General features: G+C 39.3%; 2 protein-coding genes across 10 annotated transcripts; both read left to right on the forward strand.

Moving 5' to 3' along the window:
• The first annotated feature begins 21,503 nt into the window (after positions 1–21,503).
• Positions 21,504–22,582, forward strand: LOC140519245 (N-acetyltransferase family 8 member 3-like). Its single transcript, XM_072632129.1, has one exon. It carries the CDS (start codon positions 21,621–21,623, stop codon positions 22,290–22,292), a length of 672 nt encoding a protein of 223 aa, XP_072488230.1. The 5' UTR covers positions 21,504–21,620; the 3' UTR covers positions 22,293–22,582.
• Positions 22,583–27,536: 4,954 nt separating this feature from the next.
• LOC140518753 (N-acetyltransferase 8-like) lies at positions 27,537–37,063 on the forward strand. 9 transcript variants are annotated; one of them, XM_072631643.1, is made up of 4 exons: positions 33,099–33,202; positions 33,817–34,058; positions 34,380–34,507; positions 34,582–37,063. In XM_072631643.1, exon 4 carries the CDS (start codon positions 34,612–34,614, stop codon positions 35,281–35,283), a length of 672 nt encoding a protein of 223 aa, XP_072487744.1. In that variant the 5' UTR covers positions 33,099–33,202; positions 33,817–34,058; positions 34,380–34,507; positions 34,582–34,611; the 3' UTR covers positions 35,284–37,063. The 9 variants fall into 9 exon arrangements, with proteins under 9 accessions (XP_072487499.1, XP_072487581.1, XP_072487744.1 ...); XM_072631714.1 differs by having other exon boundaries at positions 33,817–33,971; XM_072631398.1 differs by lacking the exons at positions 33,099–33,202; positions 34,380–34,507 and adding an exon at positions 27,537–27,747.
• Positions 37,064–58,412: the final 21,349 nt, after the last annotated feature.

Here is a 58,412-nt window from a genome sequence, read left to right on the forward strand (position 1 = left end):
CTCTCTGTGTTTCAGCTTTCTTACGGGGAAATGGGAATAATATCTATATCTTACTAGAGTTAGTGTGGTGTACTGGACACAATGTCAGGTCTGACATGAGAAAATCTAGTTTCCAATCTTGTCCTTAGCTTTATGATTTCTGGAAAGTTGGTCACTGAACCTGTCTCCTCTTCTATATAATGAACATGTGGGCTTTTGGGAGGACCATGGATTTAGAACTTAAAATTAGTCAGTCAGCAAGCATTTATAAACTGCCTACTATGTGACAGGTGCTTTGCTAAGTGCTGAGGGATCCAAAGAATGGTCAAAGACAGTCCCAGTTCTTGAGGAGATCATGGCCTAATGGGAGAGAAAACATACACAAACAAGCCATATACAGAATAAGTTGGAAATAACCAATGGAGGGAAAGCACTACAGTTAAGGGGGATTGGGGAAGTCTTCCTGTGGAAGGTACAATTTTAGTTGGAGTTTGAAGGAAGCCCGGGAAGCTGGAAGGTGGAGATTCTCCAGTGACAAGTCAATGTTACTGGATGGAAGAGCACGTGGGGGAGTACAAGATGTAAGAAGACTGGAAAGGTAGAGGAGGGTCCAGGTTATGAAGGGCTTTGAATGACAGAGGATTTATGCTTGATCTTGGAGGTGAGAAGGAGCAACTCAAGTCAATTGAGTAGGGGCATGATGTGGTTGGACTGGTGCTTTAGGAAGAACACTTTTGTGACTGAATGGAGGATGGACTGGAGGAGGGAGAAATTTGAGGCAGGCAGACTCACCAGCAGCTATTACAGCAGTCCAGGGTTGAGAAACTAAAGGGATGTGAAGAAGCTTAGGCAGAAGAAAGAGAGAGAGGGGGAGACAAATAGAGAGGAAGAGAAAGAGAAGGAGAAAGAGAAGAAAAGAAGGAGAAGGAGAAGAAAGAGAAGAAGGGGGGGAAGGGAGAATTGAGAATTCTTTGCCTTCAATGTGCTTGTATTCTAACATTCTCAGTAAAGCAACCAGTGAGGTCATCTACTGAGAGAAGGTGGAGGTGGGAGTGATCATAAGGAGGGAGGATAGGATGTTGAGTGGCCACAGTATGATAACTGAGGCTGTAGGATCATAGGTCTAAAGCTGGGAGGCACTTCAGAGGCCATGTAGTCCAACCCACTCATTTTACAAACTAGGAAACTGAGACTCAGACAGCTCATGTGATAGAACCAGCCATAGAAGCATACAAGCAATACCAGTGAAGAGGAGAATGGTTGGAGCAGCTGCTGTGGGTTCCTTGGGCATCCCCCCCAAAAAACTTGTCTTCCCTTTGAGCTGGACGTGGGGCTGACTGCTTTACAAGATGAATTCAGAACTCATGTTCTTGCAAAGCTTGAAGATTTTCAAAGACTCACCCTCAGTTCCCCCAGAAGGCAGGCATTTCAAATATCATTAACTCCATTTTACAGAAAAGGAAGCTGAGGCCTAGAGAAAGGAAGGTGCTTGCCCAAAGCCACAATCCAGGACAGATCACAACTGAAATTTAGACCCAGGTCTCTTGGTTTCAAGCCCATTTGCTTTTTCTATGCTTTGCTGCTGCTACAGAGATCGTGTGACAGGAAGTATGCTGACCTGGGAGTTGGGAGCCTGGAGAGTTAATCCCAGCTCTGCCTATGACTTTGTGGGGCTTTAGACATTAGGTCTTTTCTCTGCGGAATGGTTTGATCCTCCTTCTGCCTCTTTTTTGGATGTCTTTGGGATATATACCTAGTAGTGGTATTACTGGTCAAAGGGTATGCACAGTTTTGTAGCCCACTGGGTATAATTTCAATTTGTTCTCCATAATGGTTGGATCAGTTCACAACTCCACTGACAGTGCATTAGTGTCCCAGTTTTCCCCCATAGATGAAGGATTATTAATGATCAGATTAAGGACTGATGATAGCTATGACCTCTTGAGCTGCAACCAGTCAGGAAAGCAAGCTGCCTAGGATAGGAAGTGGAGTATATCCTAGAGTTTGTTGACAGCTGAGATTAGGGAGCAGAGCAGCCCTGAGGAGCAAGGCATTTGACTCAGCCCAGAAGTAGATAAACAGCTGAGACATTGTGCCCTGCAGCAAGGGAACTACTCTGTCCCAAGCCTTTGCCACATTTGGAAGTGAACTTAGTGTGACAGATGCCTTAAAGAAATAACTTTAATATTGTTTTAAGAGTGACTTTGAGAGAATAAGTTATTTTGATTATTATAAATACCCAAATTAATTATAAAGGACATATGAAGAAAAGTGCTATCTGCATCCAGAGAGAGTACTCATAAATACATGTATGGAATAATTATATGGATATAAACATGTACACATATGATAAGTGTGTGAGTGTGTGTGTGTTTTCAACAGTAGCCCTCTATTGGACAGGAGAGAAGAAAAAAAGGAAAAAAAGAAATGCATGTGATAATTTTGTTGTATATTCGAAAGGAATAGCAAGTTGAGCATACTACACTTACAGTTTCATGTGCAACCATCTTTTTATGGACATGTTTTCAAAAATTAAAAATAAAATTATAAAAAAATCTTGCGTTTATTCTTCTTAGGGAATGATATGATTAAAGGGGGAATGTGATCCCTCTTCACCCCTTACCTGTGATTAAGGAAGACGTTTTGTATTTCTGTGTTTGAAATATTTTGATATATATATTCTTATATATATTTGACATAAATATTCTTGATATATATAATAAATATATATTCTTAATAAATAACCATTTGTAAAAACTAAGTAATGCTAATTAACAAAATAATATTGAGGTATTTTTCACTGGGTAATTCAATAATACACTCAAGTTATATATTCAGACCTTACCACAGTGTTCAGCATATAGCAGGAACTTAATACATCTTTAGTGACTGATATTGACTGGCACTGGTGATTGATACTAGGGAGAACACCTCAGGATGAGGGGAAGTCAAACTAATAGCATTAGGAAGACATCCCTCAATCTTTCATAGGCAGTTCTGAGGGAGAGACACAGCCATCCTCATTCTGGGGATTCAACTTATCAGCATAAGTGAGATTGGGATAAGAATCCCCAGAACTTACATTAGCTACATATGTCTGTATCTATATCAAATCATGTTTCTCTTAATTGATATATACATAAACACACATTAACCAACTAATCAACAAACTCCTATTATGTGCCAGACACTGTTCTAGGTACTACAAAGAAAAAAGTGAAACAATCTCTTCCCTCAAAGAGCTATCTATCTATCTATCCATCTATCTATCTGTCCATCTATCTCTCCATCCATTCATCTATCCATCTATTCATCCATCCATCCATCCATCCATCCATCCATCCATCCATCCATCCATCCATCCATCTATCTATCTATCTATCTATCTATCTATCTATCTATCTATCTATCTATCTATCTATCTATCTGTCATCTGTCTGTTTATGCATATACACATATGTATGTAGATACACATAAACCATCAACCATCTACTCTATGCCAGACACCATGTCAGTGGATGATAAAAGATCAAAATAAAATAACCCTTGCCCTCAGAGATTAGCATATATATAGAAAGATAAAAATGCATACATAATGGATATATGTCTATAATTATACACATATATTCATATCATTAATAAATGCTAGAGATTTGGAGGTGATTCAGGACATTACTTTTAATGTCAAAAATCTAGAATGAACAAATCAAGACAGTGTTCTCTCATTACCTATAAGGAATAGTTCGTTCCGTAGCTGCCTGGCATAGATGGTATGAAGGCAATGAATTAGATGATAGAAACAGATTTGTAGGGAGAGGAAATCACTTGATTTGCAGAGTCTTGTAATGACTAATCCTCAAGTAAAGCCATCCTTTGATGCCTCCTTAGAGTGAGAAAGTGTGCTTTGCAAAGCTTTATGATCAGAGTGTGAGAGGTGGCAGATCCCATCAATCTAGAAAGACTTGGAGCATGTACACTATGGTGGACTGTGTGTCCCAGAATCCCAGAACTGGAAAGTTGGAAAGCATTCCAGTCACCACCTACTGCAACCTATGTATGGAAGGAATTCCCATGCTGACCAACAGGTGGTGGTCTAGTCTCTGCTGAAAGCCTCCAAGGATGGGAACTCACCACCTCTTACTTATGACCTCATCTGATTATTTTTTATCTGTTATCCAAGGAACAGCTTAGATTAACTTGGAGAAACTCATATCCAGGTCTACAGGGTGATGAATTTTTAGCTTCAGAAATTCTTGATGTTCATCTCTAACCAGAGAATCTGAATCATATTTGGGTGCTGGACCCTTCTGACAGTCTAGTGAAGCTTATGGATCCTTTCTCAGAATAATATTTTTAAATCTATAAAATAACTACATAAGGTGACAAACTACATAAGGTGCAACTTGATGCTCCATGCCTTCTCATTCAGGGATTAAGCATTGAATTATTCTTCTTCAGCAATGGCATTATGTAAATGAGCTTGAGTCCTAGGATACATTAAGTTATAAAAAAAATTTAAAGGCAGGATAATATTCCCCAGGATAAGAGCCCCTGATCTTAGTGAAAAGGGGATTGTAAAGGATATTGGTGTGAGAAAGACCCACGTGGATGAAATCACAGATCACTGAAGTATTGGAAACTGAAAGTCCTGGGTTTGCCCCTGTCTATGACACACGCTAGATGTGTGGTCTTGGACAAAGCATGTAACCTCCCTAGGTCTTCAACTTCTTCATTTGCAAAATGAGGGAATTGCACTAGATGTCTATGATCCTATCATCATTATTAGTGGGAATGGTATTGTCAGAATCATTATTGGGAAAAGAATATTCTAGAAACACAAATGAACACCTTTGCTATTACCCCCAGAGGATTACAAGAATAAACCTTCTTGTCCATGGCCTGAACAGTGCATTTGAGCTAGTGGTTTTCAATTGGGAAACTTATGAGTTTCTCAATGAGAGTGAGTGTGGGAGAGAAATTCCTGTTTGCTATCCCTTTCCTCTCTTATCTCACAAGTCAGTGTCAAAATAGACTTAGAGAAAAAGTGAAAAGCCACTTAAATGGGAATATCCTGGAACAAATAATATTTTCTGTGATCTCCAGTTGGACTCACTGTCCAGAAACAATATCAAGGAAAATATTGTCTGAGTACTTGGGAGTCAAGAAAGATCACAAACATATCCTTCCTACTCCCAGTCCCCATTACCGTCCATATGAATTGAAGTGGAGACAGGGGAAGACTTTTGGGTGGGAAGGAAAGGGAAGATGGAACCCTGGAAGCCCAGCCTCAACCTCCCATGAGGATAGGAAGCTTCTTGGTCAAGCCAACACATTTGCCAATAAATAGTGAATGGTCTAATTATTGCAACTTATTGCATTCTTTCTTTGACTATTGCAATAGTCTTCTAACTGATCTCCTTGCCCCAAGCCTCTGTCCTTTAAATCCGTCCTGCACTTACCTAACAAAGTGATGCCCTAAGTAAAAGGTTAGACATGACAATTTCCTTCTGAAGATGTTTTTGTGGCTCCCCATGACCTTTAGGATGAAATCCAAGGGCCTTTTATTGGAACTAACATCCCTTCACAATCTGGGTCTAGTCTGTCTTTTCAAGGTGATTGCACATTATCCTTCCATAGGAAGCATTGCTAATCAGAGGATCAATGATTTAGAGTAGGGAGGACCTTAGAGGACATTGAGTCGAGCCTCCTCTCAACTTTTATAGTTGAGAAAATTACAAATGATGGAGAGGCTGTAGTGGCTTACTTGGGGTTTAATCTTGATAATGGAATCTCTGGGTCAAGGGGGAATGAAGATTTTAGGCACTTTATTTGCATATTCCAAATTACTTTCCACAATGGACATACCAATTGACAGCCCTACTAACAAAGCATCAGTGCACCTATCATTCCACTACCCCTTTAACATTGAATATTTCCATTCTTGTCATGTTTGCCAATTTGCAATGTGTGCGAAGAAACCTCAGGTTTATTTTGATCTGTACTTCACTTATCATTAATGATTTGGAATATACTTTTCAAAAATATTTATATGTTTATTTTTAATTTTTAAAATATACTTTAATATATATATTTATATATACTTTAATATATACTTTCAAAAAATATTTACTTTTCAGTTCTCAACATTTACTTCCACAAGATTCAAATTCAAAATTTTCTCCCCATCTCTCCCCACCCTCCACCCCAGGGCAGTGTGTGCCCCATCCACCCCCTCCTCCAGTCTGTCCTCCCTTCTTTACTCAATCTTCTTCCCTTCCCTTCCCCTCCCTTCCCTTCCCTTCCCTTCCCTTCCCTTCCCCTCCCTTCCCTTCCCTTCCCCTCCCTTCCCCTCCCTTCTCTTCCCTTCCCTTCCCTTCCCTTCCCTTCCCCTCCCTTCCCCTCCCTTCCCCTCCCTTCCCCTCCCTTCCCCTTCCCTTCCCTTCCCTTCCCTTCTCCTCCCTTCCCCTCCCTTCCCCTCCCTTCCCCTCCCTTCCCCTCCCTTCCCTTCCCTTCTCCTCCCTTCCCCTCCCTTCCCCTCCCTTCCCCTCCCTTCCCTTCCCTTCCCTTCCCTTCCCCTCCCTTCCCTTCCCTTCCCTTCCCCTCCCTTCCCCTCCCTTCCCCTCCCTTCCCTTCCCTTCCCTCCCTTCCCTTCCCTTCCCCTCCCTTCCCCTCCCTTCCCCTCCCTTCCCCTCCCTTCCCTTCCCCTCCCTTCCCCTCCCTTCCCCTCCCTTCCCTTCCCTTCCCTTCCCCTCCCTTCCCCTCCCTTCCCCTCCCTTCCCTTCCCTTCCCCTCCCTTCCCCTCCCTTCCCTTCCCTTCCCTTCCCCTCCCTTCCCCCTCCCTTCCCCTCCCTTCCCTTCCCTTTCCCTCCCTTCCCTTCCCTTCCCATTCCCTTCTATTCCCTCTATTTTCCCGTGAGGTAAAATAGATTTGTGTACTCCATTACCTGTGTATCTTAATTTCCAGTTGCATGTTACAACAATTTTTAACATTCATTATTAAAGCTCTGAGTTCCATATTCTCTCCCTCCCTCCCCACTCACCCTTATTGAGAAAACAAGCAATTCAATATAGGTCATACATGTGTAACAATGCAAAGCACTTCCATAATAGTTATTTTTTTTTTATTTAACTTTTAACATTTATTTTCACACAATTTTGGGTTACAAATTTTCTCCCCTTTTATCCCCTCCCGCCCCCCAAACCTGAGCTTTCTAATTGCCCCTGTGACCTATCTGCTCTCTCCTCTCTCCTCCCTCCCTGCCCTTGTCTCCGTCTTCTCTTTTGTCCTGTAGGGCCAGATAGCTTTCTTGACCCCTTAACCTGTATTTCTTGTTACCCAGTGGTAAGAACATTACATTTGGTCCTAACACTTTGAGTTCCAACTTCTTTAGCTCCCTCCCTCTCCACCCCTTCCCCTTGGAAGACAGGCAATTCAATATAGGCCATATCTGTTTAGTTTTGCAAATGATTTCCATACTAGTTGTGTTGTATAGGACTAACTATATTTCCCTCCATCCTATCCTGTCCCCCTTTACTTCTATTTTCTTATGGTCCTTTCCCTCCCCATGAGTGTCGACCTCATATTGCATTCTCCTCCCCATGCCCTCCCCTCCATCCTCCCCCCCACCCTGCTTGTGCCCCTGTCCCCCACTCTCCTGTATTATGAGATAGGTTTTCCTATCAAAATGAGTGTGCATTATATTCTTTCCTTTAGTGGAATGTGATGAGAGTAGACCTCATGTTTTTCTCTTGCCTCCCCTCTTTATCCCACCACTAATAAGTCTTTTGCTTGCCTCTTTTATGAGAGATAATTTGCCCCATATAACTTCTCCCTTTCTCCTCCCAATATTTCTCTCTCACTGCTTGATTTCATTTTTTTTTTAAGATATGATCCCATCCTCTTCAATTCACTCTGTGCACTCTGTCTCTATGTGTGTGTGCGTGTGTGCATGTGTATGTGTGTGTACTCCCACCCAGTACCCAGATACTGAAATGTTTCAAGAGTTATAAATATTGTCTTTCCATGTAGGAATGTAAACAGTTCAACTTTAGTAAGTCCCTTATGACTTCTCTTTGCTGTTCACCTTTTCATGGTTCTCTTCATTCTTGTGTTAGAAAGTCAAATTTTCTTTCTAGCTCTGGTCTTTTCATCAGGAAAATTTGAAAGTCCTCTATTTCATTGAAAGACCATTTTTTCTCCTGAAGTATTATACTCAGTTTTGCTGGGTAGGTGATTCTTGGCTTCAGTCCTAGTTCCTTTGACTTCTGGAATATCCTATTCCATTCCCTTCTATCCCTCAATGTAGAGGGTGCCAGATCTTGTGCTATCCTGATTGTATTTCCACAATACTTGAATTGTTTCTTTTTAGCTGCTTGCAATATTTTCTCTTTCACCTGGGAATTCTGGAATTTGGCCACAATGCTCCTAGGAGTTTCTCTTTTTGGATCTCTTTCATGCGGTGTTCTGCGGATTCCTTGAATATTTATTTTGCCTTCTGGTTCTAGAATCTCAGGGCAGTTTTCCTTGATAATTTCATGGAAGATGATGTCTAGGCTCTTCTTTTGATCATGGTTTTCAGGTAGTCCCAGAATTTTTACATTGTCTCTCCTGATTCTATTTTCCAGGTCAGTTGTTTTTCCAGTGAGATATTTCACATTGTCTTCTGTTTTTTCATTCTTTTGGTTTTGTTCTGTACTTTCTTGGTTTCTTATGAAGCCATTACCTTCTATCTGCTCCATTCTAATTTTTAAAAAACTATTATCTTCAGTGAGCTTTTGCACCTCCGTTTCCATTTGGTCATTTCTGCATTTTAAAGCATTCTTCTCCTCACTGATTTTTAGGACCTCTTTTGCCATTTGGTTTAGTCTATTTTTAAAGGTGTTATTTTCTTCAGCATTTCTTTGGGTCTCCTTTAGCAAGATATTGACTCATTTTTCATGATTTTCTTGCATCGCTCTCATTTCTCTTCCCCATTTTTCCTCCATCTCTCTTACTTGATTTTTAAATTTTTTTAAAATCTCTTTTGTGGTCTGACACCACTGTTTATTATTGTTTCTTGGATTTTAAAAATTAATGTATAGAAATTCAGTTAATTTTTGAGGGTTTATTTTGAGCCTGAAACTTTGCTAAGTCTATTAATTGTCTTGATTAGCATATTTGCTGATTTTCTAGGATTTTCCAAATATATCATGACATCATCAGCAAAATAGGGATAGACTTATCTTCTTTTTATACAAATTTATGTCCTTATTTTTTCCTCCTGTTTTATTGCCATTGCTTGCATTTCCAGAACCATATTAAGTAATAGTAGAGATTGAGCAATCTTGTTTCACTTCTGTATTCAGTGAAAATTGTCCTAGTGTATTTGTCTTATGGTTGCTTTTGGTTTTAGGTGCTTTTCATGATATTAAAAAATTCCCTCTATGCCTATACTTTACAAGCTTTTTTTTTAAGAACGTAAATAAGTTTTGTACTTTGTCAAATGCTTTTTCTGTCTTTTATCTAGTGAAATAATTGTGGTTTTGAATTTTTTGATTCCTTATAAGATTTTTTATGTTAATTATTTTCCTGATGCTGGGCATCCATGCTATAAATCCAACTTGGTGATAATGATTGATTTCCTGGAAAATCACTGCAGTCTGCTTGATAGGATATAGTTCAAAATTTTTGAAGTGATATTCACTAACAACATTTAGCATTTGACATCTGTTATCAGAGCTTCATTTGTCTCGTAAGACGATTCTGGTGGAGTACTTCCTTTCTTAATTTTTGAGAGTAGCTGTTCTTAAAATAACTGATAGAATTCTCATATAAACTAAGAATCTGGAGTATATTTTTCATTTTGGAAGTTCCTTTACAGTTCTTTCTATTTACTTTTCTGAGATTGAATTAGTTATCTATCTCATTTTCTGTCAGTATGGGTATTTTATGTTTCTTATGTTCTTAGTTTTGTTAGCATATAACTGCACATAATAGATTTTGATTATTCTTTTTTATTTCTTCTGGTTTTGTTGTGATTTCACTCAGCTCATTGGTAGCCTGGGTCTTTGAATTACCCCTTACATAATTTTGGGTGGTCACTTAATCACTCTCTGCCCCAGCTTCCTCATTTGTAAAATGGGAGAATTGGAATAGATGACCTCTCTGGTTCCCTCAAAATCTAGCTCTACACAATTCCATTTCCCTGCAGTATATTAGCAATGAGACTTCAAGTAAATTTTTTCTTTTCCCTCTGGTTTCTTCTTCCAATGAAATGAAAGAATGGGCTAAAACTTCTAAAAGTTTCCTTGCAATTCTAAATCAGTGATTCTGGGATCATAAAGCCCCATTTTTAACCTCAGATTTCTCCTTTATAAAATGGGAGGAAGGAATTTATTAGGAGTTTTCTGAGGGTCCTTTCAATTCTATAATCCCATCTTACTCAACTTCCAGTATTATCCTTGAAACTAAAACATTTTCTCAGACTGACACTTGTCACCACAGAGTCAAAGGAAGCATTTCTCCCTACTCAAACAGCTCAAAACTCTGGCCCTGATAACGAGGAATGCATTCCTGTTTCAGAACCATGTTTAGAGAACAGCTCACGGTGCCTTTCTTGTGCCCTCTAGAGGCAGCAACAATGTCATGCTTGTTTCAGGGAACAGAATCCAACAAAATACATGGAGTCTTAAAAACACAAGATCACAGTACTAGACCTGAGGGGAATCTCAGAAGACTACCCCCAACCCCTTTTTTCAGATGAAAACAAGAAGATGCAGTCACACAAGTAGTAAATGTTAGGGCTGCGAATTCAACTTCCAAGTCCTGTAAGTCTACATTCAATTCCCTTAGAGATGACCATCATTCTCATAATTTAAGAGGAAAATGAAGGACACCGAAGGAAAGTAAGATGCCAAAAGTTCCACAGCAAGGCAGTGCTACATCCAAGACAAGAACCTGAGTTTCCATTTCAGCATAGTATTTTCTCTTTAGTAGAATTTATTTTGAAAGTTCCCAGCAAAAATCCTGATTAAGAACTCAATGGTACCAGACACCTGACTGTCCCCATATTTCTAGGGTTACCTGAAGCAGGGCATGGGTCTAACAACTGCAACTTGACTCAATGTGCTTTTTAAATATTTTATAATATCAGTTGTCCATAACCATCCCTCCCTTCCTTACCCTTACAAGTGTCTAGGGATGCTTCATAGCCTAATGAAAAGAGTAGTGACCTTAAATCCAGAAAGCCTGGGACACATTCTAGCTCTACCATTTACTAGCTATGTGACTTTGTTTAGTTCAGTTTGTCCTTTTAGTCCTCAGTTTTCTCATCTGTGACATGGAGGTAACCATAAATACGACCATGGACCTGGAGATTCAAGAGAATTCAGAAGCCATTTATTTCAGTTCCTTAATCTTGCCTATGAGAAATCTAAGTCCCAGAGTGTTTGAGTAATTTTCCAAGAGGATCACAGGTAATAAACACTTTGAATGAGTTCTGTGGCTCCCAATGCCATGGACCACAAAAAGCCTCTTTCCCAGAAATGTTGGGAAGAAAATGATTAACAATATATTGGCTGGTTTGTCCTTTGTCTTCGAAGATGACCAAAATGGCATCACCATGATGAAGTGAAATTTCAATGTGTCTTATTGTGTCTAAAGAGACCAATATGAGCTCAGAACGCTCTACCATAGGTTGGGCACAGATAGTTCATGGAATATTTGGGGTGGATATCTCAAATTTGTGTATCCTGCTTTTACTTTGTGCTGTCTCAATTCTGCTTTGCTCAAAGAGCACAGCACCCTTTCTGATGTGGGCATGCCATGCTGAGCAGTCCTGTGCCAGTGCATGTTACACATGTTACACAGTGAAAACCAAAGTTCTTGAGAGAGACCTTAAGAGTGTCCTTGTATCGCTTCTTCTGGCCACCATGTGATCACCTTTCCCATGCAAGTTCTCCATAAAATAGTTTTTTTGGCAAGTGTACATTTTGCATTTGAACAATGTGACCAGCCCATTGGAGTTGTGCTCTCTGAAGCATAGCTTGTATACTTGGCAGTTCAGCTCAAGCAGGGACTTTAGCGTCTGGTACCTTATACTGCCAGGTGATCCTCAGAATCTTCCTAAGACAATTCAAATGGAAGTGATTCAGTTTCCTGGCATGGTGCTGGTAGAATGTCCATGTTTCACAAGCATATAACAATGAGTTCAATACAACATCTCTGTAGACCTTCAGTTTGGTAGTTAGTCCAATACCTCTTCTCTCCCAAACATTTCTTCAGAGCCTCCCAAACACTGAGCTAGTTCTGGCAATGCATGCATCAACCTCATTGTCAATGTGTACATTCCTAGTAAGTACGCTACCAAGGTAAGTGAATTTATCCACAGCATTCAAAACTTCTCCATTTGTTGTAACCAATGACTCCACGTATGGATGGTGTGATGGTGGCTGATGGAGCACCTGGGTTTTCTTGGTGTTAATTATTAGGCCAAAATTAGCACAGGCAGCAGAGAATTGATACCTACTTTGTTACATCTCAGCTTCAGAGGCTGTATTGAGTGCACAACCATCTGCAAACAGAAAATCATGCACCAACACTCCCTCCATTTTGGTCTTGTCTAGTAGTCTTTTCAAACTGAAAGAAGTTATCATCAATATGGTAGCTGACCTTGATGCTTTGTTCACCCTCACTGAAAGCATTTGGCAACATGTCTGAAAACATCATGCTAAAAAGTATGGGAGCAAGCACGCAGCCCTGTTTCATTCCACTGGTGACTGGGAAGGTCCTAGAGCATTGTCCATTATCCAGGACTTGGGCAAGCATGCCATCATGAAATTGATGTACAATGCTGATGAACTTCTCCAGGCAACCAAATTTTGACATAATTTTCCTTAAACCCTCATGACTAACAGTGTCAAAGACCTTGGTCTGATCTACAAAAGTTGTATACAGACCTCTGTTCTGCTCCTGGCATTTCTCCTGGTGTTGTCAGGCAGGAAACACCATACTGACTGTGCCTCGGCCCTTTCTGAAGCCACACTAGCTTTCAGGTATATGACCATCTTCCAGGTGAAGGAACAGCCTATTAAGGAGGACTCTATGAAGAATTTTGCAAGCAATGACTAAGAGATATCCCCCTGTGATTGTTGCAGGACAATCTATTCCATTTATCGTTATAGGGTTGGACAATGGAACTCTTGGGGGAATAACCTCCTCTTGCCATATAATGTGGTAAATTTCAGTCAGCTTTTGTATGAGCAATAGTTTCCCTACCTTGTAAATCTCAGCTGGAATAGAATCAGCGCCAGGTGCTTTGCCCTATGAAAGGAGCCTAATGGCCCTCAAAACCTCTTCTTCGGTTGGAAGTTCAGCTAAGGAGGGATTGACTTCAGTCTTGAATGTCAATGGCCTCAGCATTGATTGATGATTGTCTGTTGAGAACACTATGAAAGTGTTCCAACCATGTCCCTAGGATTATATCCTTATCACTAATCAATGTGGCTCCATCAGCACTGTGTGGTTGTGATGCACCATAGGTTTTTGGTCCATTAATAGCTTTCAGGGAATCATAAAAGTGCTTTGGATTGCAGATATCTGGGGTAAAATGCAACAGAAATGTGAATTCATGTAATAACATAATAACCACGATGATGTTGATAACACTTATTACTTTATTCAGCAACAATATCAGTTATTTATTCTATAGCTGATAGATCATTAAATAGAAGAGTGATAATTACAAACCATTCAATATTAATGCAATCCTTGCTTTATCCTTCTAAGACAGTTAACAAAAAATTAACGCTTACTCATTAGAAACCATGAGGAGGATTGATAGACAGGCTCAGAGAACATGATGAATAAGGCAAAAATCTGCAGACATACTTTTAGTGTCAGTAGAAAATATTTCACCATGCAATAAAGTTGAGATCATCAGATTTGTCAAATGTAGTTGAAGTGGTTTATCTGCAAATAGAATCAAGAAAATCTATCAGTCAGTCAACAATGAACAAATATTTATTAAGCATTTATTATGTGTCAGGCTCCATGCCAGGTACTGGGGATACAAATATAAATGAGTAGGATCCAAGAGTGAAATTCAAAGGCATTCTGAACTTGAACTAAGGTAAAAATGTACGTACAAAGAACTAAGGTAATAATGTACACACAAAGAAGTATCAAAGTTCTCTGAGTCATACAGATTTGGATGTAGAATCAGAGGGACTCATGACAATTCAGGACTAGGTTATTGTCACTCAGTGTTTACAGAAAGATAGTCTTCAAGATGCCAGACTTAGTGATCAATGCAGACCAGGCTGGAAAATGACAGAAAATCTGTAATGTATCACTGTGGGTGATAAGAATCCAGCACTTTCTGAACATCTAAAAAGTCACGGTCAATTAGAAGCTCCATAAATCAATAGATTAACAGATGAATTAAGAATTCTTAGAAAATTGTCTTGGGCACTAAGATATATCTAATGACTTTTTCATTTGTTACTCCTAAAACCCCAAATTGGCTTTTTTAATTCATCAGATAAGCTGAACACAGAACATTATAGTAGAAAGAATCATTAACTATAGTCAATCCATCATAATATTTGTTCATAAAAATTTAATAACAACATTTTGAACAGAGACCACTATACTGTAAGCACGTACTCTTCTGAGTACATGCAAAAAACTTCCAAAATAGAGAGGTCTTGTGGAAAAAGTGAAATGACATGGGAAGAAGAGAATGGATACACACATCATCAGTAAAAAGTTAATTTTTAACAACCCTCAATACTCTGGTCTTTGTATTATATTGTACATGAAAAGGGTTTTTCTTCACAGCAATGGTTGGATAGAAATTGTCATTACTGGTTGGTCTCATTTTCCTTCCAACTTTAAGAAGCCTGTACTTCTTCCTGTAGAGGAATCAACAACAATTCCTCTAGCTTCTAGGTTTCCCAGAAGATCTTTGCTTGTTTTCTGAGGATTCTAAGAGCTTTGATTTTTGCACATTATCTTCAAGTAGTATTCATTTTTAAATATCACAGAATTAAAAATGCAACAAAAAGTAAAGAAATATGAACATGGAACCAAATCTGACATTTGACTAACCAAGAATGAGCAAATGGTAGAGAAATAAGTGGAATCTGGTTTTGTCTGTTTCAGCCTAGGTCAGACATTTTGAGTGAGCCTAGCACCAGCTGGAGCGCTCATGCATGATCATTGGCGTCACAAAATAAATCTATCAAAATGAGTGCTTGTCACAGGTATTTTGCACACAAATTTGATTATACCCTTTTGCTAGGATGATATGGCATGTACACAGATAAGAAAATGAGGAGGGAGTGAGGTGTAATAACTACAGAAAGCAGAAACATCCTTCAATACAAAAAAGCATCTGAGTTACTCCTCAAAGGAAGCTAAAAAGTTTAAAAGGCAGAGGTAGGGAGGGAGTATGTTTTAGGCATGGGGACAGCTTGTGCAAATGAATGGAAGAGGAGGGATATAGTGTAATGTTTTTGTTTAGTCATGCCTCACTCTCTGAGACCCATTTGGGGTTTTCTTGGAAAAGATGCTGACTGGAGGAATTTGCTATTTTCTTCTCCAGCTCATTTTACAGATGAGGAAAGTGAAGTCAACAGGATTAATTGTCTTGCTCAGGGTCGCACAGGGTCAATAGCCAAATTTGAATTCAGGTTCTCCTGACTCCAGGACCTTTATCCACTGTACCCCCTGGCTATCCATCCCAAACATGAACCCTCCACAAAATTGAACTCTTTCTACTCATTGGTTTGTCCAAACATGTCACCTTTACCATCTCAATGTCTTTATATCATGGCATTTACCACTTCTATCCACCTAGACCATCCTAAATAACATAATGGTTATTGTCACTAATGTTGTCGTCGTCGTCATCATCATCATCATCATCATCATCATCATCATCATCATCATCATCATCATCATCATTATCACTAGTATTTCTTTAACACCAATGAGGGCTAAATTTGGCTGGAATGGAGAGCCCATGAAGGGGAGTGATGTAAACAGGTGTGAGAAGATAGGCTAGATCCAAACTGGAAACAGGTCTGAAGAGATGTAGTAACTCCCCCAAAGATAATTAACAAAAAACTTGGATTTGAACTTATTCCCCTAAAATTCAGTTGACACTTATTAAGTATATTCTTTCTATTCCCTTGAATCATCTCTTGGATTCAGAAGATCTGGGTTAAAAACCTTGACACTAACATTCATTAACTATCACTGGGCAAGTCACTTCATAATTGTATGAAGAACTCCCTTATAAAATCTTATGTGCAAATGAGTTGGGATCGTTTCTGACGCTGCAAAATTTCATTGGGGCGTTGAGGGAGACTATGTAGTATAATCTAAAGGTCATTGTTAATAACTTTATTGCCCTGGATAGTTCAAGAATACCCAAGGCTCTTCATAAAATCTGAGGCCATTTGGTCCAATTAGACTCCTTCCACCTGAGAAGAAAGAAGACATAAAGATTGAAACCATCAGAATAACTGATGAACTGATGAGCAACAAAAGAGTTCTGCCAATTTCTGTAAGCATTAATTAGCTTACCTCTCTCTCTCTGTGTGTGTGTGTTTGTGTGTTCGTGTGCATGTGATTTTTTAAAACAAGGAACAGAGGGGAACAAATCTATGGTTTCCCTGTCATAGGGAACTTTCTGTAACAACATAGATCAATCACTCCATAACCTATAGTCTATATAGTATAGTATAGAGAATTGTTTGAGGCAGTGAAATATATTCAGAGATTTGCCATGGGTCACATTGCTTGTACATGTCAAAAGAGAGTTGAGCCCAAGCCTTCCTGCTCCAAAGCCAGATCTATTATGTGATGACCACTTACCTATCTTTCTTGTGAATGCTGAATTGAAAGGTATTTCGGGTTCTACTTATTCCAGATTGGTACCCAAATGGAATGAGGGGAAGCAGTGTCATGAAATGACTTGAATATTGGATGGGGAGTTCTCCAGAATTCCCAAAGACTTAGGTTCAAATACTTTCTCTGACAATTACTAGCTATGTGACCATGGAGAAATCACTTAAAATCTCTAAGACTTAGTTTCCCAAATTGTAAAATGAAGTAACACTTGTAATATTCACTCCAGTTGTAAAGGGATCAGCTTCCTTTGTTTTCCTGAGTGGAAAGTGAGGCTTAAGATTCAAAGGTCATTTAGAGTCAGGGAGTCTAAGTGCTACCATTATCTAGCGGTATGTGATATGAGGCAAATGACTTTCATTTTTTGGTTTTTGGTTTACTCATCTATAGAATGAACACTGGATTGGGTAAACTAAAAGTCCCCTTTAGGTTAAAGCCCAGTGAAACTATCACTTTGGTTTTTCAAATAACTAGGTCTGTGACTACACAAATCCATTAATTTCTCTGAGCTTTAATTCCTCATGTATAAAACAAGGATAATAATTACCTTCATATTTCACAAGACTGTTGGGAAAAATTACTTTGTAAACTGTAAAGCACTTGATAAAAGTAAGTTGACCTTTGGTCCCTGCTAGTCAGATAATGAAGCAATCTTGTGATGAGGAGGAGTCTAAATGACTGTTTTTGGACCTTACTAACCCTGTAAGCTAAGTATTATGCTCCCCTAAGAGATGCTAGTGAAAGTGGCATTGATTTTGGGCCCCCTTTAGAATATAAGCACCTTGAGTCAAAGGACTATTTTTGGGTCTTTATCCCTACTTGTTAGCTCAGTGATTAGGAGAAAGTGCAAATAAGGGCTCTCCTTTACAAATTCACCCACCCTTGCCATAGGAATGATGTAATACCTACTCTGTAGTTACAATGCTGATATTCCCTCCAAGGTGACCTGCAAATACCTCATAGTGTGTCCCTACTGGTTCTCTGGTTTTGGCCATACACCCTCTCCACTCAACTTTTCTTGTTTTCCTTATCCTTCTCCTTAGTGAGGGGAAGGCAACTGGACTATGAAATCAACCACATTAATCAGTGTTCCTCTTACATAAACTTGCAAATTTTTAATTGTGGGAAATGTTTATCATTTTTTTTCTGGGCTTATGAAGGTTAAAGCAGGTTCAAAATACCCATAAATGCTTTTTAGGTCTCTGTCTTCCTGAGATGGAAGATATGAATCATCATGTTGGTTCTACCTTTGGGGCTTTGAAATCATATATCAACTATTGTCTCATCTTAGAACTGAAATCTTCTCCCCTTAGAACATCCAACCACCCGATGATGCCTTAGTAGGTCATAGTAAGCATATGCAGAAATATGGAACCTGATTTCTTCATCCGGCCTTCTGTTCCTGTCCTAAATTCGAGGAGAATTTTTAGGATGAGAGGAGCATTACTCCTTGAGGCTCCCTAGAACTTTTGTAAGGGGAAGGGAAGAATTATAAGGGAAGAATTCCCCAAATAAGTTTGCAGGGCAGCTTAGAATCAAGAACATAGCAGCAATAAATAAGGGATTTTCTCACTCTAGTCATGTAATGTCACTTTTAGTTCTATACCTACAAAGAGATTACAAAAAAAAAGAAAAACAAAAGGAAAAGGACACTTATGAGTAACAACATTTATACCAACATTATTCACAGCCAGATGCTGCAAATTAAAGAGGTATCTCCTTTTTGGGGAATGGCTAAATCAGTTAAAGTACAAGAATATAATTGAATTATTGCATCACATGAAATGGCGAAATGGAAAGTTTCTGAGGAAACTAGGAACATTCATTAAGTGTTACAGAGGAAAGTGAGGAGAACCAGGAGAACAATTCACAAAATGACAACGGTGTTGTAAAGAAAAACAAAGTTGAAAGACCACTCTGACCCTTACAAGGATAAATAAACCATGATTACTGAAAATCGAAGAGGAAACATGTAATCCATTTCCTGTTTGACTTAGAATGTAGGATGAGATTGACAGTTTTGGAAATACCCAAAGTGAGAATTTGTTCTTCTGGACTTTTCACATGTATAATTGGAGTTTTATCATTGTTTTTAAAAATTGTATAGGGGAAGAGTTGGGAAAGAGGCAGAATGAATGCTTGTATAATTACTTTTTTTTAAATAACTAATTTTTAAAAGAAGTGTTTTAACTATTTAGTTTTGCCAACTAAGATAAAAAAAAACAAAGATCGATTTTCTCTCCCTCCCATCCTCCACCAAATAGGTTTCCAGATATAAGAAGCATACAGGTCATGCTAGGGGTGAGGACTAGGGGAGGGGAGAGGACATGGACAACGAGAAAGGACCCAAGGCAGAGCTGGCAACTGATGTGGAGAGAAAGCTGCAATAAGGCTGCTGCCTCTGAATGACCTGCCCTCAGGGATCTTTAATGAAGAAAAAAAAACAAAGGAAAAGACTTCCATTGACAAAAAAGGAGGTAGAGACAAAGATTCGATAACAATAATAATATGTATGATAATATATCATAATAATATAATGTGTACTTAATAATTCAGTAGGAAGTTGGGTCAGAGTTTTGGGCAGCAGGGAGCTACATGCCCAAGGAAGACCTTGTGGCTCACAAGGTACATTTGTGATCATGGGGAGACAGTAAGTCTTCTGAATGTTGGTGTCCTGGACTATTGACACATTTGGGCATGGGCCTTTTCTGCATATTCTGCCAAGTTAAATCACGTTGGTTGTTCTCTTGGACATCAGTCAGTCGCCTATATAGACTTGTCTTTCTCTATCAGAATATAAGCTTCTTGGGAAGACAGAGATTCTGACTTTTGCCTTCTGGCCTCAGAGCCCAACACAGTGCCTGGCATGGGACAGGCTCATAAGAGACACTTTTTCATTGACACATTCATTCCTTCCTTCCCTGAGGACTTGGATGAAAGCCCTTTGCAGAGATTTTCAAAATAAACATGACACTGACATTTCCATTGTTTCTCTTTTTTGTGAGATATGCCCCCCAAACTGTGTCCAGACCACTGTGGGGTGCTATCTGTTCTGCAGGCTTAAACACCCCACCCACTATCCTTGCCCTCTCCATTTGCAAACCAATCAAATCAATATTTGAGCAGGTTATTTGGCTCCCTTCTTGCTCCATTAACCATTCCTGTGATTTCTCCAATCCACACTCTCCATCCTAACTACTTCTCCCCTGTTTGTGTTGTTTTGCTGCATTTGTCCTATGGGCAGGGGCAGTCTCCCTTTGGAATTCCTATTCCCAATGTTCAGCTTACTACTAAGCAAATAGCTGAATCTTAAGAAAATTTTTTCATTCATTCCTGTCATCAGAAGGTAAGTGTGGATGTCTTCTGGTTTGTAAAAGGTCTAAAAGCAATTATTGGATCTCTGAAACATAGAGGGGAGAGGACTATTAGGGGCTACCCAAACTAAAGCAGATTTGAACAGGAATTCTCTCTACAACCTGCCCAACCAACTGACACTGGAAGACTTCTGGCAATGGGAAAACTTGTTTCTTTTGAATTCCCCTGTGTCTCTGAGATTCTGTGGTTTTGGTGAGTTTTTCTCTGAGGATTCACCAGTTTCCAGTCCTAAAGAAGGCTTGTGTCTGCACTTAGATGCTGACTGCTGACAGCAGCATGTCCACAGGACCAAAGACAAACCTGAGGATGCTCATATTACGACCCTTTGTGTCACTCCAAGTCCCAGTCAGAGGATTGGGAATATTTGGGAGGACATCAGTACAAGAAAAATGGGGATCCAGAGGCTAAAGCGGTGAAGGTTGTCTTCTGCCTCCAATCTGGGTCTAGCTTGACTCTCCCAGAGAAGGGAAGGCCCATGCCTTCACCAGGAGGGGTTGGGTAGAATGCCATTCCGGTTATGTGAGCTTTGGGTAGATGAGTGGGAATTTTTAGGGAAAGGAGTGAAAAAGGGCTGATTCTGCTCTCAATCAGACAGATCCAAAAGGAGAAAAGACAGTGACTTTTTGCCATCTTGTGAGCTTGGAAGCACTCAGGCAGACTTTTATAGGAGCAGCTTGAGAATAAAAGGCCCAAACTGCAAAGGTACCAGCTACAAAGGACGGGATTGTCTGGGATCTGGTGAGGAAACAGGAGAGGGAGCTTCCCTGGAAAAATTCTCATCTGCCTCTGAGTTTTCTCCATATGACAATAGATTGAGAGCTGAAAGGTACCTAAGATGCCGTCTATCGCACCCTCCTGCTACCACCATTTTACAGATTAGAAACAGAGACCCAGACAGGTTAAGTAACTTGCTGACATTTACCCGCATAGGAAGTGAGAGAGTCAAGATTTGAACTCAGGGCCTCTGACTTCCAATCCAGCACTTTCTCCAGTGGACCACACTGCCACTGGGTCATGCTCCCATGACTTGGGACCACAGGAAGCTCTGGATGAGAGGGAAGACTAAATTTTATAAGAGAGTGTATTTTAGCTGGCTCAGAAGATACTTCTGGATTTCCATAGTATTTACTCCTTCCATTTTTAGACTCACTTCAAATGGGATCAAGGATTCCTGGGGCTAGTAGATGACAGAACGTGGACAGTTTCCCTCCTTAGCCCTGCAATCCTCCCATTCAAGCAGCAGTGTTTTTTTTTCCTTCCAGAAAAAGAAGGTGAGTTCTGGGGAGGGAGATGGTGTGACTGAGCAGAACTGATAAGAACGGTACCCATCTTTTCTCTTCTATAGGATCTGTAGGAGGACACTGAAGAATCAATGGCTCCCTATACTATCCGGAAATATCAGGACCAAGACAGAGAAGCTGTGATAGACATATTCAGTAAGGGATTACTGACTCATGTTCCTTCTGCCTTCTTCCATCTGTTGAAGCAACCCAGAAGCATCCTGCTCTTGCTGAGTGTCCCAGGGGCCCTGTTTCTTGGGTCTGGTTCCCTCCTCCTGTTTCTCCTGGCCCTTCCAGGTCTCCTGGTCTTCTTGTGGATGGCTGCTAGATATCCCTTCAAGTGCTATCTGAGCCATGCTTTGCACACTGATTTCAGGGACATCAGGAAATCCTATCTCAGTGACAAAGGTTCTTGTTTCTGGGTAGCAGAGTCAGAGGGTCAAGTGGTGGGCATGATGTGTGCCTGTCCAGCACAACAGGGTTCAAGAGAACAGAAATGCCTGGAGTTGCTAAATTTGTCAGTAAGCCCAGAGTACCAGGGCCAGGGCATCGCCCAATCTCTTATCCAGACTCTATTCCAATTTGCACAGGAGCAGGAGTATGATGCTGTGGTGCTGAACACTATTTGCTTTAATTACCCAGCTCAAAGAGTATATGAGAAGATGGGTTTCTGGAAATCACATGAAGCCTTTGATTCTTTAATGTGGCGATTGGTAGCTATGCCTTCTTTCTGTTATGAATATTCAGTTCCTTCTTCACTCTGAAAGGTTCCTGAAACATTTTTGCCTTTAGTCCTTTATAGATTGGCCCACAGTAGTGCTCTGTGCACCATCAGTGATCATTAAAGGCTGTTGACCACCTTAAATACTGACTTTCTCCCCATGTGGCAAAAAGTCTTCTCCAAAACAAAGGAATTTAAGATGGATAAAATCACAGGGTCACAGCATTGGAAAGGACCTCCCTGGCATCCAGGTTAACTTTCTGCTAACCAGGAATCCCTACCACTACGTACCTGACAAATGGATGTCCAGCCTTTGCTCAGACACCTTCCATGACTGGGAAATGCTTAGAAGGCATTCTATTTCCCTTGGGATGTCTCTAAGTGCCAGGAAGATTTTATTTAATGCTGCCTAGTCTCCTTCTCTGTGGCTCCTCATTCTTGCTGCTGGGAGCATGTGGATTTCTCTTTGCAATTAGAATAGCTTCCTTCATATCCGTGGTGATGACTTACCTGTCTATCTCTCAAATCCAATGCAACTCAAAGAACAATTATTACTACCTGTGACAGAAGCACTGGGGATAAATTAATAAAAAGAATGACAATCTCAGCCCTCAAGAAGCTTACAATTTAGAAGGAGACTATTTCCAAAATTATTAGGGAGATAGAAAATGGACATATATGTTCTCAAATGTTTATAACAGCTCTCTTTGTGGTGGCAAAGAATAGGAAGCCAAGGGAATGTCCATCAATTGGAGAATGTCTGAATAAATTGTGGTATATGAATGTAATGGAATACTATTGTGCTATAAGAAATGATGAACAGGAAGACTTCAGAGAGTCCTGGAAAGACTTATATGAACTGATGCTGAGTGAAAGGAACAGAACCAGGAGAACTTTGTACACAGCAACAGCTACAGTGTGTGAGGAATTTTTTCTGGTAGACTTAGTACTTCAGTGCAATGGAAGGAATTAAAAAATTCCCAATGGTCTCTTGAAGCAATAGCCATTGAAGGTGAGGAGAGAGAGGTTTCAGGCATGGGGGACAACCAGTGCAAAGATAGTCATAATCCCTTTAGTATCTCAACTAGAAAGGGTCTGTAGAAGAATGAGTGAGATGGCAAGGGGAGGGATTGAAGGAGAAGGAAGGAAAGGGAGAATTCAAGAGGAAATGAATTCTAGGCATCAAGGTCAGCCAGTGAAAAATCATGAAGATGGGACATGGAGTGTCCTGAGTGAGGAACAGAGGGCAGGCCAATATGGGAAAGAGTCAGAGTGCCAGAGGGTGGATCATGTCCAACATGTCTGGGACGAGAGGTTGGGAACAGGGGGCACAGGGCTTTAAAAGACTAAAACCGGCTGCCTTGCTGTGCCTCAGACTTGGCATTCCAAGTGTCTTAGCACTAGCTGTCTTGTATTCTCAAGCCTGGAATGCATTATAGTCTCTTCTTTGTCTCTTATCATTCCTAACTTTATTTTTTTCTGAATACAGTATTTTATTCTTTGCATAGAATTTTAAAAAAGCAATAAACAATATGTCATGTAATAATGACCAGTTAGTTGCATGTCTGTAGTCTCTCCTACACCCAACCAGTTTCCAGGCAGTACATAAGCAACCTCAAACTCGAGAGTGATGCCTTGTTCATCCTCACTGAAAGCATCTGTCAACATGGCTGGAAACATCATGCTGAAAAGCATAGGAGCAAGCACACAGTCCTGTTTCACTGCATTGGTGACTGGGAAGGTACGAGAGCATTGTCCATTATCCAGAACTTGGGCAAACATGCCATTGTGAAATTGAGTACAATACTGATGAACTTCTCCGGGCAACCAAATTTTGATATAATTTTCCATAAACCCTCATGACTAACAGTGTCAAAGACCTTGGTCGGATCTGTAAATGTTGTATATAGACCTTTGTTCTGCTCTTGGTATTTCTTCTGGTATTGTTGGGCAGAAAACACCATATTGACTGTGCCTCAGCCCTTTCTGAAGCCACACTAGCTCTCAGGTATATGACCATTTTCAAGGTGATGGAACAACCTATTGAGGAGGACTCTAACAAGAAGTTTGCCAGCAATGATGAAGAGAGATCCCCCTGTGATTGTTGCAAGACAATCTATTCCCTTTACATTTATATAGATGGACAATGGAAGCATCTTTGAACTCTTGGGGGAATGACCTCCTCTTGCCATATAACCTGGAAAATTTCAGTCAGCTTTTGTATGAGCAATGGTCCCCCTACCTTGTAAATCTCAGTAGGAATAGAATCAACACCACGTGTTTTGCCACATGAAAGGGGACTAATGGCCCTCAGAACCTCTTCTTCTGTTGGAAGTTCAGTTAAGGAGGGATTGGCTTCAATCTGAGATAAATGGTCAGTGGCCTCAGGATTGATTGGTGATGGTTTGTTGAGAACATGATAGAAGTGCTCAGTCCATCTCTCTAGGATCATGTCCTTATCACTAATCAGTGTGGCTCCTTCAGCACTGAGTAGTTGTGATGCACCATAGCTTTTTGGTCCATAAATAGCTTTCAAGGAATCATAAAAGCACGTTAGATTGCAGGCATCTAGGAGAAAATGCAATAGAAATGTGAATTCATGTAATAACATAATAAACATAATGATGTTGATTATTCTTATTGCTTCTTTCAGTAACAAAATCAGTTATTTACTTTATAGCAGTTCATAGATCATTAAATAGAAAAGAGTGATAATTGCAAACCATTCAATATTAATGAAATCGATGCTTTTTCATTCTAAGACAGTGATCAAAAAATTAACACTTTCTCGTCATAAACCATGAGGAAGATTGATAGACAATCTCAGAGAACATGATGAATAAGGCAAAAATCTGCTGACATACTTTTAGTCTCAGTAGGAATTATTTCATCATGCAATAAAGTTGGGTAACAGGTTGAGATCATCAGATTTGTCAAATGTGGTTGAAGTGGTTTATCTGCAAATAGAATCAAGAAAATCTATTAGTCAACAATGAACAAATATTTATTAAGCATTTATTATACGCCAGGCTCCATGCTAGGTACTGGGGATACAAATATAAATGAATAGGATCCAAGAGTGGAACTAAAAGGCATTCTGAACTTGAACTAAGGTAAAAATGTAATACAAAGAACTAAGGTAATAATGTACATACAAAGAAGTATCAAAGTTCTCTGAGTCATACAGATTTGAATGTAGAATCAGAGGGATTTATGACAATTCAGGATCAGGTTATAGAAAGGTAGACTTCAAGATGCCAGATTTAGTGATCAGTGCAGACCAGGCTGGAAAATGGTAGAAACTCTGCAATCTATCCTTGTAGGTGGTAAGAATTCAGCACTTTCTGAACATCTAAGAAGTTATGGTCAATTAGAAGCTCCATAAATCGATAGATTAATAGATAAATAAAGAATGCTTAGAAAATTACCTTGAGCACCAAGATATATTCAATGGCATTTTTATCTGTCACTCCTGGAAGTCCAAATTGACTTTTTTACTTCAGCAGATAAATAGGACACTGAAGATTGTACTAGAAATAACCATTAACTATAGTCAATCCATCATAATATTTATCCATAAAAATTTAATAACACCATTTTGAACAGAGACCACTTTAATGAAACTTATACTCTCCTGACTACATGGCACGAAAACTTCCAAAATAGAGAGATCTTGTGGAAAAAGTGAAATGACATGGGAAGAAGAGAATGGACACACACATCATCAGTAAAAAGTTAACTTTTAACAACCCTCAATACTCTGGTCTTTGTATTATATTGTACATGAAAAGGGTTTTACTTCACAGCAATGGCTGGATGGAAACTGTCATTACTGGTTGGTCTCATTGTCCTTCCAACTTCAAAAAGCCTGGGCTTCTTCCTGTGGATGAATCAGTAACAATTCCTCTAGCTTCTAGGTTTCCCAGAAGATCTTTGCTTATTTTCTGAGGATTCTAAGAGCTTTGACTTTTGCACATTACCTTCAAGTAGTATTTATTTTTAAATATCTCAGAATTAAAAATCCAACAAAAAGTAAAGAAATATGAACATGGAACCAAATCTGACACTTGCCTAACCAAGAATGAGCAAATGGTACAGAAATAAGTCGAATCTGGTTTTATCTGTTTCAGTCTGGATCAGACATTTTGAGTGAGCCTAGCACCAGCTGGAGCACTCATGCATGATCATTGGTGTCACAAAATAAATCCATCAAAATTAGTGCCTGTCACAAGTAATTTGCACACAGATATGAATATCCCCTTTTGCTAGGATGATATGGCATGTACACAGATAAGAAAATGACGAGGGAATAAGCTGTAGTAACTAGAGAAAGCAGAAATGTCCTTCAATACGAGAAAGCTTCTGAGTTTATCCTCAATGGAAGTTAAAAAGTTTAAAAGGCAGAGGTAATGAGGGAGTATATTTTAGGCATGGGGGACAGCTTGGGCAAATGAATGAAGGAGGAGAGATATAGTGTAATGTTATTGTTTAGTCATGCCTCTCTCTCTGCGACCCATTTGTGGTTTTCTTGGAAAAGATACTGATTGGAGTGATTTGCTATTTCCTTCTCCAGCTCATTTTACAGCTGAGGAAAGTGAGGTCAACAGGATTAATTGTCTTGCTCAGGGTCGCACAGGATGAACAGCCAAATTTGAATTCAGGTCCTCCTGACTCCAGGACCAATGCTCTATCCACTGCACTCCCTGGCTGTCCATTCCAGACATGAACCCTCCACAAAATTCAATTCTTTCTATTCATTAGTTTGCCCAAACATGTCACATTTACCATCTTGATACCTTTATATCATGGCATTTATCATTTCTATCTGCCTAGATCATCCTATATAACATAATGGTTATTGTCACCAGTGTAGTTGTCATCATCATCATCATCATTACTAGTATTTTTTTTAACATCAATGGGGGCCAAATTTGGCTGGAATGGAGAGCCCATGAAGGGGAGTGATGTAAACAGGTGTGAGAAGATAGGCTAGATCCAAACTGGAAACAGGTCTGAAGAGATGTAGTAACTCCCCCAAAGATAATTAACAAAAAACTTGGATTTGAACTTATTCCCCTAAAGTTAAGTTGACACTTATTAAGTATATTCTTTCTATTCCCTTGAGTGATCTCTTGGATTGAGAAGATCTGGGTTAAAAATCTTGATACTGACATTCATTAACTATCACTGGGCAAGTCACTTCACAATTCTGTGAAAAACTCCCTTATAAAATCTTATGTGCAAATGATATGGGATTATTTCTTATGCTGCAAAATTTCACTGGGGTGTGGTGGGAGACTATGTAGTGTAATATAAAGGTCATTGTTAATAATTTTATTGACCTGGATAGTTCAAGAATACCCAAGGCTCTTCATGAAACTTTGAGGTCATTTAGTCCAGTTAGATTCCTTCCACCAGAGGGGAAAGAAGACATAAAGACTGAAACCATCAGAATAACTGATGAACTGATGAGCACCAAACGAGTTCTGCCAATTTCTGTAAGCATTAATTAACTTACCTCTATCTGTCTGTGTGTGTGTGTGTGTGTGTGTGTGTGTGTGTTTGTGTGTGTGCATGTGCATGTGCATGTGATTTTTTAAAATGGGGAACAGTGGGGAACAAATCTATGATTTCACTGGCATAGGGAACTTTCTCTAACAACATAGATCAATCATTCCATAACCTATAGTCTTAGAGAATTGCTTGAGGCACTGAAATATATTCAGAGATTTGCCATGGATCACATTGCTTGTATGTCAGAAGAGAGTTGAGCCCAAGCCTTCCTGACTCCAAAGCCAGATCTATTATGTGATGACCACTTATCTATCTTTCTTGGGATTGCTGAATTGAACGGTCCTTTGGGTTCTACTTATTCCAGATTGGTACCCAAATGGAATGAGGGGAAGCAGTGTCATGTAATGACTTGAATATTGGATGGGGAGTTCTCCAGAATTCCGAAAGACTTGGATTCAGGTATTTCCTTTCACAGTTACTAGCTGTATGACCATATATAATGGCCATGGACAAATCACTTAATATCTCTAAGATTTAGTTTCCCAAATTCTCAAATGAAATAATGCTTGTAATACACCAATTGCAAAGGGATCAGCTTCCTTTGTTTTCCTGAATGGAGAGTGAGGCTTAAGATTCAAAGGTCATTTAGAGTCAGGGGAGTCTAAGTGCTACCATTATCTAGCTGTATGAGATATGAGGCAAATGACTTTAATTTTTTGGTTTTTGGTTTACTCATCTATAAAATGAACACTGAATCAGATAATCTAAAAATCCCCTTTAGGTCAAAGCCCAGTGGAACTATCACCTTGGTTCTTCAAATAACTGGGTTTGTGACTACACAAATCCATTAATTTCTTTGAGCTTTAATTCCTTATGTATAAAATGAGGATAGTAATTACCCTACACATTTCACAAGACTATTGCAAAAAATTGCTTTGTAAATTGTAAAGCACTTGATAAATGCAAGTTGACCTTTGGTCCCTACTGGTCAGATTACAAAGCAATCTTGTGATAAGGAGGAGTCTAAATGACTGTTTTTGGACTTTACTAACCCTGTAAGCTAAGTATTATCCTCCTCTGAGAGATACTAGTGAAAGTGACATTGATTTTGGGCCCACATTAGAACATAAGCTCCTTGAGGCAAAGGACTAGTTTTGGATCTTTATCCCTACTTGTTAGCTTAGTGATTAGGAAAATATGCAAATAAGTACTTTCTTTTACAAATTCACCCAACCTTGCCATAGGAATGATGTAATACCTACTCTGTAACTACAATGCTGAAATTCCCTCCAAGGTGACCTGGAAATACCTCACAGTGTGTCCCTACTGGGTCACTGGTTTTGGTCATACACCCTCCCCATTCAACTTTTTTTATTTTCCTTATCCTTAGTGTAGGGAAGGCAACTGGACTATGAAATCAACCACATTAACCAGTTTCCCTCTTACATAAACCTGCTAATCTTTAATTGTAGGAAATGTCTGTCACTTTTTTTTTCTGGGCTGAAGAAGATTAAAGTAGGTTCAGAATATCCATTGGTATTTTTAGGTCTCTGACTTCCTGAGATGAAAGATATGAATGATCACGTTGGTTCTAACTTTGGGGCTTTAAAACCATGTATCCACTATTGTCTCATCTTAGAATTGGAATATTCTCCCCCTAGGACATCCAACCACCCTATGATACCCCTAGTAGGTCATAGTAAGCATATGCAGAAATATGCAACCTGACTGCTTCATCTGGCCTTCTGCTCCTGTCCTAAATTCGAGGAGAATTTTTAGGATGAGATGAGCATTACTCTTTGGGCTCCCTAGAACTTTTGTAAGGGTTTGGGGGGAAGAATTACCCATCCAAGTTTGTGGGACAGCTTAGAATCAAGAATATATCAGCAATAAATGAGGAATTTCCTCACTCTAGTCATGTAGTTGTCTTGAACCATGGACCTTGAATCAATACCATTTAATGTTGATCAAGCATCAACAAAGAAGCAAAAGAATAAATTTAATCTAGAAGCATTTTAACCATTTTTCCCGACTGCCATCTGGAGCCCTTGGTTATGCAATAAGAGATGGTAGTTTCCTTAATTGGGGAGACACTTGTTAATTCCCACACACAGTGAATGGGAACAGAGGCCCAGAAGCAGCTAATAATACCCAGCAGATGGTACAAGATCAAAGGTCCATGTCTATAGAAATGCCCAGTAGAGGCAAGGCAACTCCCAATAGAGATGAAATTTGGTGGCCAGCAGAGACCATGTGATGCTCAACTAAAATGACACAGTGCTCCACAGAGGGTAGCATGGTGATGTCACCAAAGGAATTTGTTATCTTCGCAGCATTGGAAATGGGAGCTGCCTGGGCCACATGGGTTCTTCCATGTGTATGTGCCTTCTTTGTGTGTGCTCTGGCCTCACTGTTTCTATTGTCATCAAAAAGAAGGGCTGTCATATTGGAATACATTTTTGTATATTCTTCTTTAATCTAGGGAGAGCTAGTAGGAAGGAATTCTTCAGTCACAGGAACATTGTAGATGTCAGTTGGCTCTGATTCTGGCCACACAAGTCCTTTGAGGTCAGGTTCCAGAAGCCAAGAGGAATCTAACCTTGTTCCACTGCATACTCAGTGTACTATGGTCCTTCTAAACATCCTCTGTTCTGTTGTGGTCTATTAATAGCAAGTAGCAAAGGTTTACAAAGTATCAGTGGGGGAAAGACTGATGAGTTCTAGAACCAGCTTTGGAGAAGAATCTTTTCCATAACTGGGGGCTCAAATGTCCTATATTAGAAGTGACTAGTCAGTGATCAGATTGCCATAAATCTTGGAGCAGAGATGTTTGAGTGAAAGTTATAGGAATGATCACAGGGGTGGCATAACATCCTGGGTTCTGCTTCAGTACTCCTGAACTTTGGACAAGGCCTGAGCTGGCTGCCTAACATGTGCCTCAAGGTAAAACTAGAAGTGGGCAAAGTAGGGAGGAATGGGCATGGAAGGAAGATATCTCTTCTTTTATTGCTTCAAGCCAAAGTCTCCCCCAAACCCACATCCTCCTATGCTCCTTGATCCAGGGGGCAGAGCCTAGTGGCTATGTGTGCTACCAACTGAGAAGAAAGAGGTGTAGACAAAAGCCCCAAGAGCTTTGGTCATGTAGGATCAACAGGGATTGCATATTTATTTTAATTTTTGTTATCTTAGAGAACTTTGGCAAAATGTTTGCTTTCCCCAAATGGATACTATGAGTATGCTGAGATATACCAAAGGGTGTCATTCATGGGAACTTCCCAGCATTTCTGAACAAGAAAAGCTGCTTTTAGGGAACTAGAAAAAAAATCTTTGCAGTAAGTTTCAGTGATAAAAGTCTCCTATCCAGGATGTATGAATAAATGATTCAAATTTATGACTAAGAACCATTTCCTATAGACAAATGGTCAACGAATATGAATAGACAGTTTTCTAAGGAAGAAATCCAAGTTATCAACAACTGTATGAAAAAATGTTTCAAATCACTAATAGTTTAAAGAAATGAAAATTTAAAGCAACTCCAAGGTTCTCCCTTTCATCCCTCAGACTAGTAAAAATGACAAAAAAGTAAGTGAGAAATGTTGGAGGGGCTATGGGAAAACATGCCTTCTAATTCACTGTTCATGAGTCTGGAAAGCAATTTGGAAGTAAGCCCCATAAGTTAATAAGCCTGCCCTTCTCTTCTACCCAGTAATACCACTATTAGTTCTATATCCACAAAGAGAGTATAAAAAAAACAAAAGGACACATATGTGTAACAATATTTATACCAACATTATTCATAGCCAGACACTGGAAATTAAAGAGGTATCTCCTGTTTGGTGAATGGCTAAGTAAAGTAAAGTACACGAATAGAATTGAATTATTACATCACATGAAATGACGAAATAGAAAGTTTCTGAGGAAACTAGGAACATTCATTAAGTGCTGCAGAGGAAAGTGGGAAGAACCAGGAGAACAATTTACAAAATGACAACGGTGTTGTAAAGAAAAACAAAGCTGAAAGACTATTCTGATCCTTACAAGGATAAACCATGATTACTGAAAATGGAAGAAGAAACATGTAATCCATTTCCTGTTTGACTTAAAACGTAGAATGAGATCGACAGTTTTGGAAATACCCAAAGTGGGAATTTGTTCTTCTGGACTTTTCCTATTTATATTTGGAGTTTTATCACTGTTTTTAAAAATTATATGGGGAGAGAGTTGGGAACGAGACAGAATAAATACTTGTAAAATAATAATTTTTTTAAATAACTAATTTTTAAAAGAAGTATTTTAACTGTTTACTTTTGCAAACTAAGATAAAAAAACACAGAGTTCTATTTTCTCTCCCTCCTATCCTTCACCAAATAAGTTTCCTAATATAAGAAGCATAGAGATCATGCTAACGATGGGGACTGGAGGAGGGGAGAGGACATGGCCGATGAGAAAGCACCCAGATGCAAGGGAGAGCTGTCCACTTTTGTGGAGAGAAGGCTGCAATAAAGGCTGCTGCCTCTGAATGATCTGCCCTCAAAAATTCTTAATGAAGAATAAAAGCAAAGGAAGTGACTTCCATTAAAAAAAAAAAAAGGAAGTAGAGATAAGGATTCAATAATAATAGTATGTAAAATAATATATCAGTAATATAATGTGTATTTAATAATTCATCAGGAAGTTGGGTCAGAGTCTGGGGCAGCAGGGAGCTACATGCTCGAGGAAGCCCTTGTGGCTCAGAAGGTACATTTGTGATCATGGAGAGAAAGTATGTCTTCTGAATGTTAGTGTCGTGGACTATTGATGCATTTGGGCATGGGCCTTTTCTGCATTTTCTGCCAAGTTAAATCACGTTGGTTGTTCTCTTGGACATCAGTCAGTCACCTATATAGACTTGCCTTTCTCTATCAGAATATAAGCTTCTTGGGAAAGCAGAGATTCCAAAATTTGTTTGCTGTCCTTAGAGCCCAACACAGTGCCTGGCATAAGACACTTTTATTAGACACTTTTTTATTGACACATTCATTCCTTCCTTCCCTGAGGACTTGGCTGAAAGCCTTTTGCAGAGATTTTGAAAATAAACATGATACTGAAATTGCCAGTTTCTCAGTTTTGCGAGATATGCCCCCCAAACTGTGTCCAGACCACTGTGGGGTGCTATCTGTTGACTTAAACACCTCACCCCCTACCCTTGCCCTCTCCATTTGCAAACCAATCAAATCAATATTTGGTTATTTGGCTCCCTTCTTGCTCCATTAACCATTTCTGTGATTCCTCCAATCCACACTCTCCATCCTAACTACCACTCCCCTTCTTGTGTTCTTTTGCCCTGTTTGTCCTAAGGGCAGGGACAGTTTCACTTTGGAATTCCTATTCCCAGTGTTTACTACTAAGCAAATAGCTGAATCTAAAGAAAAGTTTTTCATTCATTCCTGTCATTAGAAGGTAAGTGTGGGTGTCTTCTGGTTTGTCAAAGGTCTAAAAGCAATCACTGGATCTCTGAAGCACAGAGCAGAAAGGAGTATTAGGGTCTACCCACCCAATCCAAAGCAGATTTAAGCAGGAATTCTCTCTACAACCTGCCCATCCAGCTGACACTTAAAGACTTCTAGCAATTGGAAAGTTTGTTTCTTTTGAAGTCCCCTGTGTCTCTGAGATTGTGACTTTTGGTGAGTTCTTTGTGTAAGGATCCACCAGTGTCCAGTCCTAAAGAAGGCTTGAGTCTGTTGACTGCTGACAGCTGCATATCCAAAGGACCAAAGATAGACCTGAGGATGCTCATATTAGGACCCTCTGTGCCAGTCCAAGTCACAGTCAGAGGACTGGGAATGCTTGGGAGGGGGAGAGCACAAGAAAAAGATGGATCCAGAGGCTAAGGAGGTGAAAGTTGACTTTTGCCTCCAATCTAGGACTAGTTTGACTCTCCCAGAGAAGGGAAGTCACATGCCTTCACCAGGGTGGGTTGGGTAGAATGCCACACTGGTTATCTGAACTTTGTGAAGATGAGTGGGAATTTGTAGGTAAAGGAGTGAAAAAGTGCTGATTCTTCTCTCAATCAGACAGGTCCAAGAGGAGAAAGACAGTGACTTTTTGGCATCACGTGGGCTTGGAAGCACTCAGGCAGACTTTTGGAGCAGCTTGAGAATAAAAGGTCCAAACTGCAAAGGTACCAGCTGCAAAGGACGGAATTATCTGGAATCTGGAAAATCAACAGGTGCGGAGACAGGAGAGGGAGATTCCCTGGAAAAATTCTCATCTACTTTGAGTTTTCTCCACATGACAACAGATTGAGAACTGAAAGGTACCTAACATGCCATCTATCCCAACCTTCCCCTACTGCCATTTTACAGATTAGAAACAGAGACCCAGGAGAAGTTAAGTGACTTGCCCATAGTCACCCACATAGGAAGTGAGAGAGGTAAGATTTGAACTCAGGGCCTCTGACTTCCAATCCAGCACTTTTTCCAGTGGACCACACTGCCACTAGGTCATGCTCCCATGACTTGAGACCACAGGAAGCTCTGGATGAGAGGAAAGATTAAATCTTATAAGGAGAGTGTATTCTAGCTGGCTCAGAAAGATACTTCTGGATATCCATAGTATTTATTCCTTCTATTTTTAGACTGACTCCAAATGGGATCAAGGATTCCTGGGGCTAGTAGATGACAGAATGTGGATAGTTTCCCTCCTCAGCCCTGCAACCCCTCCATTTAGGCAGTAGATTTTTTTTTCTCCTTCCAGGAAAAGAAGGTGAGTTCTGGGGAGGGAGATGGTATGACTGAGATGGATTGATAAGGACAGTACTCATCTTTTCTTTTCTATAGGGTCTGTAGGAGAAGGACACTGAAGAATCAATGGCTCCCTATACTATCAGGAAATATCAGGACCAAGACAGAGAAGTAGTGATGGACATGTTCATTAAGGGATTACTGACTCATGTTCCTTCTGCCTTCTTCCATTTGTTGAAGCAACCCAGAAGCATCCTGCTCTTGCTGAGTGTACCAGGGGCCCTGTTTCTTGGGTCTGGTTCCCTCCTCCTGTCTCTTCTGGCCCTTCCAGGTCTCCTGGTTTTCCTGTGGATGGCTGTTAGATACCCCTTCAACTGGTATGTGGACCATGCTTTGCACACTGATATGAAGGACATCAGGAAATCCTATCTCAGTGACAAAGGATCTTGTTTCTGGGTGGCAGAGTCAGAGGGTCAGGTGGTGGGCACGGTGTGTGTCTGTCCAGTACAACAGGCTTCAAGAAGACAAAAATGCCTGGAGCTGTTTCATTTGTCAGTGAGCCCAGAGTACCGGGGCCAGGGCATCGCCCAAACTCTTACCCAGACTGTGCTCCAATTTGCACAGGACCAGGGGTATGATGTTGTGCTAGTGAATGCCCTCTGCTTTAATTACCCAGCTCAAAGAGTATATGAGAAGATGGGTTTCTGGAAGTCACATGAAGCCTTTGATTCTCTAAAATGGCGAGTGATAGCCATTCCTTTTTTCTATTATGAATATTCAGTTCCTTCTTCACTCTGAAAGCTTCCTGAACTATCTTTGCTTTTAGTCCTTTATAAATTGGCCCACAATAGTGCTCTGTACACCATCAGTGATCATTAAAGCTGTTCACCACCTTAAACGTTGACTTTCTCCCCTTGTGGCAAAAAGTCTTCTCCAAAACAAAGGAATTTAAGATGGATAAAATCACAGGGTCACAGCATTGGAAAGGACCTCCCTGGCATCCAGGTTAACTTTCTGCTAACCAGGAATCCCTACCACTATGTACCTGACAAATGGATGTCCAGCCTCTGCTCAGACAACTTCCATGACTGGGAAATGCTTAGGAAGCATTCCATTCCCCTTGGGATGTCCCTAATTGCCAGGAAGATTTCATTTAATGCTGCCTAGTCTTCTTCTCTGTGGCTCCTCATTCTTGCTACTGAGAGGAAGTGAATTTCTCTTCTCAGTGGAAATAGCTTCCCTCATATCCTTGGTGATGACTACCTGTCTATCTCTCTAATCCAATGCAATTCAAAGAACAATTGTTATTGCTTGTGGCAGAAGCACTGGGGAATAAATTAATAAAGAGAATGACAATCTTAGCCCTCAAGAAGTTTACAATTTAAAAGTGGGTTATTTCCAAAGATTATTAGGGAAATAGAAAAAGGACATGTATGTTCTCCAATGTTTATAACAGCTCTCTTTGTGGTGGCAAAGAACTGGAAATTGTAGTAATGCCCATCCATTGGGGAATGGCTGGATAGCTTGGGGTATATGATCATGATGGAATCCTGCTGTGCTAGAAGAAAGGATGAGCTCAATGACTTTGGAAAAACATGGGAAGATTCACATGAAATAATGAGGAACAAAATGAGCAGAACCAAGATAATATTGTATATAAAAGGGCAATATTGTTTTGAGAATGACTGAGCAACTAAGTCACTATTGATTGGAGAGATGCAAATCAAAGCCACTCTGAGGTCCCACATCACACCTGTCAGAGTGGCTAACATGACAAACCAGGAAGATGATAAATGTTGGAGAAGATGTGGGAGAGTTGGAAAAATAATTCATTGTTGGTGGAGCTGTGAGCTGATCCAACCATTCTGGAGAGCAATTTGGAGCTATGCCCAAAGGGCTACAAAAATGTGCCTACCCTTTGACCCAGCAATATTGTTTCCAGGACTGTATCCCCAAGAGATCATAGAAATAGGAAAGGGTCCCACATGTACAAAAATATTTATAGCAGTACTTTTTGTGATGGCCAAAAACTGGAAATAAAGAGGATGCCCATCAATTGGGGAATGGCTGAATAAATTGTGATATATGAATGTAATGGAATTCTATTGTGGTATAAGAAATGATGAACAAGACTTCAGAGAGTCCTGGAAAGACTTATATGATCTGATGCTGAGTGAAAGGAGCAGAACCAGAAGAACTTTGTACACAGCCACAACCATAGCGTGTGATGAATTTTTCCGCTAGACTTAGGACTTCATTGTAATGCAAGGTCTTAAAACATTCCCAGTGGACTCTTCAGGTGAAATGCCTTCCACATCCAGAGAAAGAACTATGGAATTCGATCACAGAATAAAGCAGACCATTTTCTTTTGTATTACATTTTATTTTATGATTTCTCCTATGCAACACGACTAATGTGAAAATGTATTTAATAGAAATGTATGTGTAGAACCTATATAAAATTGTATGCCGTCTCAGCAAGGGAGTGGGGTCGAAGGAGGGGGAGGAGGGGAAAACACCTGAGGTATATGAAAGTGATTGTAGAACACTGACATCAAATAAAACAATAATAAAGGAATGACTGAGCAAAAAAAATTATTTTGTGTATTGTAAATAACCAAATTAACTCTAAAGGACATGTGAAGAAAGACTCTGCGTCCAGAGAAAGAGCTGATGAAGTATGTATAGAATGCTTTTGCATATACTCACGTCCATTTATATATAGCTACATATAAATTTATATGTATATATGTGTATATATGAGTGTGTGTGTGTGTGTGTGTGTTGATAGATATGCACGTACTTATTTGTATCTAATGGTAGCCATCTCTGGCATGGGGGGAGGGATTTTTGTTGTCTTTGTCCTTTCTTGCTGAAGAAGACCATGCCATCAGAGAAATGGTGGTGTGACTTGCACTTGACTTTGTTTTGAGTGAGAGAGGGCTGTGCAGCTCACCAGCCTCACTTCTCCTCTACAGTCATCTGACTTCAGTGACCAGATATTTATTAGACTGACTGGAGATGACCCAGGATTCACTGGGAGATCAGCCAAGGTCTATTCAGGTAATCACTTAGGTGAGGTAAGGCCCATTCATTGACTAGGTCTATTTAAGAAGTAGCCAGGGCATGGCCCTTTTAATGAGGCAAAAAAAAAGAAAAGAAATTTACATGATAATTTTGTTGTGTATTTGACAGGAATAACGTAGTAGATTTGCAGTTTCATGCACAAGTGTCTTTTTAGTAGTATGTTATGAACTGCTTGTTTTATTCCATAAATTAAAAATAAAATTAAAAAAGTTAAAAGAGGTGTAACACACAAAAGTGGGCAGGGAGAGGCTGGGGCTATGGGTCCCCAGAGGGTACCAAGGTGAGAGGGAATCTTTTTCCATGGAGTTGAAATCAGGCAGGGCAGCAGATGCAAACTGGAGCATGTCTAAGACATACATTCTTAGTTCCTTCTATCAATGTCCATATAACATGATCTCAGGGCTTTTCACCGTCTTGGTGAGATATTTCTTAAAATATGGTGCCTCCAATGATACAAAATATTTCAGATGTGCTCTGACCAGGTTAGAGTAAATACAGTGGGCTCATTACTTCCCCAGTTCTGGAACTATGTGCAGCCTGAAATTCAATTAGCTTTTTTGGCTGACATACCACACTATTGACTCATAACCAGCTTTCATTCCAACTACCTATCCCCTCTTCCCCTGACCTTTTTCAGATGGACTGTTGTTTTCCCATCTCATGCTTGTGAAAATTCTTTTTTTCACCAAAATTTAAAAGCTTTTTTGAATATCCACTGAATCAGATCTTATTAGAGCCAGCTTGGACTTCTAGGCTTTTGGGAACTTAAATCACCCAATACTTGGGGCAGCTGACTCAGTGGATAGAGAGCTAAATTTCAAATCAGGAAGATTTGAGTTTGCCCAGTCTCAGCCACTAGCTATGGGACCCAGTCACTTAACAGCTGCCTGCCTCAGTTTCCTCAACTCTAAAAAGGCCATAATAATAGTGCCCACTTCCTCAAATTGTTGTGAGGATAGATTGAGATATTTGTAAACATTAAAATGCTATATAAATGCTACTCTTTTTTCAATATCAGAAACCAATGCAAAGACTGACAACCCAAAACAAATTGGTAACCATCAGTCAAACAAGCATTTGCTGAATACTTGGCATGTGTGACTAGCACAGTGTCAAATGTTGGAGATACCAAGAAGACACACACACCAAAAAAATATGGCTCCTGCCTTCAAGTTGTTCACATTCTAATGGGGGAAATGACATGCAGGTAATTAGGTTCATCAGAGATAAATAGGTTAAAGAAAAGATATATGAAAAGTAGACAGAAGATACCTTCAGAAAGGAAGGCATTGGCCAGCAGCTGGGTGGCTCAGGGAAATGGCTTCTGCAGAAGGGAACTTTGAGCTGAGTAGTGAAGGAAGCCATTGGAGGTGAGGAGGGAGAGGTTTCAGGCATGGGGTCAACCAGTGTAAGGATAAACATAATCCCTTTAGTATCTCAGCTAGAAAAGATCAGTAGAAGAATAAGTGAGATGGCAAGGGGAGGGATTGAAGGAGAGGGAAGGAAAGGGAGAACTCAGGAGGAAATGAATTCCAGGCATCATGGTCAGCCACTGTAAAAGCATAATGATAGGACATAGAGTGTCCTGAGCGAGGAAAAGAGAGCAGGCCAATATGGGCAAGAGTCAGAGTGCCAGAGGGGGCGTCATGTGCAATAAGTCTGGGAAGATAGGTTGGGAGCAAGGGGTACAGGGCTTTCAAAGCTAAAACTGACTGACTTGCTGTGCCTCAGACTTGGTATTCCAAGTGTCTTAGCACTTACTGTCTTGTACTCTCAAGCCTGCAATGCATTCTAGCTTCTTTGCCTCTTAGAATTCCTACCTTTATTTTTTGTGACTGAATAGAGTATTTAATTCTTCACATAGAATTTTTAAAAAGCAATAAATAATATGTCATGAAATAATGACCAGTTAGTTGCATGTCCATAGTCTCTCCTACCACCAACCAGTTCCCAGGCAGTACATAAGCAACTTCAAACTCAAGAATTTCAGAAAACTTGGAGTCCTGTTTTCTTAGCCCCATCACATACTCTTCGTGTGAACAGGCAAAGAAGTATAGACAACACAACATAGTTCACTTCTGACATTCAATTTACTCATCTGGACATTTTTAAATGAAGATTTGAGAACTTTGGGATTTGTCATTTTTTAAAAAATTTATTTATTTTAAACTCAAATACTAAAACTTATATATGCTGTGAACATGAAAAAGAAACATATTAGAAACTTTAATAGAAAATAAGAAAAGAAAAAAAAAGCATTGTCACGTGTGCAACAGAATGTAAGAGAGGATTCAAAACAGCAATAAATTTCCATTTCAAGAAAGCTTATATAATGAATACTTCACATTGTGTTCATGTCTGTCCATCTTTGCTTCCTTGTAAGTTTTCTTTTCTTCTCTGTTTTACACTTTTGGCTTGCTAAAATTAATCGCTGATACACACATACATGTGTTTACACAGACATAGATATATTCATATATACAGACTTATGTATGCTTTTATGCATATGCATATGCTTAGACATCTAACCTTCTCCCCAAATATCCCTCTCTTATCTTCTCCCCTTGTTCTTTTCACCCTCTTATTTCTATCTGAATTTAGAACATCTTTATACTCTTCCAAATATGTTTTTCCTTCTTTATCTCATTCCTGTATATCTAGACACGCTTCTATACTCCCATCCTATTCCTTCACCCTCTTATTTTCTTTAATAAATTTAAAGCACTTTTATTCCCTTCCAAATGTATGTATTCTCTCTTTAGCCCAGATTTGAAGTGAGTAGGATTCCCTCTAAATATCCCTCCCTTATTCTGTCTCCTCTCCCTATCTCCTTAGCCTTTTATTTCTTTCCAAATGTAGAACTTTTATACATATATGTTCATATGCATGTACATATATATGTACATGCTGACATATATATGTATAGACACACACACACACACATAGTCCCCTCTTTAACCTACTCCAAAAGAGAGTAGGGTGTCAGCACTACCAGACCTTCCCCCCCAGCTCATTCCTCTGTCAGCTCTTCCTCTCACTTCATTTGTATAGATTATTACTTGTTTTGCCTTTTCCTAAATGGTTTTCCTTTTTAGAATCACATCATCCTCAACTCTACCCTTTTGCACTATCCAATCACTGCTAAGAATTTTACACATACATTTTCCATTTCCTCACAGAAAAAGTATAGTCTATCTTTATTGAGTTCCTTGTAATTAGTGTTTGATGTTTACCTTATATTTCTCTTGTATTTTCTATGTCAAACTTTCTAAGTTCAGGCTTTTTCCAACAAAATCCTGAAAGTATGATAATTCACTGAATGTCCTTTTTTTTTTCCATTCAGGATTATGCATAACATTTCTGGGTATGATATTTTTGCCTCAACCCCAGTTCTTTTCTTTCCCAGTCTTTTTAAAATTAATTAATTGATTGATTTTTATTTTTCAACATTCATTCCTATAAGATTGTGAGTTCTCAATTTTCTCCCCATCTCTCCCCTCACCCCCACCTCAAAATGGCATGCACTTTGATTACCCCTTTCCCCACTCTGTCATCCCTTTTGCCACTCCTTATTATCCCCTTCCTCATTTTATTTATGGCAAGATAGATTTCTATATCCTATTGCCTGTGTATTTTGTTCTGAGTTTCATGAAAAACAATTTTTAACAGCTGTTTTAAAACTTTGAGTTCCAAATTCTCTCCCTTCCTCTCTCCACACCCACCCTCATTGTGAAGGGAAGCAATTCAATAATCTGGGAACAAAGTAAAAATAGCATGAAATAATGTTAACCAATTTAAAAATTGAAGCTTTTTTTCAGAAGACAATTTTGTTTCTGGAAATGACTGTTTGGTGACTAATAGAGTTAAAAACCCTGTTACGTTTAAGGAAGCATTAATGTTGTGACAAATATTAGTAGCCTTTGTAGCAAAAGGTCTCAAGAAAACCTTCTATCCCATCAATATAAGCTCCTACTTTCAGGAGTCAATCTTTGTCCTAAGAGTCTGATGTAGGTCTGGACTTTGAACTAGTATCTTTGGTATTGGGAATTTATGACCAAGTCTGGCTATTTCAGAATTCATGAAGAAAGTAGGATTTGGGTGTTGTTTTGTTTTAAAGCTGTTGCTATTAAAAGTGGACAGACTATGAGTATGATATTGTAAATCATCCATGTATGAAACTGGATTCGTGATTTTGGTTGTTTTCATGGTAGCTTAAATACTGGGATTTGGCAAAAATAAAGAATGCCTCATATGGTCAGCGGTCTTCCAGTCCTATAATTTTTACTCATGCTTTCACTAGGTAACACCAATAGCTTTCATGGAGTAGTTTAAGGTAGGTAAAGCAATTTACACTGTGATGTCATTTGATTCTCATAATGACTCTGGGAGGTAGATGAGTTTTTACCCTTATTTCACAGAGGACAAAACTGAGGCAAACAGAGGTTACATGATTTCCCCAGGGTCATATACCTAGTAAGCCTTTGAGGCCAGATTTGAACTTGGGTCTTCCTAACTCCAGGCCCAGCACCGCCTTAGATTATGATGACAACATGGGAATCAAGTAAAGTTAAACATTTATTAACTGCTTGCCGGACACAGTGCTAAGATATGAGGTTACAGAGAGAGGCTGCAAGCAATACCTCCCCTCAAGGAACTCCCAATCTAATGGGGAAGACAGTATGCAAACAATTCAGGGACTATTGTTTGTCTTTCATTTGGAAAGAGGACCATGACATCAGGAAAGAGATGTTTTGAAATGCAAGTGAATTGGATGTAACTTTGCAAAGTCACTAGGGTCACTTTCTCCTCTGGAGCCTTCTGAGTCCAGTGGCAAGATATAGATCAGGACAACTGGAGATGGCTCCAGATGCAGTGGGAGACCTTGGCCTTGTTAAGTTAAGGTCTTTAACAGTTTTCGGTTTGACTGAGGGAATGCCCATTCAATGATTAAGGCTAGGTAAGAAATGAAGCAAAGAATAGCCTCCTTTACCTAGTCAAAAAAAAAAAATCAATCTGAGAAGCGAAGACCCTTGGAGTTTCTGGACAAAACAGAAACAATTGCTATTTACATTCACTCTGAGCCCTCAGGGCCCAAACAAACACTAGGTGGGGCTTGGCCTGGGACCTACTGTTGACCAATCAGTGAGAGCCAGAGTGATTTGGGCTTAAGGTAAGGTCTTATGCAAGCAATTGGATATATGGAAGATAAATGAGGGATAATCACAGACAGAAAGTAGTAATATTAGGAAGATCAGCAAAGGATTCTTCTTGAACATGGGTTATCGGCTGGGGCTTGAAGAAAGCCAGGGAAACTTGGAGTAGAGATGAAGAGAGAGAGCATTCCAGGCATGAAATCGTGAAGAGGTTATATAATAGGATAAATGGGCAGGTAGATGGCAGGGTGGACCGAGGGCTGGACAGGAAGACTTGTCTTCCTAAATTCAAATCTGGTCTCAGACACTTACTAGCTGTGTCACTCTGGACAAATCCCTTCACCGTATTTGCCTCAGTTTCTTCATCTGTAAAATGAGCTGGAGAAGGAAATGACAAACACTCCAGTATCTTTGCCAAGAAAATCCCAAATGGAGTCACAAAGATTTCTACACAATTGAAAACCACCTGAAAATATGACAGGAGGCTGAGTGAGGACCAAGGCCCATACCATTGAATCATAGGATTCATGGAGGAGACTAATGTGTGAAAAGACTAGAAATAGAGGAACGAGGCAGAGCATGAGAAGCAAATATCATTGGAAAGTGTATTTCAAAAATCTCAGGTCAAACCTTATTTTGTATTTGAGAAAATTTGTAAATAGTCCTTTTCCTCGCTTGTTATAAGGGATGAGTTCTAAGCTGAATCTGCCAAGAACAAGAATTGTTGATTATTTTTTGGTCTGTCTTCCTACCCATCAAAGTCACTAGATAATTCTCTACTTGACTTTAAAGGAGTGAATTAACTGCATTGAAAAATGTGAGTTTCTATGTCCACAAATACTGGAGCAGTTTGAAAACTTTGACATGCTAAAGCAGCCTCCCACCACATTATAGATATGCCCCAACACAACCTTGTGAAGGTGGAATGAAACATTCCTTCTTAGTCCTGTATATTAAAACAGTCTCATGATATTCAATGATACCAAAAGAATCGATCTTCAGGCATTGTTTCAGTCTGTTTTCTCTTATTGTATGCTCATTAAATTTGTTTTAGCTAACCATGGTGCATGTATCACTTTATTTATTTATTTATTTTTATTATTAAATTTGTTTTGACAACTGCTGCTTTATAATACAATTTGAGATCTGGTAGAACTAGGCCACCTCCCCTAACATCTCTTTTCATTAGTTCCCTTGATGTTCTGGAACTTTTGTTCTACCAGATGAATTTTGATATTATTTTTTCTAGCTCTACAAAATAATTATCTGATACTTTCATTGGTATGGCACTGAATAAGTAAGTTAAGTTAGGTAGAATTGTCATTTTTATTTTATCGGCTCGGCCTACATATGAGCAACTCATGTTTTTCCGCTTACTTAGATCTAACTTTATTTGTGTGAAAAGTGTTTTGTAATTGTGTTCATATAATCCCTACATTTGTTTTGGCAGGTAAACTCCCAAATATTTTATCGTGTCTACCCTAGCTTTCAATGAGATTTCTCTTTCTATCTCTTGCTGTTGGTTTTTGTTAGTAACATGTAAAAATGCCGGAGATTCGTGTGGGTTTATTTTGTAACCTGCAACTTTGCCAAAGTTGTTTATTATTTCAAGTAGTTTTTACTTGTTTTTCTGGGATTCTCTAAGTACATCATATATCATCTGCAAAGAGTAATAACTTAGATTCCTCTTTGCCTAATCTAATTCCTTCAATTTCTTTTTCTTCTCTTTGCTACAGCTAACATTTCTAATACTGTATTGAATAATAGTGGTGATAATGGACATTCTTGTCTCACCCCTGATCTTCTTGGAAATGCATCTAGATTATCCCCATTACCTGCTGAAGATTTTAGGTAGATATTGCTTATTATTTGATTGAAGACTTCATTGATTCCTATGTTCTCCAGTGTTTTTAATAGGAATGACTGTTGTATTTTGTCAAAAGTGTTTTCTGCATCTATTGAGATAATCATGTGGTCTCTGTTAATTTTGTTGTTGATATGGTCAATAATGCTAATAGTTTTCCTAATATTGAACCAGCGCTGTATTCCTAGTATAAATCCTACCTGATCATAATGTATTATTCTCATGATAAGATGCTGTATTCTTTTTGCTAAAATCTTATTTAAAATTTTTCATCTATATTCATTAGAGGAAATGGTCCATAATTTTCTTTCTCTGTTTTGGCTCTTCCTGGTTTAGGTATCAAAACCATATTTATATCACAAAAAGAATTTGGGAGGATTTCTTCTTCCCCAATTTTCCCAAATTGTCTATATAGTATTGGAATTAACTGTTCTTAAAATGTTTGATAGAATTCACTTGTGAATCCATCTGACCCTGGAGATTTTTTCCTAGGGAGTTCATTGATGGCTTTTTCAATTTTTTTTCCTGAGATGTGGCTATTTAAGTATTCAACTTCTTTTTCTGTTAATCTGGGCAATTAATATGTTTTAAAATAATCATCCATCCAATTTAGATTGTCTAATTTATGGGCATACAGTTGGACAAAGTAATTTCTTATGACTGTCTTAATTTCCTCCTCATTGCATGTGAATTCATCTTTTTCATTTTTCAAATTGGTAATTTTGTTTTCTTCTTTCTTTTCTTTTTGTTCAAATTGACCAAAGGTTTATCAAGTTTATTGTTTTTTTTTCATAAAACCTACTCTTAGTTTTATTTATTAATTCAATAGTTTCCTTAATTTCAATTTTATTAATCTCTGTTTTGGTTTTCATTATTTCTAATTTGGTATTTACTTGGGGATTTTCAATTTGTTCTTTTTCCAGGTTTTTCAGCTACATGCCCAATTCATTGATCTCTTCTTTCTCTATTTTATTCTTGTAGGCATTCAGAGACATAAAGGTTCCCCTAAGAACTGTTTTTGCAGTATTCCATGAGATTTGGTAGATTGTCTCATTATTTTCATTCTCTTAAATGAAGTTGTTGATTGTTTCTACAATTTGTTGTTTAACTCACTCATTCTCTAGGACTAGATTGTTTAGTTTCCAATTAGTTTTTGGTTTATATTTCCATGCCCTTTGATGACATATAAGTTTTATTGCATTATGATCTGAGAAGAATGCATTGACTATGTCTGCTTTTCTGCACTGGATTGTGAGGTTTTTATGGCCTAGAACATAGTCAGTTTTTGTATATGTGCCATGTACTGCTGAGAAAAAGGTAAATTCCTTTCTATCCCCATTTAGTTTTCTCTAGAGATCTATCATATCTATCTTATTCAGAGTTCTATTCACCTCTTTATCATTTATTTGGAGTTTAGATTTATCAAGTTCAGAGAGGGGGAGGTTGAGGTTGAGGTCCCCCTTTTAATAGTTTTCCTGTTTATTTCTTCCTGTAACTCCCTCAACTTCTTCTCTAAGAATTTGAATACTATGCCACTTGTAGCATATATGTTTAATAATGAAACTGCTTTATTGTCTATGGTGCCTTTTAGCAGGATATAGTTTCCTTCCTTATCTCTTTTGATTAGATCTATTTCTGCTTTTGCTTTGTCTGAGTTTAGCATTGCCACCCCTGCTTTCTTTTAACATCAGCTAAAGCACAAAATTTTCTGCTCCAACCTTTTACCCTTACCCTGTGTGTATGCTCCTGTTTCAAATGTGTTTCTTGTAAACAACATGTTGTTGGATTATGGTTTTTAATCCATTCTGCTATATGTCTCTGTTTTATGGGAGAGTTCATCCCATTCCTACTCGCAGTTATGATTACTATCTGTCTTTCATCACCTTTCCTCTTGTTTATACTTTTAGTTCTCCTATCACCTCCACAATATAGTTTCAGTTTTTGACCACTGCCTTCCTCAGTCTTTCTTCCATTTTTTCAATCCCCCTCCCTTTTAATCCCCTTTTCCCTTACTACTTCTTCCCTTCCTTTTAGCCTCCCCTACCTTTTCTTTTCCATTCCCCTTCAATTTCCTATAGAGGTAGCTGTATTTCTATATTTAAGTGAATTTTTTGTACCCTCCTTGAATTCAATCAGAAGAGAGTACCTCTCAAACAATGCTCATCTCCCTCCCCTCTTTCCCTCTACTGTAATACATTTTTGTGCCTCTTCCTGTGATGCAATGCATTTTTTTCTGCCTCCTCTTTTTCACATTCCTGTTATAATCCCCTCACACCCTTAAGTCACTTTTGTTATCATCACATCATTTAAGTTATACCCACTCCTTCTATTTATGCATATCCCTTTTACATTTCATTATAAGTATATAATTCTCAAGATTAACAAGTATTATCTTCCCTTATAGTTATGTAAATAGTTTGCCCATATTTTGTAACAAGTTTTTTTCCCCCTGTTTACCTTTTTATGCCTCTCTTGAGACTTGCGTTTGAAGATTGAATTTTCTATTGAGCTCTGGCCTTTTCATCAAGAAGCTCTGGAAATCCCTTATTTCATTGAATGTCCCTCTCCTTGCCTGAAATATCATGCTCAGCTTTGCTGGGTAATTAATCCTTGAATGTAGTCCCAGCTCCTGTGCCTTATGGAATATCATATTCCATTTCCTTCGATCTTTCAATGTAGAAGCTGTAAGGTCCTGTGTGATCCTGACTCCTCGATATTTGAATTGTTTCCTTTTGACTGCCTGCAGTATTTTCTCCTTCACTTGGTAGTGATGGAACTGGAATTTGGCAACTATATTATTTGGTATTTTTAGTTTGGGGTCCCTATCAGGAGATGAATGGTCGATTTTTTTCAAAATTTTTTCACTATTCAATTCACATTTCAATATTTTTTCACTATTTTGCTCTCTGGGTCTAGGATTTCTAGGCAATTTTCCTTGATGATTCCTTGAATGATATTGTCCAGGTTCTTTTCTTCATCTTGGCTTTTTAGTAGATCAATAATCCTTAGATTTTCTCTCCTGGATCTATTTTCCAAATCAGTTCTTTTTCCAGTTAAATATTTTATGCTTCCTTCTATCTTTTTTATTCTTTAGATTCTGTTTGACTGAATTCTTCATATTGCATAGATTCATTAGCTTCTACTTGTCTGATTCTATTTTTTATTGAATTGTTTACTTCAGTTAACTTTTTCATCTCCTTTTCCATCTGTCCAATTGTTCCTTTTAAGGAATTATTTTCTTCAGTTAGGTTTTGTACTTCTTTTTCTATTTGTCCAAATGTCCTTTAAATTTTTCTGTGATTTCTCTTCTCATATTTTTAAAATCATTGGTTAGTTTTTCTTCTATTTCTCTCATTTGGGTTTTAAAATCCTACCTGAGCTCTTCCAAGAAGGCTCTTTGTGCTTCAGAGCAGTTCATAGACCCTTTGGAAATTTCAGATGGGAGCACAATCTCCTTTCTGACCTCTTTGGTATTTATGCTTTGGTTCTTGTTCCCATAGAAAGATTCTATGGTCTTTTCTTTTCTGCTTTGCTTTTTGCTCATGATAATAACCCTTTTCCTGGCTTTTAAAGTAGATCTCTGTGTCTGTGGCACAGGGAGCTCTGTCCCATAGTTCTTATGCCTAAAACTTGAGGCTTTGTGTGTGGTGGCCCCTGGTTCTTTCAGCTAGAAGCTAAAATGCTGCAACTTACTTGGTGCTGAGCTGGTTGGTGTTGGAAAGCAGAGGCTAGGTGAGGTCTTTTTGGATTTCCCCACAGTTACCCTGGAGATAGCTCACTAAGTGTGGAGGAGGGGTGATCTGCCCATAGGAAGTCTTCTCTTCTGGGCTAGAGTTTAGGCAAGCTCAGTGCTTGGTGATCCTGTCTGTGCTAGTGCCTTCCTGATTCCCCTGGGGTACTGAGGCATGCCTGGGATCCTGGTGTTGGCAGTTGCTGACTTCACCCCCCTGGAGCTCAGGATCTTCTCCCACTTTGCTGAGGTGGGGCTGTCTGGGACAGCTCTGATCCTGCACTGGTCCCCTTTGGCCATAGCAAGAGGAACCCTACTTAGCGATCTTTCTACCCTCATGGGATAAGAGTCTGTTTACCCCTTTTGCTGCTCCCACTGGTCTAGGGTTTTTCCTGGGGAGACATTCTCTGGGCTCATCAAGGTCAACAAGGGGAGGAAGATAGCAATTACCAATCACTCCACCATCTTGGCTAATGGAACCAGAAATGCATGTATTACATCAAATAAAATATTAAGATGAAAGAAAGAGAGAGAACAAAATCCTTTGCCTGAAGCCTATGTGATACAGGAACCTTTAAACTTCAAAGAAAATGGAAGGGAGAACACTTTCCATATCACTCAGGTATGGTACGGTGGATGAATTATAACAGAGGAAGAAGAAAAGTGGATGAAATAATTAGAAGACAATCTCCAAGAAGAGAGCCCTCATTAATACCCCATGTCTGCAGATGCCTATTCATAAATCTGAGGAAATAATAATCGATAGTTCATTGCACATTTGAAGGGTTGCAAAGCATCTCATCTCTAATTTGTTTTATACATTCATCCCAATACGAAGACCCTTACCATTATGCCCATTTTACAAATGAAAAAACAGAGACAGAGGGAGCCAAGATGGCGGAGTAGAAAGACGCACATACACATAGCTCCGAACCCACAACCCACAGAACGGCTAGAGGGGAGTAACTTACGGCGAATTCTGCACCCAGAGGCCACAGAATATTGGAGCGAGGGAGATTTCTGTTCTGGAGAGACCTGCAAACCTTTCACGGGGGGTCCTTCACGCTGCGGACTGGGCGCCGGGACTGGGAGCTGAGTGCAGCCCTGCGGCAGCCTTGGCTCCGAGAAGTACAGATCTGAGCAGGCTTCAGAGACGGGATGTCCAGTGGCGGCACAAGCCCCTCCACCCACAGGTGAGGACGGTCGGTGAGAGAGTCTCTTTGGCGGGTCGAGAGGGGAGTGGGGTGCCCCCATGGCTCGGGCCCCCCCGGGAGAGAGAAGCTGAGAGGCAGCTGCAGATAGGGGCTCCCCAAGCGGGCAGGAGCCTGGATCCATTGTGGAAGGTCTGTGCATAAACCCCCTGAGGGAACTGGGCCTGAGAGGCGGCCCTGCCCCGACCTGACCACCTGATCTTAATTCTCACACTGAATAGCAGCCCTGCCCCCGCCAAAAGCCCTAAGGCGGGAAGCAGCATTTGAATCTCAGTCCCCAAATGCTGGCTGGGAGGACCAGGAGGCGAGGTGGGTGTGAGGAGAATATTCAGAGGTCAAGTCACTGGCTGGGGAGAATGCCAAGAAAAGGGAAAAGAAATAAAACTATTGAAGGGTACTTTCTCGGAGAAAAGACACTTCCTCCCTTCCTTTCTGACGAGGAAGAACAATGCTTACCATCAGGCAAAGACACAGAAATCAAGGATTCTGTGTCCCAGCCCACCCAATGGGCTCAGGCCATGGAAGAGCTCAAAAAGAATTTTGAAAATCAAGTTAGAGAGGTGGAGGAAAAACTGGGAAGAGAAATGAGAGGGATGAAAGAGAAGCATGAAAAGCAGATCAGCTCCCTGCTAAAGGAGAACCAAAAAAATGTTGAAGAAATTAACACCTTGAAAACTAGCCTAACTCAATTGGCAAAAGAGGTTCAAAAGGCCAATGAGGAGAAGAATGCTTTCAAAAACAGAATTAGCCAAATGGAAAAGGAGATTCAAAAGCTCACTGAAGAAAATAGATCTTTCAAAACTGGAATGGTACAGATGGACGCTAAGGACTTTATGAGAAAGACAGATATCACAGAACATAGCATGAAGATTCGAAAAATGGAAGATAATGTGAAATATCTTATTGGAAAAACAACTGACCTGGAAAATAGAATCAGGAGAGACAATGTAAAAATTCTGGGACTACCTGAAAACCATGATCAAAAGAAGAGCCTAGACATCATCTTCCATGAAATTATCAAGGAAAACTGCCCTGAGATTCTAGAACCAGAGGGCAAAATAAATATTCAAGGAATCCGCAGAACACCGCATGAAAGAGATCCAAAAAGATAAACTCCTAGGAACATTGTGGCCAAATTCCAGAATTCCCAGGTGAAGGAGAAAATATTGCAAGCAGCTAGAAAGAAACAATTCAAGTATTGTGGAAATACAATCAGGATAACACAAGATCTAGCGCCCTCTACATTAAGGGATCGAAGGGAATGGAATAGGATATTCCAGAAGTCAACGGAACTAGGACTAAAACCAAGAATCACCTACCCAGCAAAACTGAGTATAATACTTCAGGAGAAAAAATGGTCTTTCAATGAAATAGAGGATTTTCAAATTTTCTTGATGAAAAGACCAGAGCTGGAAAGAAAATTTGACTTTCTAACACAAGAATGAAGAGAACCATGAAAAGGTGAACAGCAAAGAGAAGTCATAAGGGACTTACTAAAGTTGAACTGTTTACATTCCTACATGGAAAGACAATATTTGGAACTCTTGAAACATTTCAGTATCTGGGTACTGGGTGGGAGTACACACACACACACATGCACACACGCACACATACATAGAGACAGAGTGCACAGAGTGAATTGAAGAGGATGGGATCATATCTTAAAAAAAAATGAAATCAAGCAGTGAGAGAGAAATATTGGGAGGAGAAAGGGAGAAGTTGAATGGGGCAAATTATCTCTCATAAAAGAGGCAAGCAAAAGACTTATTAGTGGAGGGATAAAGAGGGGAGGCAAGAGAAAAACATGAGGTCTACTCTCATCACATTCCACTAAAGGAAAGAATAAAATGCACACTCATTTTGATAGGAAAACCTATCTCATAATACAGGAGAGTGGGGGACAGGGGCACAAGCAGGGTGGGGGGGAGGATGGAGGGGAGGGCATGGGGAGGAGAATGCAATATGAGGTCGACACTCATGGGGAGGGAAAGGATCATAAGAGAATAGAAGTAAAGGGGGACAGGATAGGATGGAGGGAAATATAGTTAGTCCTATACAACACAACTAGTATGGAAATCATTTGCAAAACTACATAGATTTGGCCTATATTGAATTGCTTGTCCTCCAAAGGGAAGGGGTGGAGAGGGAGGGAGCTAAAGAAGTTGGAACTCAAAGTGTTAGGATAAACTGTAATGTTCTTACCACTAGGAAATAAGAAATACAGGTTAAGGGGTAAAGAAAGCTATCTGGCCCTACAGGACAAAAGAGAAGACGGAGACAAGGGCAGAGAGGCAGGATAGAAGAGAGAGCAGATTGGTCACAGGGGCAATTAGAATGCTTGGGTTTGGGGGGGGAGGGGATAAAAGGGGAGAAAATTTGTAACCCAAAATTGTGTGAAAATAAATGTTAAAAGCTAAATAAAAAAAAAAAAACAGAGACAGAGAGGTTGAGTGACATTCCCAAGGTCACATAACCAATAAGTGCCTTGGGAAGGATTTGGATCCAGTTTTTCTGAATCCTAAGCCCAGTATTCTATCTACTCTTCCACCTAGCTGCTTCAAAAGGAGGAGAGGAAGAAATCCTAATGGACCATTTCACTCCACAGCTGCCTGGTATGAAGAAAATAAATTAGATGATAGAAAGGGATTTGTAGGGAGGGGAAATCATTTGATTTTTAGAGTATTGTAATGATCAATCCTCAAGTAAAGCCATACTTTGATGCCTCCTTAGGGTGAGAAGGTGTGCTTTGCAAAGCTACATGGTCACAGTATGAGAGGTGGACAAGTCCCATCAATCTAGAAAGACCTGGAACATGTACCATATCTTGGATAGTGTGTCCCAGAATCCCAGAACTGACAAGTGGCAAGGCATTTCCACAGCCATCTACTACAACCTATATATGGAAGGAATTCCCATGAAGATCGACTGGTGGTGGTCTAATCTCTGCTGAAAACCTCCAAGGATGGGGAACACACCACCTCTTACCACCCCATCTGATTATTTTTTTATCTGTTATCCAAGGAAGAGCCTAGATTAACTTTCAGATTCTCATCTGCAGGTCTACAGGGTGATAAACTTTTAGCCTCAGAAATTCTTGATGTTCATCTGTAACCAGAGAATTTGAATCATATTTGGGTGCTGGACCTTTTGCCAGTCTAGTGAAGTCTATGGAGCCCTTCTCAGAATAATATTTTTAAATTCATAAAATAAATACATAATGTGACAAAGTATATTAATATACCCAGCATTTGGCTCTCAACTGGGTGTACAACTAGATGCTCTATACTCCCTCATTCAGGGATTGAGCATTGAATTCTTCTTCTTCAACAATGGCATTATATAAACGAGTTTGAGTTGTAGGTTACATTAAGTTATAAAAAATATTTTTAATTAAATTTAAATTTATTTATTTAAGTTTTCAACACTCATTTCCACAAAATCTTGAGTTGCAAATTTTCTCCTCATTTCTCCCCTCCGCCACCCCAAAACGCCAAGCATTCTAACTGCCCCTATCACCAATCTGTCCTCCCTTCTAACATCCCTCCCTTCCCTTATCCCCATCTTCTCTTTTATCCTGAAGGGCAAGATAAATTTCTATACCCCATTATCTGTATTTCTTATTTCCTAGTTGCAAGAACAATACTCAACAGTTGTTCCTAAAACTTTGAGTTCCAGCTTCTCTTCATCCCTCCCTCCCCACCCATTCCCTTTTGGAAGGCAAGCAATTCAATATAGGCCATATATGTGTAGTTTTCCAAATGACTTCCATAATAGTCATGCTGTGTAAGACTAACTATATTTCCCTCCATCCTGTCCTGCTCTCCGTTTCTTCTATTCTCTCTCTATTCTATCCCTCCCCAAGAGTGCTCCCTCCTCCCACTGCCCTCCCTTCCATTATCCCCCCCACCCTGCTTATCCCCTTCTTCCCCACTATCCTGTGTTGTAAGACAGGTTTTCAAACCAAAATGAGTGTGCATTTTATTCCTTCCTTTAGCTGAATGTGATGAGAGTAAGCTTCATGTTTTTTCTCTCACCTCCCCCCTTTTTCCCTGCACTGAAAAGTCTTTTTCTTGCCTCTTTTCTGAGAGATAATTTGCCCCATTCCATTTCTCCCTTTCTGCTCCCAATATATTTCTCTCTCACTGCTTAATTTCATTATTTTAAGATTTGATCCCATCCTATTCAATTCACCCTGTGCTCTCTGTCTCTCTGTGTGTGTGTGTGTGTGTGTGTGTGATCCCAACAACTACCCAGATACTGAAAAAAGTTTCAAGAGTTACAAATATTTTCTTTACCTGTTGGAATGTAAATAGTTCAACTTTAGTAAGTCTCATATGACTTCTCTTTGCTGTTTACCTTTTCATGCTTCTCTTGATTCTTGTGTTTGAAAGTCAGATTTTCTTTTCAGCTCTGGTCTTTTCATCAAGAGTGCTTGAAAATCCTCTATTTCATTGAAAGACCATTTTTTCCCCTGAAGTATTATACTCAGTTTTGCTGGGTAAGTGATTCATGATTTTAGTCCTAGTTCCTTTGACTTCTGGAATATCATATTCCACACCTTTCAATCCCTTAATGTAGAAGCTGCTAGATCTTGTGTTATCCTGATTGTATTTTCACAATACTTGAATTGTTTCTTTCTAGCTGCTTGCAATATTTTCTCCTTGACCAGGGAACTCTGAAATTTGGCCACAATGCTCCTAGGAGTTTTTCTTTCCAGATCTCTTTCAGGAGATGATCAGTGCATTCTTTCAATATTTATTTTGCCCCCTGGTTCTAGAATCTCAGGGCAGTTTTCCTTGATAATTTCATGAAAGATGATGTCTATGCTCTTTTTTTGATCAAGGCTTTCAGGTAGTCCCATAATTTTTAAATTGTCTCTCCTGGATCTATTTTCCAGGTCAGTTGTTTTTCCAATGAGATATTTCACATTATCTTCCATATTTTCATTCTTTTGGCTTTGTTTTGTGATTTCTTGGTTTCTCATAAAGTCATTAGCCTCCATCTGTTCCATTCTAATTTTTAGAGAACTATTTTCTTCAGTGAGCTTTTGAACCTCCTTTTCCATTTGGCTAATTCTGCTTTTTAAAGCATTCTTCTCCTCATTGGCTTTTTGAACCTCTTTTGTCAATTGAGTTAGCCTATTTTTCAAGGTGTTATTTTCTTCAGCATTTTGTTGGGTCTCCTTTAGCAAGGTGTTGACCCAGTTTTCATGCTTTTCTTGCATCTCTCTCATTTCTCTTCCCAATTGTTCCTTTACCTTTCTTACTTGATTTTCAAAATCCTTTTTGAGCTCTTCCATGGCCTGAGTCCATTGAATATTTAATCTGGATGTTTGGGATACAGAAGACTTGACTTTTATGTCTTTCCTTGGTGGTAAGCATTGTTCTTCCTCATCTGAAAAGATGGGAGAGGATATCTGTTCACCAAGAAAGTAACCTTCTATGGTCTTATTTTTTTCCCCTTTTTTGAGCATTTTCCCAACCAGTTGCTTGACTTTTGAGTCCTTTGTCAAGAGTAGGGTATACTCTGGGAATCTGTAAGATGTCAGTTCCTCCAAGGTGGCCCAATCAAGCATGTACTGGTCTGGATGCAGAGAGGGATTTTTGTGCCCAGAATCTCTCCACTGTCACCTGGCCTCCAGTTCCACCAAGTCAGCACTGGGGGCTAATTTTCAGATAAGCTGGATGGGCAGGGCTGCCTTTCAGTGTGAGACAAAGATGAACTCCCCCAGGACTTCCACACAGGGCTGAGGCAAGACTCAACTCTTCAATGCCCCCAGGGGGTTTTACGCTCCAGTAATGGATCCAGCTGCTGTGCCTGCCAATGTAACCTCTGTGGCAGCTGCCTAAGGCCAGAGCTATGGAAGGCCCTTCTCCCTTCCTAGCCAGCAGAAAAAACCCCTTCAATGACCTTTCGTGCCTGTGGGTTGAAGGATCTGCAAACCTGCTGCTGGTGGGACTGGGAATTCTACAACTGGAGATTCTGCCCCCAAGGGCTGTTTGTGAGCCATGCCACATGGCCAAGGCTGGGCTGGGCTCCACTCTGTGTCTGGTGCAGCAGATGTTTCCTGTGGGTCTTTCAGGTCACCCTGGGCTGGAAATCTCCTCCACTCTGTTGTTCTCCACTTCTGCCACTCCAGAATTTGTTGAGAGTTCCTCTGTACAGGTATTTTATGGGCTGTGTGGGGAGACCCTGTGTATGTGTGTCTCTCTACTCCACCATCTTGACTCTGCCTCTAAAAAATATTTTTAAAAACTGTTCATATTCCCCAGGATAAGAGCCCCTCATCTATGTGAAAGGAGGGTTGTATCTATAAAGGTGTATTGGTGGAAGGACCCACATAGATGAAATCACAAATCTTTGAAGTATTGGCAACTAGAAGCCCTGGGTTTTAATCTTACCTTTGACACATGCTAGCTGTGTGATCTTGGATAAATCAAGTAATCTCCCTAGGTCTTTTTCTCTTCAGTAGCAAAATGAGGGAATTGGACTAGATGATGCCTTCTAGCTTTGTCTAGGATACTATCATCATTATTAGTAGGAGTAGTATTACCAGTATCATTATTAGGAAAAGAATATTCTTGAAACAGAAATGAACACCTTTGCTATTACCTATAGAGGATTATAAGAATGAACCTTCTTGTCCATAGCCTGAACATTCCATCTGAACTTCTGGTTTTGAATTGGGAAAGTTACAAGTTGCTCAAGTGACAGTGGAAGTGTGGGAGAGAAACTCCTGTTTGGTTTTCCTTTCCTCTCTTACCTCACAAACCAATATCAAAATAGACTTAGAGAACAAGTGAAAAATCACTTAATTGGGAATATTCTGGAACAAATATTATTTCTTCCGATCTCCAATTGGACTTATTTTTCAGAAACAAGGAAAACAGTGTCTGAGGACTTGGGAGCCAAGAAAGATTTCCAGCATATCCCTCCTCCCATTCCCCATTACCCTTCAGACAAATCTCAGTGCAGACAGGGGAGAATTTTTGAGCAGTGAATGAAAAGGAAGGTGGAATCCTGGAAGCCCAGCCTCACCCTCCCATGAGGACAGGAAACTACTTGTCCAAGTGAACACATTTACCAATAAATGGAGAATGATGTAATTAGTGCATCATGTGCTGAGAAATGCATTTCCTTCTTTGACTGTTGCAATAGTCTCCTAACTGATGTTCCTTTCCCAAGTCTCTGTCCTCTAAAATCCATTCTGCACTTAGGTAACAAAGTGATCTTCCTAAGTAAAAGTCTGGACATGACAATTCTCTGCTCAAGAAACTTCTGTTGCTCCCAATGGCCCTTAGGATGAGATCCAAGTGCCTTTGAATGGAACAGAAGTTCCTTCACATTCTGGCTTCAGTCTGTCTTTTCAGGGTGATGGTACATTAGTATTCCATATGAAGCATTGCTAATCAGAGGTTCAATGATTTAGAATTGGGAGGACTTTAGAGGCCACTGAGTCAAGCCTCCTCTTAGCTTTTACAGTTGAGAAAATTACAAATGTTGGAGAAGTTATAGTAGCTTCCTTGGGATTTAATCCTACTAATGAAAACTCTGGGCCAAGCGTGTATGAAGATTTTAGGCATTTTATTTGCATAATTCAAAATTACTTTCTGAAATGAAAATACCAATTGATGGCTCCACCAACAAAGTATCGGTGTGTCTATCATTCCATGACCCTTTAACGTTGAATATCACCGATCTTGTCATGTTTGCCAATTTGCAATGTGTGAGGTGAAAGTTCAGGTTTATTTTGATTTGTGCTTCTCCTATTATTAGTGATTTGAAACATTCATTCATGTAGTTGTGAACACTGTAATTCTTCTTTTGAGAATTGTTTGTTGACACCTTTTGATCACTTATCTATTGAGAAATGGTTATTAGTTATACACACACATGTATATAAACATATATATGTTACTAATTGTTCATATATCTTAGATACCAAACCCCTATAAGAGAAACTTGATACAAAGATTGTTTTCCCCCACATCAATTCCATTCCTCTCCTAGTTGCATTGATGTTGTCTGTGCAAAAGCTTTTCAGTTTCATGTCATCAACATTATCTATTTTATCTTTTGTAATTTGCCACTATCTCCTTTTGGGCGAAGAATATATCTCCCAGCTATAGCTATGAGAAGCATACAGTCTGTTTATCTTTTAATATTTTAATAGTATGATCTTTAACATTAAGGTACCATTTCCATTTGAGATGAACTGTGGAAAGAGGTAAAAGATGTTGATTTGAGCCTAATTACTTCCAGACTGCCTATTTCATTTTCCAGAAGTTTTTATCAAATTTCTTAGGTAATTTGTGTTGTTCTTTATCCAAAAATGAGTTATTATGTTCCATCATTTTTTATTTTTTCTTGTCCAATATGTTTATTGATCTTCCTATCTTTATATTCAATTTTATTTTATTTTCAGTTTCAAATTCTCTTTCCCTTCCCTTCTCCACCATTTGAGAAGGCAAGAAATATAATATCCATTACACATATGAAGTCATACAAATCATGCCTCTTTAGTAAATATGTTCCCCCCAAATGTTTCAATCTGCATTCTGAGTCCATTAGTTCTCTATAGCCAGCTGAATAGCATTTTTAAAAATCATAAATTCTTTGAAATTGTGGTAGATCAATGTATCATTATCATCACCTCTCTTTTTAGAAATAAATACTGGACAGTTTTGATGACTGCTGTTTTATAATACAGTTTGAGGTCTGGAAGTGCCATTCCCCTTTTATCCCTATGTCTTTTAATAAATTTATTTGATAGTCTAGAAGTTTTGTTTTTCCAAATTAATTTTGTAATTATTTGATCAAGTTCTATGAAATATCCCACTAGTAATATCATTTGTACAGCATTAAAAGAGTAAATTAATTTT

Source organism: Notamacropus eugenii, chromosome 1, assembly GCF_028372415.1.
Source record: "Notamacropus eugenii isolate mMacEug1 chromosome 1, mMacEug1.pri_v2, whole genome shotgun sequence".
Taxonomy (NCBI): Eukaryota; Metazoa; Chordata; class Mammalia; order Diprotodontia; family Macropodidae; genus Notamacropus; species Notamacropus eugenii.

What these genes read in the sequence shown, in the direction of transcription:
- LOC140518753 (XM_072631398.1), top strand. Translation starts at nt 34,612, where the DNA reads ATGGCTCCCTATACTATCAGGAAATATCAGGACCAAGACAGAGAAGTA.
- LOC140519245 (XM_072632129.1), top strand. Translation starts at nt 21,621, where the DNA reads ATGGCTCCCTATACTATCCGGAAATATCAGGACCAAGACAGAGAAGCT.